General features: G+C 31.9%; 1 protein-coding gene and 1 long non-coding RNA gene across 2 annotated transcripts; one reads left to right on the forward strand and one right to left on the reverse strand.

Moving 5' to 3' along the window:
* Positions 1-16,312: 16,312 nt before the first annotated feature.
* On the reverse strand, positions 16,313-19,502 carry LOC132760048 (phospholipid-transporting ATPase ABCA3-like). The gene is made up of 2 exons (XM_060751934.1): positions 19,370-19,502; positions 16,313-16,776 (listed from the first exon to the last, which is right to left on the reverse strand). The coding sequence occupies exons 1-2, from the start codon at positions 19,500-19,502 to the stop codon at positions 16,460-16,462; spliced, it is 450 nt and encodes a 149-aa protein (XP_060607917.1). The 3' UTR covers positions 16,313-16,459.
* Positions 19,503-65,569: 46,067 nt separating this feature from the next.
* Positions 65,570-67,229, forward strand: LOC132760050 (uncharacterized). Its single transcript, XR_009629810.1, has 3 exons — positions 65,570-65,707; positions 66,493-66,717; positions 67,167-67,229. It is a non-coding gene; the product is annotated as an uncharacterized LOC132760050 (long non-coding RNA).
* The last annotated feature ends 4,860 nt before the right edge of the window (positions 67,230-72,089 follow it).

Here is a 72,089-nt window from a genome sequence, read left to right on the forward strand (position 1 = left end):
AAAACCAAATTTCACATTTTTCTAAACTGTCAATTATATTTATAATGGATAGATATTTACAAAATCTATGCATGCTTTCAAAACGCGATGCCTCCCGGATTCTTTGAAAAAATTTTGGAGATGCTATTGAAAAGGTAAAATATTATGAAGGTAAGAAGAAAGTATTTGATACATTGAAAGGTTGATCTTGACAAAATTTCATTTTAAATTCACATTTTAACATTAAAAAAGAAGTGAAAATAGGGTTTATATTTAGCCCTTTCTTTTTTAGAATTAGGATGTTTTTTAATTTATTTAAAATTTGTCATTAATCTTTCAAAAACATTGTAAATTGTTTAATTATTAAATTGAATGCATAAATCTTTGGTACTTTTTCTTTAAAATATGAGTACTTTTTTCTCAAGTTGGATTTTATTGAACTATTTTAGCTCATCTGGAGGCATGCAGCTTTTAAGAGCTGAATGGATTTTTTTTTATTGGAATTTGTGTATTAGATATGATTTTTGTAAAATTTCTCTTAATATTTGTATAGAATGTAAAATAATAAAAGGAAATTTTTAGGTTTAAGTGAAATATTTAATCTACGGTATTTTCACGAAATATGATGAGCGGTTCGAATTCAATACACAATTTATCACAGCCATAACTGTCTTGAAAAGACAAAAACATTACAAGATAATTTCTGATGATGAAATGAATAACCGAAGATAGTCTTTGCAAAAAAGAAACATCTTAGAAAGTAGTTACTTTCATATTTATTTTTTATATTTGTTTTTTTCACAAATATGATATATATTTGGCTGATATAGCACCATATTTCATGGATAAAATTAAATAAATTCTTTTATTTTTCCTAATACTGGAAATTATTAAAGCGACACGCCTCCAGTTTATATATCATAAATAAACCCATTTAAAATGGCCCCCATTCTTATCTGGAGCGTAATACATATTTACTTAATGTTTTTGAAATACAGATTGTATGATAATTTTTTTAAACTTTATTGGTTGATACAATTCATTGAGATTTGAGCGCAGTGCACAAAAATGATATTTCTTCCCATCATAATTTTGATTATTTCCCTTTTTGTTTGAAAGTGTCCGTAATTTTCATTTTAAAGTTTGTCTTCTCTTCATAATGTAACACAAAATGTATTTGAGATGTAGACTGGAAACTTCAGAAGTATTTTGGTTCTATATGAATTTAGATGTCCTGTAAATTTCAATGATATTTGTTTTGAAAATGTCCTTTGTTGTCATTTATAGTTTGTGTTTTCTTAGAACACAAACTGTTTTTGACGTATAGACATGAAACTAAAATCAATGATGATTTCTGTTTGAAAGTGTCCTTTCTTTCATTTATAGTTTATTTTATAACATAATTATGTTATATAATCATGTATAATTGCATGCCATACTACCAGTCTTACAGTTTCGTTTCGGTAAGACTGATGTAAAATATATCGGATTATTGGTATAGTAGGAATTTATATGATATAATCTATGTCTCTTGCCTCAATAGTGAGGTAAGATAAACTTATTTAGTTTAATAATAAATTTGAGCCGTGTCATGACAAAACCAACATAATGGGTTTGCGACCAGCATGGATCCAGACCAGCCTGCGCATCCGCGCAGTCTGATCAGGATCCCATGCTGTTCGCTTTCAGTTTCTCTACTTGTAAAGGAGTCAGTAAGCGAACAGCATGGATCCTGATCAGACTGCGCGGATGCGCAGGCTGTCTTGATCCATGCTTGTTGCAAACCCATTATGTTGGTTTTGTTCATGACACGGCTCAATTTATGTAATGTAGTTGAAAATTTATTATGTTTGTTGTCAACCTACTTCATAGATTAAATATGGTAAATTATATCATATTTGGGGTAGCTAAACATTTCCAGAACAGAACATTTAATTTCATGCAATCATTTTAACTAATAAGAAGTATGTGAGAGTAAGACAAACATACATTAATATTTGCATTATTCTACGTTTTTACGAATAAGTTGTTATTATGAACTTCTCCAGTAAATCATAATGATATTGTGATAATGTTTTGTATGTTAACATATGCACTGTTCGTTATCTTGTAAAATATGCTGTAGTATGTCATCATGGGCTTATAAGCCATATTTGATTGAATTAAATTGTCTGTCTGTCTTTCTTTGTATAATACAAAATGAATTTGAGATACATAAATTTTTAAAAAGGAGAAGTTTAGTGGGCAAGAATGAAAATTTATCGATTGCATTTATTTTTGATTCACTTTGAAATTTGTCATGCTTAACCATTTTGTTATAATTTTCATGTTTTTAGCTCACCTGAGCATATGCTCAGGGTGAGCTATTAGGATCACTCTTCGTCCGTCGTCTGTCGTCAGTTGTCCGTTACACTTTTTAAACGACATCCCTCTGAAACCATAAGGCAGATCATAATGAAACTTCACAGGGATGTTTCTTGTGTGAAGCTTTAACAAAGTTGTTCAAAGAATTCCATTCCATGCAGAACTCTGGTTACTGTGGCAACCGAAAAGAAAAACTTAAAATATCTTCAAGAAAACCGCAAGAGCTAGAGCTTAAATATTAGGCATGAAACATCACCTAGTCAGTGTCTACCAAGTTTATTCAAATAAATGCCCTGGGGTCAAAATTGGCCCCGCCCCGCGGGGTCATTGTTTTTCCTTATATGTATAGTAAATTTGTATAGTAAAAACTAAAAATCTTCTTTCAAAAAGCCCAAATAGCTAGAGCTTAAATATTAAGCATGAAACATCTTTTAGTGGTGTCTACCAAGTTTGTTCAAATAAATGCCCTGGGGTCAAAAAATTGGCCCTGTCCCAGGGGGCATTGAATTTCCTTATTTGTATATAGTAAAAAACTTAAAATATCTTCTTTTAGAAAACCGCAAGAGCTAGAGCTTAAATATTTGGCATGAAACATCACCTAGTCAGTGTCTACCAAATAAATGCCCTGGGTCAAAATTTGACCCGGCCCCAGAGGGGTCATTGATTTTCATTATTTTGTATAGAGTAAAAACTTAAAAAATCTTCCTTTAAAAAACAAAAGAGCTAGAGTTTTTATAGTAAGTATGAAATATTTTCTAGTTAGCCTTGGGGTCAAAATTGGCCCCTCCCGGGGTCATTGTTTTTTCCTATAGGTATGTATATAGCAAAAACTTAAAAATATCTTCTTATAAAAACCCTAAAGAGCTAGAGCTTAGATATTTATCATGAAACATCTTCTAATGGCTGTCTACAAAGTTTGTTCAAATAAAAGTCCCTGGTTTAAAATTTGCATTGGCCGAGGGGTCTATATACAGGTGAGGGATTTCAAGGCCATCATGGCCCTCTTGTATTGTTGTACTGTTCTCTTTTGCATTATTTTCATCCATACCTTAATAAAAATTATTCATCAAAGCTTAAAAATTGAAACGATTGAATGATTATGCAGTTGACAAGAATGTCAACTCTCCATTTTTATAATATGAATACTTTATTTTTTTTCTTAACACAATAACTCAAAACATTAAAATATAACGGCTTGAAATTTTATGGAGGAATATCTCTCATACTAGTAAAATAGCAAAAAACGGAATCCTTAAAAAACGCCCAAAAAATCAAAATTGATAAAAATATGTTATAGACTCAGAGCTTTTAAGATTAAAACCCTTTTCAATATATTGGGAATGTTAATGCACCAGTTTTTTCTAAATTTGATTCCGAGTGGCGCTGCTATCACTGCCTTTTGTATATTTTTATTCCCTGCTACTGTCTTATGATATTATCAGCTGGAAAAATCCTTGCCGGATAACCATATCTATTTCCAGTCAGTATGTCACATGGTTAAGCAATGCGTATGAATACCAACTATTTCCCGGACTACTATTTTTTTCATACTTCACCATGCTCTGATTTTGTCAAATAAAAGATTATTACGTCTATATTTTAGTTATGTTTCCTGTCATAATGAATAATAAACATTATTACATGTACATGTGTTGTTTTATTTAATATTTTACCCCTTTCAAGCCTGATAGCTTTACTTTTATATCTTCAAGAATGAATTTTGCGTGCTGGTATTAGTTCGCAACTATTTTGCAATGCACAATGGGATACTTTCTTCGTCTGCAATAGTAAAAATGTCAGATTACCTCAGTCAAACAACTTTTGACATTATATGGAATGATTTATTATCTGCAAATGATACTGATGACTGTAATCAAACAGGAAATGTTGTTGAAATATTCTAGAGAAGATTTTTTTCAAAGGTCATGGGAAGATATATATGCCTTTGATGATGATTTTGTTGAATCGTATGATGAAAAAAACTCCATTGAATGTAGGGTTTAATACAGTAGAGTTACCTGTCCCCAAGAGTGACACTACAGTGACAATGATCTCCCCTCTGTAGCAGAAAAACCAATGAGTTTATCAGTCTCTCTGACAGTGATGTATTGCAATTAATCAAAGATTCCAACTATTAAGAAGAAAAATCTTTATGTTAATAAATTCACCAGATTTCTAATGGGCAAAAATGAAACAAGAAACAAGAGATTTACATAACATACCACCTAGGGAAAATGGATTCAATTTGGCAAATTTCATTTTGTCGGTGAGAAAAAAATGTCGGCCAAGAATATGAGCCAACAACTGTTCCAAACATTATTTCAAGCATTGACCGAAAAGTGAAGGAAATGAAATACCCGGTGAAAATAATGCAAGAATCTGGAACAAAATTCTTTAACATGACCAGAAATGCTCTTAAAGCTAAACAAAAGTCACTTAAGAAAATGGGAAAGGGCAACAAACCTAATGAATGCAGCCCAATCAGTGAAAATGACATCAATATTTTGTATGAAAATCATGTGTTAGACAGCAGAACACCACAAAGTTTATTAAACACAGTGTGGTTGAATAACTGTGTTCATCTTGGGATAAGAGGAACTACTTTTGAACACTATGGTATAATAACTGTGTTCATCTTGGGATTAGAGGAACTACAGAGTGTAGAACAGTATGGTTAGTCATGCTACTTTTCCCCTTTAAACTTTTTCTTCATTTGACTTGGTATTTCTATAAGACTTAATATATTATTCTTGCATAATATACTTAACAATTAAAGCATTAGGTCTATTCGTGACCAGGAAAGTATGTCCCTGCTGAGATTTGAACTCAGAACTCTTTCCTTAAGTCGGAAAGTGTTTTTCATTAAACTACACGAACATATTACTTTACTGGCTTACTTCACCTTTAAAACATTGACATTAAAATAATGAGTTCAACAAATCTAATATTATGCAAGATTCTGGCTAGTGTTATATTTTATTTAGCAAGTTCAATAAATATATAGTAATGAAACTACTGTACTGTACACGAATACAATTTAGAAATATAAATATCCCAAGCAGTGATTTGATCGCTAAACTAGAAATGTGTCCATAGGACAATAACTCTAAAAATACTAAAAATATCCAGACGAAAATACCCAGGTGCACAACTACACATGCTGATCAACATTCCTGCTAAGTTTCATGACTCTAGGTCAAATACTTTTTTAGTTATGTGCAACACAAAAAAGAACAGACAGAAGGAAAGGGCGGACAATGGTTTAAAATTTAAATGCCCGCCCCTAAAAGGGGGGGGGCATAAAAAAAAATCATTTTAGGGTTTAGGTTTGAGGGAAATTAAAAATAAACTAAAAGATATGTATCCCAAAAAAACCAAAAAAGATGTTTCACCTTTTGGGTTAAATTTTATTTGGTTTTATTATTTCGATTTTAACACCCAAAATCTTAAAAAAAAATTATTTAAACCTGTATTAAATTAAAAATTTCGGCCCGTTTTTTTCCCAATTTTTAATTTTATTGGTTTAAATGTTTAAGGGTTACATACATGTCTAAAATTTTTTCTGTCACATGTTTAAATATAATGTAATACGTCAAAAAATTTTTTTTTTGCATAATAACAACATAATAAAAAACACGTTTTGGACATTTCCCTATTTATGTTCAGTTTGATAATGCGGGGGGTCTGTAAATATTCTATTTGTAAATTTTCCAAAAGAAAAGGGGTTTACAGTAAAAAATTAAAATCTTTTCATTTTTCCCCAAACCACAAAAGTTTGCACAAATCATGTTTGAATGGCATTAATTAAAAATTTTTATTGTTATGCATTCCTAAACAGGGGATTGGAACTGGCCACAATGGTTTTAAAAAAAACCTTAAAAAATTATAAAACAATATTTTGAAAAATACTAAAACTAAAAATGCCCTATTTAAAAAAAAAAGAATGCATAAGTGTAATTGGTTTCGACCCGGGGGTGCCCGGGGCCCTTTGGGGGGGCTGCTGCCCACTTTTGCTGGGGCGGGCCCCCTTCTGCACATTTACAACTTCTCCCTAAACGCAAAACTGTCGGAAAACCCAATGGGAGACCTCCGGGTATGGGCTATGCGGTACCAGTTGTTTAAGCTGGTGGGGAATTTAAGCCCAGGTCTAAGTTGAGTCCCAATACAAAATATAAATATCCACCCCAAGCAGTCGGTCACGTAGTTTACTCTACTATCAGTATGTAGAGTGTGATAGTAGATAATTTTGATGAAATGAAGATGAACACAAATGCTCCTAATTACTTTATTCAATTTATTTATTTTCTTTATGTCACAGTTCAACAATATAATATTCCATACAAAGTTTTTAATAGGTCACTTTTATTAAAATATATAAAGTCCACAATGTTTCTTATCAAAATGTTTCCCAAGATTCTTTCAACACACTTTTACATTAATTCTGATTCTGATCCTAACAATTCTTAAAGATTCCAATTCTTTCTAATCATTCTTAATTCTTAAAAGTTCTAATCATTCTTAATTCTTAAAAGTTCTAATTCTCAAATCTTAATTCTGTTTTAACATATTTTTGTCTCCCTATATATAATATTCTCAAGTATTATTAATTTGATTAATTAATTGATTAACCAATGAAAAGTGAAAAATATTGATCAATGAAAAATAATAAAAAAACATTAACCAATTAAAAATAGAAAAGTATTACATGGCATAATGCTTATTCTGGATAAAAATAATATCTTATGAAAAAAGGTATAAAACATATCCTGTAAGTTACATAATTTCCTTATAGCATTAATTGCTAAAAGCTACAAAGTATTATAAATGATTATTATATAATCTAAATATAGCTGCAATCTCAGTGGTCCAAACAGTAGTCAACAGAACTTTTTATAAAATCATATTTACTGGGTGTAGTATCATATTCACTGGCTGAATTGGATTTTCCCAGTCTAAAAATAGATTGAGACTCATATTCAATGATCATACGCCGTAGACTGTTAATTACGCGTGTTAATTAAAAAATAATTGTTGCTTTTTTTCTTTATGGCATATTTCTCGATTAAAATATCAATACTTTACTATCATACTTAAGGGTTACACCGCAATAATGAGTATAGATTTGATTTATTTAATTTGTATGCGCAGCGTTCGCGTAGTCGTTGCACGCCTAACACGTGCGTCTTTCTTCCCGCGCTTCAACGAAGCAAAATTTGTACATGTATAATTATAAGGTTGCACTTTTGTGATTTTTTTAATTTCTTAGCCTATTCATATAATAAAACAATTATTGACTAGTGAACCATTGAATATGATGTGATATTCACCGGCAGAAAGTCATATTGACCTCGGCTGCCATAATATCTAAAACAGACTTGTGTATCTTTCAATCTGGACAAAACGATTCATCAGTTTTAGCGTTCATTTCAAATTCTAACACTCACGTGATTTTGTCACTATAGACAAAGAAGGAAAAAACTGGTGTTAAACTGCCAATAAACACCGGTTAGGGACTACTTGTATATGCGCTGTTATGTTTTCACCCTCGATTCTATAGTTTACAAAGCATTTTAAAGCAACAATAAAAAGAATTTTTATTTATATTTTCAGTTCGTATAATGTTTTCTTTTCATACAATACCGAAATAATATCTCACATACACTAACGCCACATATTAGATGCATATCAGTTAGTAAATAGTTTGACAAAACGGCGCCATTCCGTAAGCAGCGTAATGACGTCATCCTAAGTAAACAACTCATTCATAAACAAGCTGACGTTATTTCATACATACAAGAATTATAAATGGGGCACTGATGTAAACACAATACGACGTAAGTTTTTATTGTTGAAAACTTGATAAAATAACGTTTTTTTTCTTATCATTTCTTTTGATCGATAATTTCTATATCTTCGCAACAGTGGGATGCGAAAATCGAACAGCGTTATACGAAAATCGGTACCGGAAGATATTTCCGCTTTAAAAATAACATTAGTGATTTTCCTTATTTTATCGTGTTAGAATCGAAATAACATCGGCCTGAGAGGTGTATATTGGCTATTTAACACCGGTTTTGTCGTTTTGATGCGACAAAATTAAACACTCAGGCCTACGGCCTTCGTGGTCAATTCCTACGCATCCAAACTCCAAACCGGTGTTAAATAGCCGATATACACCTCTCAGACCGATGTTATTTCTAAATATATCCTGACTAAATAGTGAACAGTGCAGACTATCAGAAGGCACTCATCTTGGTCGCCACTGGTGGCATAGGTAGTTTGTAGCCACCAGTGGGCTAGGAGTTAAACATTATGTTATCTGACTTGTGAAGAAAGAATAAGATTATTAAAAATTTTGATCCTTCTACATGTTAGCTGACTTGTGAAGAAAGAATAAGATTATTTGATCCATTTTACATGTAAGCTGAATTGTGAAGAAAGAATAAGATTATTTGATCCATTCAACATTTTAGTTGAATTGTGAAGAAAAAATAAGATTATTTTAACCATTTTATATGTTTGCTGAATTGTGAAGAAAGAATAAGATTATTTGATCCATTCTACATGTTAGCTGAATTGTGAAGAAAGAATAAGATTATTTGATCCATTCAACATGTTAGCTGAATTGTGAAGAAAGAATAAGATTATTTGATCCATTTTACATGTTAGCTGAATTGTGAAGAAAGAATAAGATTATTTGATCCATTTTACAGAGTACATTTCCTGCAACTAACCAACACTCAGGTGTTTAATAAGGAATTCTAACACAACACACATTTTTCCCTACTGAACACGAAGGACCGAAAGTGTGTGTGTGTGTATATGCAAGAAAATCACTGTCAATGATTGTATACTAGTAATATTTAGCCATGTGATGCAATTAATAAAAATGCGATGAGCTGAAAATAAGTAAGTGAAAGTCCGACAAAATTTAGCTTGCTATCAGGTTTGTTAATGTCATGTTAATATCGAAATAATATACCCCAGCATTGATTTTATTGCTCTTATTAAAATCACTTTATTTCCCGCAGTCAACAAGCACATGTGTTTTTATGAGAAAATGTAACACAAGCAAAGCGTCATAAAATTGCAAATGATTAAACAATTCTAAAATTGGTCTACATGTTTCTATTATTTGTTAATTATTATTATTATTTTCAATTGTGTTCTCTTATCATGAGGCGAGCGGTTTAACAGTTAACTACATAAACAAACTACCTATGTCTCCTGTATTTATCATTGGTATATAACAGATAGTTTTCCTCGTCATTTACACCACTTGTAATATTCTGTAATATATCTCCAGTAACCAGTCTCCATTCAGGGGGGACAACTGTGTTTATCTCGTTACAAGTAAAACCAACATTGTCCAACTTACATCGACACGTGGGGTAAAAAATGAACATGTTCTGGTAGTTGAACTGAAATTTAATGTCAGTATACAGGTAAATATTATGTCAGAATATCTAAATTCAATGCAATACAAATGAAGAATGATTGGAATACAACTGTAAATATATTACAAAATGAATGTTGCTGTTTTGTGTTGTTTTTTCTTTTGCAAAACAACTAACGTTCTTGCAATACAAATGTACAATAATTGCAACAATACAACAATACATTTATTGTAATGCATACTAAAATTATTGGCCAGTCAAACAGAAAACTTATATGAAAAACAACTGTCAATTCATTCTGATGGGTGTTACAAGCAACGACCTACAAGATGAGTAGAATAATGTTTGTCCCCAGTTGACAGAAGATAAATCCAATTAATATAGTGTTTAATTGACATAATTATGACGTTATTATAATTAATTACATCAATGAATATTCATAAAATCATGTAAAGAACATTTTTTTATTCTAAAGGACTGTTAAATTCTTATTTCAGTGAGGTTTATATTTATCTTATTTACACTGTTAACTCTGGACAAGAAATATTCTTTTACAATCATTACCCAGAGAAAGTCATGATGGGTGTGCTTGATTGGACAAAACAATAATGCAGTGTTATCATTCATTTGCCTGTCCCATTATATTATATGATATAAAAAATATTGTAATAAAGCTGTCATTCAGGCAAAACACATGTCTTTAATGAAAACATGAAGTTTACTGCATTACCACTTAACATACAGTTGACTCTCGGTAACTCGAAATCGAAGGGACTGGGCAATTTACTTCGAGAGAAACGGAATTCGAGTAAGGTGGATTTGCCGCCATTACGTTGACATTCGTTCATGTATATACATGTGCCTGATTGAATGTACAAAGAAGTAGGTTTATTATTGTTGATAGCGGCAATGCTACAATATTTAACCGTTGAAATGACAGTAAATCACTTTCAACTACAAATTATGAACAAAAATATATAATTTCATACATGTATATTAATAGTGAAACATAAACACAAACATTCGTAGCAATGACATAAATGCAAGTTTGTCAGTATTCATCAGTACAGCACATGTTTATAATAAACACTCATAACATATCATTACAATAAAAGCACAATAACACTTTTATTTCAACAACAATTTATCTAATATTTGAAGTGAATTGATCATCGGAAAACGAGAGTAGCAACTGTTGTGAACCGGAAGTACATATTAATGTATGCAGTATGACAGAACATTAATTATACAAATGTCATTTATGTTGATAACACACATCAATACCTAGGCTATTTTTTGACTAACACCTGTCAGACTGGCACGAGTCTTAACCTGAAACCTGAAACCGTTTGCCACTTTTAGGACGTGTTAATAATACATGATGACCGGCAATTAAAATTTCTATGGAACGTGTGAATCACAAGAGACAACATCTCACCTTGATGTTGCCGACCAATGATCAGTCGGCTGTTTTCACAATTCGACTAATTGAGATGAAAATATGTTGGACTTTAATTGACGGGACCAAATTTTCTTTTCGACTAAACAGGAGTCTCGGTAAGTCAAAATTTGACCTAAGCGGAGTTAAAATACAAAGATAAAGAAGGAAACTTTATAAATACTTCGACTTACGCGGAATTTTGAGTAAAGCGATTTTGACTTATTGAGATTTTCAACTTTTATTTAAAAATTTACAAAAAAGTTACTAAAAACAAAAATGATGTTTACTAAAACTTTTTGGGCTACAACATTTAATTTTTTTGAAAGTACAACAGTAAATGTATTCCCAAAAAACCCTGTATAACTAAAAATTTTTAAAAATAATTCCCAATAAGACTGAAATTTTAAATAAAAAACAATTTGTAGAAAAAAATTTTTGAATAACGGAAAAAAAAGGGAAACCCCAAAGGAAACTTTTTTTTAAAAAATTTTTTATTTTTTAGGTGCACAATATTAAAATATTCCCTGATAAAGTGGGTCCTCCATTTCCCCTGTCCCACTTTTGGGAAAGTAAAAAAATCATCCCCAACCATCGTCAAAAGGAAACCGTTTTTTTAAATTTATTCCTCACATAAATCCCCCTTGAAAAAATTTAAGTTTTTAAAAACACCAGGAAGCCCCTTTAAAACCCGAGGGCATGAAAATGTGTTGGCTAATTTTTCCGAAAACTTTGTTACATACAAACTATTTGAATGTTTTGAAGTCTTGTTAAGCGTATGAAAAGAAAATGGAATAAAGTTCCCGCGTGGTTTGGTGAGATCGTAGTATTGAGCAGTTGACATAACAAGTGGCTCCGGATCAGAATTTTTCGGTGCAGTTAAGGCTATCGTCATGGAGATAGACACGAAGACCGCGGGTAAGATTATCTGTGACAGCAAAGCTTTCCGGTTCCGTAATGTATAGAAGAAATGTTTTAGCAGAACAGTTTTAAAATGGTTGAACCATTTACATTTATCTGTATGTTCCAGGATTGGAAGTTCATATTATCCGCTGTATCATCTAGAAAAATAAAGAAAAGAGCGTTTTAATAACTTTTTGATAAATTGCAGAAATCTCTTACAATATTAGTTAAAGTTTATAACAAAACTAGAGATAACATACTCCACTTTATCACATAAACCGCGGCGCAGGAGTGTAATAAAGCCATTTAATAAAAACTATATTACACTAGTGTAATAACACTTTAACGTAACATCATTTGCGCTATAGAGAAACATAGCGTTAAAGCGCGCTAATGTTAGCGTTACACTATGGGCGTGTCATTGAAAAATTAATCATTTTAACATTTTACTGTTCTTATTTTATATATGTGATAAATAGAATATTATATTCGTGTAGATTCAATACTAAATTTATTGAACACGTTGAATAAAACAATATTATGCTCGCCAGAGGCTCCTATAATATAATTTTTTTTTTCAACTCGCTCAATAAATTTAGTATTAAACTACACTCATTCAATATCCTCTATATCTTTTAAGTGCTTGTTAGTAAAAAAGAGCCTAGATAATATTAGAATTTGAAAAAAGAGGATGATATCATATAAAATTATATATGACATTATTAAGTTACAAGTCTTGGATACTGACCAAAGATTTTTGAAAGTTTTTTAAGATATATTCTTCATAATTATTAACAAGAAGTTGCACATAAATCTTTAATGAAAATGTTACATCATTTTATGCAAGCCCCAATGCCAGAGTAAGAACAGAAGCCTCACTATTCTTCCAATAATAAGGCAAAATATAAAAATGCAATCCAAAATATTCCAATCCCAGGAAGAAATTCAACTTTAGACAATGAACTTGCAATAAATAAATAAATAAAAGGCCTTAACCCTTTCACTGCCATAGAGACGGCACATGCCGTCCCTATTTTTTTCAGCGTACTTGCCATATGGACGGCTTTTGCCGTTTCTATAATAATAATAATATTTATATAATAATAATAACAATAACTAGAACTATCACTGAATGCGATTCATACCCATACCAATGTCCTTGACAGAAGAAGACTTGGAAAGGTGGTTAAGGGAATAACTTTAGTGGCACAAATACAATGTACATAAAAAGAAATTATCTCTGGTGAAAAAAAGACAAAGTGTACAGGAAATTTTTTTTGTTTTTTTTTGTTTGGGGTTTTATGTCACATCAACACAGTATAGGTCATTTCGCGATGTTCCAGCTTTACTGGTGGAGGAAGACCTCAGGTGCCCTTCCGTGCATTATTTCAGGCACGAATGGGCACCTGAGTAGAACCACCGACATTCCGTTAGCTAGCTGGATAGCTTCCTCACATGAAAGAATCCAAAGTCCCGGTCGGGATTCGAACCCACAGCGGTGAGGGGCAAGTGGTTTGAAGTCAACGACCTTAACCACTCGGCCACGGACGCCCCGATAATAGTATAAATATATATTGTCAAATGATGTTCGAATAAGTTACAAATAACCTTTCATTTTTCCAATGAACTAAACATTTTCTATTTCAATTTTTTGACCTTCAAGTGTGGCCTTGACCTTAAGCTGGCACAAGAGTAAGATGTGTTCCGCACATAACCCAGTTGGGGTGAACATTTGAGTAAAGTTTGAAGAAAATTCTTCCATTAGTATAAAATTTATAGAGCAGACACGACATATTGTCTAATATTTGATTGTATGTAAATTTGAAGACTTAAAAAGGGGCATTACTTTGTTAAAATGCAATACAGAGTTATGAAACTTGACCTGCATATCTTCATTGTGACACTTCATATATATTTTAAGATTCAAGCAAATACCTTTTCTAGTTTCAGAAATATTCAAAACATGTTAAAATTTAAGAATATTTTATAAGTCAATTTTTGACCTTCAAGTGTGACCTTGACCTTAAGCCAGCAAAAGGGTGACATGGGTTCTGCACATCCCCTTGTTGAGGTGAACATTTGAGCCACATTTGAAGAAAATCTTTTAATTAGTGTAGGACTTACAGAGCTGACATGACATACTCTCTAATAATTGATTGTTTGATATATGACTTTCAATTGTGACCTTGAGCTGACACATAGGCAACATGGGTTCTGCACATCCCCTTGTTGAGGTGAACATTTGAGCCAAGTTTGAAGAAAATCTTTCAATTAGTGTAGGACTTACAGAGCGGACACAGCATACTGTCTAATATTTGATTGTTTGATATTAGACCTTCAATTGTGACCCTGCCCTTGAGCTGACACATGGGCAACATGTGTTCTGCACATTCCCTTGTTGAGGTGAACATTTGAGCCAAGTTTGAAGAAAATCTTTCAATTAGTGTAGGACTTACAGAGCGGACACGACATACTGTCTAATATTTGATTGTTTGATATTAGACCTTCAATTGTGACCTTGCCCTTGAGCTGACACATGGGCAACATGTGTTCTGCACATTCCCTTGTTGAGGTGAACATTTGAGCCAAGTTTGAAGAAAATCTTTTAATTTATGTAGGATTTACAGAGCGGACACGACATACTGTCTAATATTAGATTGTTTGATATTAGACCTTCAATTGTGACCTTGCCCTTGAGCTGACACATGGGCAACATGTGTTCTGCACATTCCCTTGTTGAGGTGAACATTTGAGCCAAGTTTGAAGAAAATCTTTTAATTTATGTAGGATTTACAGAGCGGACACGACATACTGTCTAATATTTGATTGTTTGATATTTGGCCTTCAATTGTGACCTTGACCTTGAGCTGACACATGGGCAACATGTGTTCTGCAGATCCCCTTGTTGAGGTGAACATTTGAGCCAAGTTTGAAGAAAAATCTTTTAATTTATGTAGGATTTACAGAGCGGACACGACATACTGTCTAATATTTGATTGTTTGATATTTGGCCTTCAATTGTGACCTTGCCCTTGAGCTGACACATGGGCAACATGGGTTCTGCACATTCCCTTGTTGAGGTGAACATTTGAGCCAAGTTTGAAGAAAATCTTTTAATTTATGTAGGATTTACAGAGCGGACACGACATACTGTCTAATATTTGATTGTTTGATATTTGGCCTTCAATTGTGACCTTGACCTTGAGCTGACACATGGGCAACATGTGTTCTGCAGATCCCCTTGTTGAGGTGAACATTTGAGCCAAGTTTGAAGAAAATCCTTCAATTGGAATAGGATTTATACAGCTGACACGAAAATGGAGACAGACGGACGGACGCAACAAAGCGAATCCATTAAAGCCCCCCCCCCCCCAACACATTTTGTGGTGGGGGTATAATAATAAATATATAGATAATTATACAATCGACAATAATTATTATATACTAGCAGATTTGGAAACATATATAATTATTATAATACAAATAACAAATAATAATAATTATTTTAATTAATAATATAGTAATTTCTTAGAAATCCTTCTGGCAAATAGGTGATCAATAAATAACCCTCTGGCAGCGAAAGGGTTATCAATTAAGAAAAAATCATTTCCCAAAATGCAGTAATGATGAACGTTCATTCCTAACAGATCAATTTACTGCACAGTTTTATGTTGACAATCTTTGTGATTAAGCTTACATATGGCATACAAAAAAGCACCATGCAATATCAGGGTTCGTACAGACATCCAATGCCAAAATTCAAGGACTTTTTAAGCACTATTTAAGCACGTTTTCCCATTTTTCAAGCACATTTGTTGCACATATACCGACACAATCTTCAACCTATGATGGATAGTTTGTTCACCATTTTTTGTTAAATACACATTTTCTGACATTATAGAAGAACAACTTAGGGTGCATCAAGTACAGATTAGTTCAAAACAACTGCAATTTGTCCACTTACTGTTACCTTGAGTAAACATTTCATTGATTTTGATACTAAATTGGATCTTTTTTTTTTATTTTGTTAACCGTTGATTTTTATCAAAACTATGTCATTCTGTGATTCAAACATTTTCAAGCACATTTTTAGCAAATTTAAGCACTTTTTAAGCACTTTTCAAGAGAGTAATCAAAGTCAAGGACTTTTAAGCACTTTTTTACATTTTTAAGCACTTTTTAAGAAAGAGACTCAAATTTAAGCACTTTTTAAGACAGACTTTTTATATTACAGTTCAAGTGGATGCTTGTGACATAAGCAATGCGTAAGAAAACCATTTATTTATAAACAGTTACACTGATATAAAAATATATTGAATACAAGACATGCCCACGGACAGAATGTCGGACCCCCTCGTCTTTACTCAAACTATAAGCTTCAGATCAAGGAGAAAGATGTACATATAGGTGAGAAGTGTAGACAATCCCAGCTATCCTCCTCGCCACTTTTTGTGACCTTCACAAACACCTGTTCAAGACCACTGTCTGATATACCATAACTTGCTATCCCCAACTCACTTTTCTTGTTCTCTAGAAGTCTAAATAATGGAACAAAATGTTCGTCCCTCTGCACTGGGATTGTGACATTGTCTACATGCTTGGATATAAAGGCAGCTGAGATTATCTGTTTTACCATTGTGAGAATCTGAGCATCTTTATTCCCATCCAGCTCTGAAGGTCCATTAGTATGCATACCTAAAAGAAAAATCTATTTATAGAATCCAATCAAACATGAATCAAATTTCAAATCAAATATATAAAAATTAGAAATTGATTACCGATCTTTTCCTAATTTCTTTCCTTTCCAATGAGTAAATGCATGTGAGTTATACTGTAAAATTTGATATTTTCTCGAACTCTTTATATCAAGCAAATTGAAAAGGCTAAATATTCAGGAATTATTACAGTCAGTTCTGTAACTTTGTACGATACTTACATACTTATCCAACAATTGAAAATCTTCAATGAACTTTATAGGCAAAAATTAATCCGTCAAAAAAAATTTCTGATTATACAGTATCGCATACAAAGGACCTCAAGCTTGTTCTGCTTGAGACAAGTGTTTTAGACTGAGATATCATCAAACAATATTACTTAACTTTTGATTGAAATTATTTTCAGAGAAACTAATCAGAGCAGAAAATTTAAGCCCCAGACCTTTAAACCCCGAAACCCTTGCTTGTTGAATCCTTTTAAAAAAAAAGCCCTTTGAGGAATAGGGGGAAAATGCCCATGCATGGCAAACAAAGGCTAGCAAAGTAACATAAAGAAAAAAAACTCAAGAATCACTGCTGTATAAACAAAAAATGACTTAAAAATGCCGTCTCCAATTTATATATCACTGTAAAGTAAAAAGTAGAAATTTGGGCCTCAAATTTATAAAGTAAAGGGTGAAAAAAATTGTGAATTCAAGGGTTTAAATTTCTACATTTAAAATTCCCTTTTCCCGGGCATTCAGTCTAATGGTCATTTGTTCCCCTAAAATAGATCAAGGGAAAAAAATTGGGTTTGGGGTTTGTTCCCCTTGCGGAGATTTTTGGGGAAAAATTTCTGGTTAGTTATCCAGGAATGTTTTATTGGACTGACTGTTGAGATATGACAAACAATATCTCATAAGGTGTTAAAACCACACAATCAAAAAAGAAAACAAGAGGGCCATGATGGCCCTGAGGTCGCTCACCTGTATATAGGCCCCCACCCCCACCCCCAGGGCAATTTTTACCCAAGGGCTTTTATTTGTTTATTTGAACAGACTTGGTAGACACCCATAAGAAGATGTTTCATGCTAAACATCTAAGTTCTAGCTCATTGGGTTTTTTAAAAGAAGATTTTTAAAGTTTTTACTATACACATATAGTTAAAAACAATGACACCCCTGGGGCAGGGCCAGTTTTGACCCCGGGCTTTTATTTGAACAAACTTTGTAGATATTTACTTAAAGATGTTTTCATGCTTTATATCTAAAACACTCTAGCTATTTGGGTTTTTTCAAAGAAGATTTTTAAGTTTTTGCTATACACATATAAGGAAAATCAATGACCCCCCCCCCCCCCGGGCAGGGGCCAGTTTTTGACCCCCCAGGGATTTTTATATTTGAACATACTTGGTAGACACCCATTAGAACATGTTTCATGCTAAAAATATTTTAGCTCTAGCTCTTTGAGTTCTTTAAAAGAAGATATTTTTTTAAGTTTTTAAGGGGCGGGGCCAATTTTGGACCCCAGGGCTTTTAATTTGAACAAACTTGGTAGACACTCATTATGTTTCATGCTAAAATTTCTTAGCTCTAGCTCTTTGAGTTCTTTAAAAGAAGATTTTTTTTTAAGTTTTTATATATAACTATGCATATAGGGAAAATGTATGACCCTCTGGGCGTGGCGTCAATTTATTGACCCCAGGGCTTTTATTTGAACAAACTTGGTAGACATTCACTAGAAGACGTTTTCAATGCCAAATATCTAAGCTCTAGCTCTTATGGTTCTTTAAAAGAAGATTTTTTAAGTTTTTACTATATGCATATAAGGAAAATCAATGACCCCCTGGGGCCGGGCCAATTTTGACCCCAGGGCTTTTATTTGAACAAACTTGGTAGACACTCACTAGAAGATGTTTCATGCCAAATAGCTTAGCTCTAGCTCTTTGGGTTCTTTAAAAGAAGATTTTTTAAGTTTTTACTATATGCATATAGGGAAAATCAATGACCCCCTGGGGCGGGGCCAATTTTGACCCCAGGGCTTTTATTTTAACAAACTTGGTAGACACTCACTAGAAGATGTTTCATGCCAAATATCTAAGCTCTAGCTCTTAGGGTTGTTTAAAAGAAGATATTTAAAGATTTTTTCTTTCGGTTGCCATGGCAACCAGAGTTCTGCATGGAATTAAATTCTTTGAACAATTTCTAAAGGTGACCACCAAAGGAACATTCCTGTGAAGTTTGGATGAAATTGGCTCAGTGGTTTATGAGGAGATGTCATTTAAAGCAAAAGTTTACGGACGGACGACGGACGGACGGACGCCGGACGAAAAGCGATCACAAAAGCTCACCCTGTCACTTTGTGACAGGTGAGCTAAAAAATGTTATACTTTTGAATTTTTAAATGTTTTTTACATTGTAAACATAATAGTGTCATTTAAAATTGAATTTTTGAAGATTTGTTTAATATATTGACACTTCATGACTTTTAATTTCAACAAACGTCAAAACATTCTTCCAGTTAAAAAGTATAAAAATTATAAATCACTATCATCTAAGCATTATGTCATATATCAGCTTTTATGTTAAACATACCTTCATCTTTCAAAATACAGAGCCGGTAACCATCCCCTAGTTTAGAATTAAAGTAAGATGGGGTACCAGCACATTTCAGTTTGCCGTCTGCTATAATTAGAATCCTATCCCCCAAAGTCTCTGCTTTGTCCATATGGACACCATTATTGTCCTTCCTTAAAGATGAAAGTTTAAATATTCAGCTTGTTTTTATGCTAGCAACACTAGTAATTTGCCCTAAATAAAAAACCAGCCTGCCCACTTTTATGCATAGTATGCAAGTATGTAAAAACAAGCATAATACTTGAACGGGTTAGGCTAGCCAAAAAGGTACTTAACTTTTCAACCTTCACTATTGATAGTTCCAAATTTTAATTAAAAATATGTACCTCTCTTGCCAAAAGTGGCAGCCATTATTGGGGTCAATTTTCTGTATCATGTGACCCCTATGTCTTTTTCCCTTTTTATAATGAAGAACAAAACTGAGGGTTACTGGTTCGTAGATATAATTTGTAGTTAAACACTATAATTCCAGGGATAACATCATACATCAAAGCCAATTGTGGATCCCGATCTGTAAAAAAATACCTCTGTTTACTCACACTGGGGTTTTATTAGCTCTGTACTGCAATTACAATTTCTCAATCCAAATGCTTAATAATTATCATATTATTTTAAGTAAAACACATAGGTCTACTTCATCTACATAGTACAATGACCAACAACTTCTATAACACAAAGAAAGACCTCAGGTGACCCTAACTTTAGGAGGGAAACATTATGAGCAGATAGCAGATTTGGATAAGGGAGCTAATGACACAAAAGTTAAGAGTAAAAATCAAACAAGGTTGACAGAGTTGTCTTTCTTGGAAAATAACAAATTAACCTTAAAAATAGCACTTGGTTACAATCATTTATTACATGTTTTTTGGTGGTTTATAGAAATATATCAATGAAATATAAAACTGATATTTTCACTGTTTGAAACAGTGAAATTACCACAATGATAATTTCACTGTTTTGAATTTTAGCCCCTTACGCTGTTTCAGTGAAATTCCAGCGTGCACAGTACTGGAAACCAACTAAATGATGTCACATCGTATTATCATGTGGTGCACTTTTAATTTAGCATTAGGTTAAAACGTCTTTTTAAACGTTTCTTTGCATATAATAAAAAGAAAATTTGTTTACTTAATTGCAAGATCAAAACATATTTCACCTCGTGGCCACCAAAAGTTCATATTTTACTTGTGACTGCACCACTCGTGAAATATACCTTTTGGGGCTCACATGGTGAAATATATTCCGATCTTACACCGACCTAAACAAATATCCTAAAAAAATTGACAAATTATCAAACAAGCAATATAAACAGCTGATTTAGGTAAATTGTCAAATTCTGTTCTGAATGTTAAGAAAAATATCTCAACTGAAATTACAATCATCACTTTAACTATACCTGTCTTGTATTAAGCGAGTAGATTCCAGATGGCTCTACGCGAGTAGGGGTCGACACTGGCAGTAGGCTCGTCCAAAATCACTGTGCGTGATCCTTCAACAAATGCCATAGATATAGAAAGTTTTCTCTGCATGCCTCCAGAGAGTGCATCTGGGCGGAGATCTGACAATATTCTGTCAATAAAATAGTAATACGCAATAATTGTAATATTACGTAAATAAATAACAAACTTTTAGGAAACATATTTATAAATATATCTGTTTTGGCTGTTCAAGACTTTTTCGGTCGGGTTATAAGTCAACACCAATACTAAAATTCAGGTCATATGGTGACTTTCCGATTTTAATTATCTAGGAAGACCCCAGGTTCCTGTTTGTGCAATAGTTTCAGGCATGAGCAGGCACCTGAGTTAAGAACCACTGGCATATTGCAAGCAAACTCAGGATAGCTGCCTGATGTGAAAAATCAAAGTTCACTGTCAGTTTTTGAACCGACAGTGTTGTTCAGGAATATGTTTGACTGTAATCCTCTGTGTAATATAGCATAGGTAAATATCATTGATTGTGTGATTTCTGAAGTTACAGAAATAACAAATACATTTTGCTTTGTGCTAGCCCAATTATAAATTAAGCAAAAAAAAAATTGTTAACACTTTACATAATTATGGAATGTGATTTATATTTGAAATATTTAAATGATAATATTTTGTCTGATGATGATGTATTTTGTACAAGTCTGAAATAAAGTTTATGTTTTGTTCTGTTTTAAAAGAAAATGTACATGAGTAAGTACATATCTACCTAAATTACTATCAATATGTGCAAAGACAAGGGCGTTGCGGGATCAGTTTTTTGTCTTAGAGGTGTACAGCATTTAAGTTGTATTAAACATGAAATCTAGATTTAAATTTTTCTGTGGCAAATAGACTTAAAACTACCATTTACAGTGTAACAAATATGTTTTTAAAACCCTTAAATCTTACTCAGCAGATTATACAAAATTTCATTATGGTAAACTATTCTTACCTTGGAATATTATCTTGTTTATCTCTAGCTGGTACACCCTTCAAACGTGAATAAAACCAAAGTTGTTCTTCCACATTCAAACTGTAACAAAATGTAAACATGTTATTAAAAACTAATCAAATGTAAAAAAGGTTACAAGATGTATAAATGGTAAACTTCTTATAAAACATAGAGAAGGTTTATCAACACATTAAACAAAAAGTCCTATTACCTGCTCTTTAAATATATTACAATGTATTTCAATTTTGAATTGAACAAATATTCCAAATTGATATATATTTTGATAGGGAAATACATGTAGTGAACTTTGTTGAGAAAATGGACCAACTTAGCAAAAAAATAATTTTAAAATTATCTGCTCATTTTTTTTAATGAAAATGTGAATATAACTTTGTTTCTAAGAAAATGACCCTTAATGGAAATGGTTATTTAAATTTACCCATGAAATATGGTGCTATATCAGTCAATATATTTTAAATTTATATTATAAAGTTACGATGCACCCTCTAGTGATTTGTTTAAAGAACTAAATTGGATGAGATTTGATGAAAGAATGAAATACAAAAAAGCAATCATAATGTTTAAATCTATCAATGACATACCATATCCACAATACATGCAAAGTAAATTCCAATTTGTACACCAAAAACATGAGCGCAACTTAAGATCTACAAATAGTTCAGACCTAGCTGTTCCACGACCTAAGAAAGAATTTTTCAGAAAACCCCTAGTATACTCTGGCCCTAAATTATGGAATAATATCCCTCTTAACATAAGGAAATCTAAAACAGTTCAGGAATTTCAAGCTTCATATCTATCCTGGCATTTCTCATCATTAAATTAATCATTTTATAACAAAATTAGAATCCAATCATTTGATGTACCTACTTAAAAGTATTTCCAACTTCTTTTAATTTGATATGTACTTCTTTGACATGTATTATGCTTTGAATGGACTGTAAATATTTAACATGTATTTCTTGTTCTGACAATTTCAATGTACATTGTAACATAATGTTGTTGCAATTATTTTTGTAATATTGTAGTTGTATATATTGTAAATTATGTTTTTATTAGAGGCCCACATGGAAGATTGGGAAACCAAATGTGTAGCCTCGATAAATAAAGCCTTTACTTACTTACTTACTTACTTACTTAATATATTCAATTTTTTTTTAAAATAAATATGAAATATAAATATGAAAGTGGGCGGAGTCAAAACTCATATTTATTTTAAGGGACTTCTTTCGCCATTTTGTTTGAAAAATCTGATAAATACAAAACAACTTTGTTGAATTTTGTTTTGAAAACTATCTAGAATGATAGAAAATGGTCTAACGAAGAAAATCAATCCTAACACCAATATCTTTAATTCAGTCATAAACGCTGAACAGACGTTTAAAGAGTTGTTTACGTGACGTCACAATGTAGTGCGAAATATAGGGTGCAAAACAAGACAATAATAATATTACTGCGCGCTGTACAATTGCAGTTGCGTAGCAAGCAAGGGTGTTCATAACCATTTTTCTTTGATAATGAAATTAAATAAAAAGGTTATTTTTTCGTTTGAGTGAAATATGGTATATATTTTCACTCAACATGATAAAATGCCACATATTTTCACGAGCCGGGATGGCAAGTGAAAATATGTGGCATTTTATCATGTTTCGTAAAAATATACTCCATATTTCACTCAAACGAAAAAATATCCTCTTTTTATTATTGCTGATGCAAACACCAATGCTAACGAAAGGGTCATGACAAAAGCGCAACATTTTTTCCTTATAAAAAAGTAAAGCTAACAATATGTTTGGGTGAAGATCAATCAAATTTAGTCATACATATATTCTTTTTTTTCTAAACTTAATAAAAACATTGGGTACAGAAAAGTGTATATCAGAATGGTATTCAAAATAAAGAATGCCCACTTTATATAGATATTGTCAGTTATTTTATAATTTTGTAAACATGTAAATGAAATTCCTATTTTACCTTTCAAACAAAACATTATATTGTGGACACATCCCTAGATCCTGGCTTATATTATCCATATCTGACATCACATTATGACCATATATGGTAGCAGTACCAGATGTGGGTGGGAACATGCCTGTTTATATTGATCTGAAAAAAGGTTTTAATTTCAATATTTTAAAATCACTAGAGAATGTACAATTCAATGAAAATCAGCAACAAATATAACTATATACGAAACTGTTTAACATTTTCTTTAATGTTAACCCTGTAAATATCTTAAACAGACTCATCCATCTTTAAAATCCAAACAAAACCATTCATCATTTATAAGGGAAAATTTCAAAATGTTGATTGAATGAGGAACAGTGCAGACCATGAAGAAACAGCATGGACATCCTGTATGGACAAGTCTTAGGGGAGGCCACTGATGCCAACAGCGAAGCCAACAACGACGCCGCTGACAAAAGTAACCCCTTTATGTAGCCTTTTCAAAGCGACACAATAAAATGACTTGATTAAACATTAACACCAAGTTTGTGTTGTTTATACCTACAACAAAGAAAAAATTCAAATATTGACTCAATGTATCTATTGATAATTGGAAGTCAGATTACACCTAAAACAACTCTGGTTCTGCTTTAAATATATAACAAAGAACAAAAGTATAATCTACCTTTAACTTATCGTGTACAATGGTGTTAACTGTATATAGTTTTACTAACATAGTTGTTGTTTTTCCAGCACCATTATGACCGAGGAACACAGTGATCTGATTCATAGACAGACTGTCTAATGCTGATTTATCTCCCTTCTTGTATACCTAGCAAATTAATATAATTACATTATACATATTTATCAATATTCAATATCAAACTATAAAGGGAGATTAAAGATAACTTAGCAAAAAATGCCCAAAACATGCCTTCAGGATTATCTGCCGTTTAGAAGTGCATTCTAAATTTTTTAGTGAATACCTATTAAAAAAATTCTTAGTTATTAAAGGGAAATAACTTTTATAAAATATAAATTAAGGATTATCTGCCCTTGTGAAATTGTATAGCATGAGTAAATTAGTTTGAAGCTTTGAAAGTTTCTAAGAAAATGGACCTTAACATATAAAAGGTCACAATGATCTTTGACCTTTGAACATATAATCAGTGTGACAGGCTGAAATTCAATCAAGGTTTATCCACATGAATAGTTGTGTTAGGGTTGCGTTCATTGAATGCAGCATTTCCTTGTTGATCTTGTTTATCATATTATATTACTATTGAAATTCCTGATGATGTGGAAACTTAACCAAAAAAGGTTAAACCAACGCCGACAAGCTTATCATGACAAAACCTCATAAAATATCAATCTTGACATACCAATGCAATATATTTAAATCTTGACATATGGATGTATTAATCTTGATAGAAGGATATATGATTCATACTAACCCTTTCTCAAGTTGTTCACAACTTTTCCTCTTGTCAAGTCTCGCGCAGGTCCGGTTTGTTTTAAAGTGTACAGATACAGTCTGTGTTACACCCACACCAATATATACCTGAAAATATTTATTATATGTTGTCACAAGATGAAACTGTCCTGTATTCATATTTGTTCAGCATAGACAGATTTCTCATGAAATTTGACATTATATCCTTTAAAGCCTTAAAATGATTATTTATGGTAAAATTAAGATGATGATTTTGAAACACAGCCCTGTTTCCACAGTAAAGGATTCATGTTATCACTAAACATTGATTTTTTTAATATACATGATATCTATATAAATTCATAAAATAATGGAAAGGGAATAACTCCAAACAATGAAGGGAAATAACTTAAATCAGATATACCTGAGTCATCATCAACAGTGACATCATCATTTTCCGGATCATCATTGACGAGGTAGTAACGACGTCTGCTACGATTAACTCCGAACAGACTGTTTAAGAAAACATTTTTTCCCCAGTGATGTTCCACACCAGTAAAAAAGCTTGTGAATGGAAAATTCCCATGTTTTGGGTTTATACCATAAGATCCAAAAATAATAATAAAACCACTTTTGCCGTGGCCAAAAATTTTACCATATTTTTCCCGGGAAATAATAAAAAAATGCCAGGGCCCTTTAATTTACCATTTTCCCCCCCCCCCTGATTTTAATGGGAAATCACCATTAGCTTTGATATACAAAAGAAAATAACAGGGGCTTTTTAGTATCCCCATTTAATTTTTCTTAAATGATAAAAATACAATAAGTTTTTTAAAATGATAAAATTTTACAAAGGCTTTGTTTTACTGGAAGTTCATTAAATAATAAAACCCAATACCATGGCTTTTGTGACATTAATTACTAGTTTCGGGAAATAAGGGTTTGGTTTTTTCCAATCATTCCTGGCGTAATGGAAATTATATCTAAAGAATGAGACTCATTTGATATATAAGTTGAAACTAAGTTAATGGCATTTTCGATGCAAACACTAGAAAATCCAGGATGATTTGCAAGAAAAAAGGTTAATTACATTAACTAGTTATTACATCTTCATTACCTTTTAACTATAAATTTAATTTTTTATAATATACTTGTAGAATACAAAACTAATGAGTGAAATATAACCTTTTTACCGTTTATCATATATATCATTAAACCCCACATCACTCATTTCTGAAACAAGAGGCCCATTTGGGCCCTGGATCGCCCCAAAACCCGACAAATAGGGCAAAACGGTTTTAAAAGTGGAGCCCCTTTTTTACCCCAGAAAATGAGAAGCTCAATTTTGAAAACAAGGGGAAAAGCATTTAAATTTAACAATTTTTGTACACTGACCCCCAGGAAAAATTTTTTGGTTTTAAAAATTTTTTTAAAAAATTTAACCAGTTTGCTGAGGGTGTTGTTTAGCTCTTGTTTTTCTAATTTTTGCTCTGGCCCAAACCCTTTTATCAAACAGTTCAGCCAGTAGGCTGTGAAAGGTTTAAAACTAATAAAAAGTGACAGAAAAAAAAAAGGAAAACAAAAAAATTTGGGGAAAAAAAAATTGGCCCCCCGGGGATTTTGGGAAAAATTGGGGCGGGGGCCCCCTTAAAAAATTTTCCCCCCGAGGTGGGGTTTAATTTTCACCTTAGGGGTTTTTTTTTCAAAAAAACATTTGGGAGAAATTTCACTAAAACGTGTTTTATTTCCCAAAAATCAAAAAAAATTTTTAGTTTTTTTTCTATACACATTAAAAGGGAAAAATCAATGACCCTTTGGGCCGGGGTTATTTTTACCCTAGGAAATTCTATAAGCACAAATTGCAGGGCATCTATTAGAAAAATGTTTTATTTCCAAATTTTCAACGCCCGTTGCTCTTTTGTATTTTTTACTAGAAAATTTTTTTTTTTAAATTTTTTCCTATTTCATGATTATAAGGAAAATCAATTTACCCTCTGGGGGGGCCCCCAATTTTTTACCCTTTGACTTTTAAATTTTAATAAACATGGTTTGACATCCATTAGAAAAATGGTTTTTTAAATTTCCAAATATCTAAGCTGTAGCTTCCCTTTTTGGGTTTTCACGAAAAAGATTTTTTTGTGTTTAAATTTTTACATATTTTAAAGGGAAAAACAATGACCCCTGGGGCCCGGGCCAATTTTGACCCTTTTGGGGGATTAATTTGAAGAAATTTTTTTTAGAATCCCCCTAGAGTGTTTTTATGTCAATTATCTTATCTATAGTGCTTTTGGATTGTCACAAGGAGATTTTTTTAATTTTAACTGTTATAAAAAGGAAAAAAAATGGCCCCCTAGGGTGGGGTCAATTTTTTACCCTATGTTTTTTTTGTGAACCCAAACTTTTGGGAAAACATCCACTATGTTTCATTTTCCCCAAAAATTTTTTAAAATGTAACTTTTTTCATTTTTTACAATTTAAGGGTTTTTTAAAATTTTTGTAAAAATAATCTTTTGTTTTTCCCCCGACAACCAGAGTTTTGATGGATCCCCAATTTTTTTGAGCAACTTTTTGGGAGGCTTCATGCAAAAAAACATCCCTTTCAAAGTTTCAAAACCCAATTTTGGGCCCCAAATGGTTTAGGAGGGGAGAAGTTTTTTCAAAGAAAGTTGATGCACACCCCGTACGGATGGAGGCACGGACGGATCACAGAAAGGACAGTCGATGGATACGGGACAATGGGCCATCACAAAAGCTCACCTTTTAGGACATTTTTTCCTCAAAAGGGGAAACCAAAATTTAAAAACAAGTTCAGTTTTTTTGTTTTTTAGAATATTCTGCCCTTTTTATGTGACATTTTTAATTAAAAAAAGTATACTATAATAAATATCGTTCAAAATGCCCTTTTAAAATATTTTATTTAAAAAAAAAAAAAAAAACATTTTTTAAAGGGGTATTTTAACAAGCAATATTTTAGGAGAAACAAAAAAAATTTATTTTTAAACAAAAGAAATTTCCCAAAAAAATAAGGGGGTACAATATGTTAACAAAAATTTTTTAAACCTCCCTTTAAACTTTTCTCCTTTTCATAGACATTTTTTGTACGGCCCTAGCCCACTGAATAAACCCAATTTACAACATTAAACAAGGGAGTTATAATATGTTGGGATTCTTCAGATAAATCTGAAATCAAACATTTTAATTTTCATATAAAAGGATATTTGTTTTTCCCTGTAAGATTTAATATATTTTTTACCCGAGTAAAAACCAGATGCCCCCAAAATTTTCACCCAGTGGGATAGCCACCCAGGTTTAAAATTTGAATTGCTTTTGGGGTTCCAAAGGAAATATTTAAATTTTTATTAAAAAAACAAATAAATTTTCTTTTTTTATTTCATGCCCTTTTTTAAATGATTTTAAGTATTTTTTTTTGGGTTTTTGCCCGTGAACGTCTTGGGATTTTTCCTTTAAAGGGCGTCATTCACATCATGATGTTTACCTCATCAAATTTTTTAAAAATAGTTCTGTAAATTTTTCTTTAAAGCTCCATCGGCAGACGGGCAGGGAGTGAACCATTGCCCTTTTTTAACCCGATATCAAAGGGCAAAATCCCCGCATTTCCCCCAGCCAAAACAGAAAATTTTCAAAAACCTTTTTTGTAGAAAAGTTCCTGGACTGGGTTTCCGGCTTTCCCAAACCCGAATATCAATAATTGCTCTCCTACCATGTCCTGTATGAATGAAAGTTCCGGGGGCGGGTTACCGGCTTTCCAACCTTTATTAAATTAATTGCTCTCTTAATTGTTGGTAAATTCCCTTTTGACTGGTTACCCTTAAATTTATTCAATAATTGTTTCTCTTACCTTCCTGTATAATGAAATTTCCCCTCTATTACCGGTTTTCCCCAACCTTTTTTAATAATTGGGCTCTTTCCCAAGTCCTGTTAATAAAAATTATAAAATATGAATTATGAATAATCCAAATTTAACAGATTAGGGTGCTTTTTAAATTTTGCCCAAGTTTTGTGCACGAGCCAAAGAGCTTTTTCTCTTGAATATTTCAAAGCGTCAATTATACAAAAAATTTTTCCTGTAAAATGTTGCAACTCAAGAGGCATTTGGTTGCAGTTTTTCCCCCCAATATATGAAATATATGAAATTTTCTTCAAAAAAAACATATATGTTTTAAAAAAAATTTCTTGATGTGTGGGGGATAAATTTAAATCTATATGCCAAATAAATTATTTTCTTCATAAATAGCAACATTTTCAAAAATCCTCAAGACACATATTCTTTTTCATTTAAAGAAATGGTGAACTAAATCCATAACCACCCATCAAAAATCAAAAATTAAAATTTTATTTTATTTCTTCTTTAAATATTCTTCTGATTTTAAACCTCTTTCTCCACAACATCTCTAATTTTAGAATTTATTTTTTTAATGTTTTCCCTTTTTTTTGGGATATATCAGATAATTTATATCTGAAAAACCCACTAGGAAAATTTTTTCACTGTAGCCGGACTTATATCTAAGAGATGAAAAAAAATTAAAACTAAAATACGGGGCAAAAATAAAATTTTTCATGCGAAGCCAGAAAAAAAGTCATGTCATCATACATAATTTTAAAAAATGTAAAAAAAATTAGAGAAGTGTAACAACCATTTTTTCAAAATTGATGATGGGCGTCATGAGTGATACGTCAAAAGGGGAGAATGTGTGACGTTAAGGGGCAAATTAGTAAAAAAGTACATAAAAAACACTTAAAAACCATGAAATAAACGAAAATTTATTTTTTTTACATAAAAAGATTGAAATATATTTCATTTTTTGAAACCAGCTATTATTTTCACTCGTGGCTCGCCACTCATGAAAATATTGCACTGGTGTTCACTCAGTGAAAATTTTTTCAATTTACATGAAAAAACAAACAAAAACCCCTCTATATTTTACTATCTCATTCATTTTTGTTTCTTGACATTTTCCTTCCCCGGGTTGTAAAGATTTTCCCGGGGCCCTTTCTTTTTTTCCCTTTCCCAAAATAAATGTACATTCTCTTTTTTCTACCTCTTTGAATTAAAAAAATTACTATTCGCTGGACAATGTTACGCGTCAGTGTGTCACAATGGTTGTAAAATTTAAATTGAAATAAAGAACTCTAAATTACCTTTTACTATCCGTTTTAACTTTTTTTTTTCAAAACCAGGTTTTTCCCGAAACAGTCAAATATTCAAAAATTTAGTTTAAAAAAAAACTAGAAATAGGTTTTTATATGCATCGGATCTATTATTTAATGTAAGACCAATTTTGATGTGGGATGACCCCCATTTGGGGGAACTGTTTTATGTACATTTCGCTCCAAATTTTCCTGACATTTTCTTTTTTTTCTAATATTTTATATTTCAGAAAAAATAAAATGAAGCTCATATATTATTTATTGATTTGACAAACTTTCAGGAAATGATTGGAGCACTAAAATTTTAAGAATACTTCGCGGTGCATCTTTTTTTCCTTATGTTAGAAAACCGCATCGCAGTATTCTCGCCCCTTCGGGTTCTGTCAAAATCTTCGTAAATTTTTCCTTTATTTTTTCTACAGTGGAATTTAATAAAATCCCCCCTTTGGTTTGCACGATTACTGCAACCTAAACCCAAAAAAAATTTCCATTTCTGTTTAAATTTAATTGTTTACATATAAGGTCCATTTAACCCCTGAAACTGTATTGTTTGCCAATCAAAATGGCGGCCACGTAGAAAGCACAACGGGGTATGGGAAAACATGAGTCACATCACAAATAACAGGGCCAGGGTGTTATCTATAAACTCTGACCAAAAACTGGGCTCTAAATTTTGGGGATTCTTATTTTAAATTTCAAAAAAAGTAACAATGTATGTTTTTAACAAGAATTGCGCACAGTTTAGGGTTTAAAAAATATGACAAAATAAATATCTTTCACCTGTATCCCCCACAAAAACCCAAAATCAAGTAGAGTAAATCATTTGAACGCGGGTCGGTACCAGAATGGGGTGGTCTAATTTTTGTTGGTTTCCCGGGTTTAATGTTGGATTTGTCTGATTTATAGTGTACATGTGATGGGGTGTGTCCATGTGATCATTAAAATTCCGAAAACCAGCCCCCTGAAATATAACAATAAAAATATGCATCATTTTTTGATAAAAATATATACAGGGAGGTAAACATTTAAGAAATTAAACTGCTTTATAAAAAGGTATTATAAAAAATTTCATCAATGCTCTAGCAAAAAAATTTACTTGAAAAAAAACAAAGAGCAATAATCCAAAAATTAACAAAATAAAGTTCTAGTTCTTTTTCACTTCTTTATGAGATTTTTCACCAATAAAATTTCATAACACTTACAACTTTTGAATTATGCAACAGTAAAAAGTAAATGAAAAAATACAAAAATCCAAAAATTTTTTCAAAAAGGGGTTTTTATTTTTGTGATATTTTTTGTAATAATATTATCCCTCTATGAAGTTTTAAAATTGCCCAAAAGGGAAATTGCTCCAGGAAAAAAGATTATTGTTTTGGTTATGCTTCATTTTTAAAAATTTTTTATCTATAAAATTTTAAAATTCCATTCCTTCGAGAATTATGCTTGTACAAAAAAATACAAAAAATGGGGGCAAAGACGAAAAAGGGCCCGGGGGTTGCATTTGTATACCAAATACAGGGCTGTGATTTTTTGAAAAAAAAAAATTTTTCCATTTACCAAAAAATTTTTTTTTTTCCAAAAAATTTAACTTAGTGGGTAAACAGGAAGGGGAAATGAGCAACAGACCTAAATTTTAGAATCCCACAGTATACAGTTTTTAGGACCAGGTGTCAAGGGCTATATGAAAAATATTAAAAAAGGCCCTGTGTTTTAAAGTAGTTCCCGGGGAAAAAACTGTTAGGGAAAAATTTCCTCCCAATTGCCCATTATTTTTTAGAAAATTTAACAAAGTCGGAAAAACCAGGAATTTGGAGAATTTTGACAGACCTGAAAATCGAATCCCACGATATGGGACCTTTGTGTAAATTTGCTTATGCCAAATATAAAAGGAGGCCTTGTTTTTTTTTTTAGTATTTGCTAAAAAACCCTGTTACGAAAAGTTTTTTCCCCCCCCACCCGACAGCTACCCGACATTCACCTTTTACTATTAACCCCCGGGGTTTGCACCAGTCCCAACCCCGGGCCCAAAAAATTCCCGGGGGCAATAACACCAATTATATGCCCAACAGTTTTTATTATTTTTAAGCAAAGAACAAAAAAAGATTTTTTATCCATTTTAGTCTAAGTTTTCAAGTTGATACAACAAACATTTTTTTAAATTTTATCCCCCTTAGACAAAAAAAACCCCTTTTTACATCTTATGGTTTAGACTTAAAAATTTTAATTTTGGGGAAAATTAAATTTTCTGAAATTCACAAAACAAAACATTTGTATTTGAAATTTTTACTTGGGGTCGGATGTTCGCCTTTTTAACGTTTTTAGTAGTCAGTTGGCCCTTTTTAAAGGGCCCGACATAAAAATGAATAACCCTGCCACAACGGTGACATTATCTTGGAACTGTCTTTTTTTAAGAAATAATTTTTCTGGGTTTCATCCTATTTACTGAAGCTAGTAAAAGATTTTCATATCTACATCTTTCACGGGTTTAGCCCAAGTACAGGCCATATTGTCCAGAAATAAAAAACACTTGACTCATTTTAAAATTTTTCCTCCTTTTTCCATTCAACAAGGTTCTCCATTTCGAAATTTTTTTCCCCCCATTTTTTTTTAACTTTAAAATTTCAAGTTATGTTTAAATTTGCCTTTGGGAAAAATTTTCCCTTAAAATTAATTTTGGAAAAAATGAAAGATTTCTTTAGAGCAATTCAAACTAAACGGGTTTGAAAATGAACACTTTATTAAAGATGAAGTTTTTATGGGCACCTTTTTAAAAACTAATATTAATTTTACAGTCCCCACCATTTTACATTTGAGATGAACTAGTGGGCCCCTTATATACCCCTAACAGTTAACAAATGTTTTTTGTGAGTATAAGTTTTTTCGAAAAAGGGGAAAAGCAAAAAAAAAATAAAATTTCCCAAAAATTTACATTAGGGTTTAGTTACCTGTAGAAATAAATTTTGTTGACTAATATTCCCAGATATTTTTCGCCACTTTTCAGCCCCTAGTAATGTTATATTACTGTAAAATTGCCATGCCTGAATTCACCTATAAAACAATAGTTTCAGGGTTTTGACAATAATTAGCACTCTTTTGGCCCAAAATGGCAAACCATTTTTGGGGGGTTTTTATTCAAAACATGTAAATTGATTAAAAAAAAAATGTTTCACAATTTAAGTGAACTTTTCAAATTTTTTTTTTAGGATAGATGAAAAAGTATTATTCAAACCAATATCAAAAGATTTTATCAGATTAAAATTTAAGGGCGACAGGGCTTGTGGGAGATTTTATCTTTTCTGAAGCAAAATAGTAAAATTTTTTCTATAACTCTTTTTGATATTTCTCGGGGGCCCCCAAAATTTATTTTATTAGTTTGGAATTGTTGGGGATATTGTTATAAGCGGTATGTTGTTATAAAAGGTTATTTTTATAAGTGGGATATTTTTGTTTAAATGGTTATATTGTTATAAGCAGTAAATTTTTTATAAGCTGTATAAATTTTTTATAAGCGGTATTTTTGGTTTTGAAGTGGTAATTGGTGTAACGGGATATTGTTATAAGTGGTATATTTTTTTATAAGTGGATAAATTTGGGATAAGTGGTATATTTTTTGTAAAATTTGGTTTTATTTTTATAAGCGGTAAATTGTTAAAGCCCGATATTGTTAGAAGGTTTTATTTGTAAGCGGTTTTATTGTTTTTAAGCAGTTTTATTTTTTATAAGTGGGTTTTATTGGGATAAGTGGTTTTATTGTTAAAGTGGTATATTTTTATTTAAATGGGATATTGTTTTTAAAATGGTATATTTTTATAAGCGGTAAATTGTTATTTAACTGTTTTTTGTTATAAAACGGTATAATTTTTTAGAAGGGGGTTATATTGCGTGTTAAAGCCGGTTTTGGATAATTTGGTTTTTGTTATAAGGGGATTTTGGGAAAGAGTGGTAAAAAAAATTTTAAAATAACGGATTTTATAAGTTTATTGTTTAATTTTGACGGAAATTTTTTAACCCCCTTTTCATTGTTATAAAGGCGTTAGTTTTTGGAAGAAATATGCCCAAAAAAGGGAAATTTTGTATAAGCTATTTTGCTTTTAAAAGCAGGAAATTTTAAACATATATTTTAAAAAAGGGGAAAAGTTTATTTTTTTGTGGTTTTTGGGGTTTAAGGGGGATTTTTAAAAAAAGGGTTATTTTTAATTTTTATTTTATAAATTATTTTTGTAAAAGGTTATTGGTTAAAAGGGGGGGGGCCTATATTTTTTAAAAGGTTTTATTTTGGTTAAAGCAATTTTATAATAAAAAATATTTTTATGAGCCGGAAAAGGAATAACCCAAAAAAATTTTTAAAAAAGGGATTTTTATTTTTTTAAAAAGAAATTTTATTTTTTGTTTTTAAGGGTAATGGTTTGCAGTTTTTAGTTAAAAAGGGTTGGAATTTTTAAAACTTAATTTGATTTAAAATGGTTTTGTTAAGGGGCAAATATTGTTATAATTTGGTAATTTTTGTTAAACTTAGACTATAAAGTAATACGGAAAGTAAAAAATTTTTCAAAAAAAGGGCCCCGAAACCCCAAAAATCGGTTTTTTCCAATAATTATAAAAAATCATATTAAATTTTGCAAAAATCGTTGCTAAAAAAAGGGTTTTTCCCTAATGTATATTAAGAAAAATACTCTGGACCACCCCATTGTGGGGGGATGAAATTTATTCCCGGTCTCTCCCGGTCATTTTTGCCCGGGAAAATTTACGAGAGCCCGGGCCCAAAATAGTACAAAATTTTACTGCCCGGGCCCAGTCCCGTCTTCAAAACATTTTTAGTTCTTTCTAGATAAGAAATGTGTTGTTTATAATTTTTAAGAAAAAATAATAAAAATAATATACTTTCTTTTTACATTTGGGGTTTTCCTTTAAAAATTAAATTTGTTTTTTTTTATTTTTTTTTTTTTTTTTTTTCTTGTACCCCATTATATATTTTTTTTCAAAATTTAAAAATGTAAAAGTTTTATTTTCGGGAAATAAACTTTAAATTTTTTTTTAAAGCTTTAACAAAATTATAAATAAAAAAGCATGTTTATTGTTTTGTAATTTCTTTAAATTTGGGTTTAATTTTATGGGGGTTTTTTTTATTTTTTCATTATTTTAATAAAATTGTGTCCAGCTTAATATCATAAGGGACTAATATAGTTTAAAAGGGAAAAAATTTCCCGGCCTTTTAAAATTAGCTTTTAAGGGTTTTTCAAGAAAATTTTGAAAAATCTAAAAAATAAATTTTTCAAATAAAAAAATTTAAACAAATTAAAATTGTATTTTATTTTCATTGAGTTTCAAACAGTGAAAAAAAAATTTAAATAGATATGTGAAAACACAAGTTAAATATTGTAAATTTTTACAAAAGTAAAGGGAATCTTCTAAAAATACTAAAAATACCCACAAAAAAATACCCAGGTCCCACAACTACACATCTTAGCAACATTCTTTTTAACTTTCCCATGACTCTAGGTCAAATACTTTTTTGAGTTAAATCGACCCCCAAAGGTGAAAATTGCAAAATTTTTACTTTTTTTCAAGGAATAACTTTTTAAAAATATTTTTAAAAAAAAAAAATTTCCAGGTCCACAATCCACATCTTAGAACATTTTTGTAAGGTTTCATGACTCTAGGTCAAATATTTTTTTGAGTTATGTGCGACACAATTTGAAATTGCAAATTTTTACTAAGTCAAGGGCAATAACTCTAAAAAAACTAAATATATGCACATGAAAAATCCCCAGCGGGGCACAACTTAAACTTTGCTGTTTCAACATTCCTGTTGGTTCTTTACTCAAAGGTTTCAATTATTTTCTGAGTTTACTTTGCGACAAAAAAGGGGGAAAAGGACGGAGTGGGAAGGACGGGGCCCCGGGACGGGGACAGGGACAGACAAGGGAAAATCAAAATTTGCACAAAAAACCCCTGGAATTACACCTCTTAAAACTGGGGCTGGGGCGAGTACCCGGTACTTTTATAACCCACAAAATCAAAATAAAAAATGGGAGTACAATATTTGGGTCAACCCAGAGATTGGGGAAATCCCCCATCTTTTTTGTTTAAAATAAATTCACTGTTTCCCACTATTAACATCAAAAAATCCTTTTTTTAGAAATAAAATTATGCGATTTTTTATTAAAAATAAAATTGCCGAATAAAGAAAAGAAGAAAAAAAACAAATAGCATGATCCCTTGAGCTGGGAAAGTAAATTAAAGTTTAAAAAAAGGAATATTTTATCTTTTTTAAAGCACTATGATTGTTTTTTACTGAAAAAAAATTAATATTTTTTAGTATTTCCCCTGTTTATAGATTTTGATAACATGACATCAAATCGAAGAAAGGTTTTATCTTTAATAACCCCAAAATTTTGCGAAATTCTAAAGTTAAGTCACCCAACAATGGCTAAAAATTTGAGTTTCCCCAATTTTAAAAATTTCCCCCCCAAAGAAAAATTTACTTCCAATGTTTTAAAACTTTTGTCTTTTTCATTTTGTTGACCTGTCCAGTCAGTTAACCTTTGGTATGTTCAAAAAGGGGCCTTTTTCCCCCTTTTTTTTTATTTAAATACCTAAGTATTCCCAAAATCTTTGGTGGAATTTTTTATACCCCCCTTTTCAAAAAACCTTTTAAAACCTAGTGTATATTTGTTATAAATTTTTAGATTAATAATTTTAAAAAAAATAAACATGTTTTCAGAACTTATTTTTCATTTTTTTGGGGTTCTTTTTAATAAAACATTCGGGGTTTTCGATTTGGAATTGAAAAGTGCGGGAATCGTGGATGGGGACCCTTATCGCCCTTTTATCAGATGTTTCCACCCCCCCTACTTAAAAACCCAAGGGGAACTTTTCTCCCCCCCAGACACTTTAAAGCCAACAAAATTTATGCTAACTTTTATGAAATTTTGAAAAAATTTTTTTAAGTGTAGTTTTAACTGAGAAAAAAGATTTCACATACAACCCCTGTTAAAAAAAGGAGGGCAAAGAGGGGAAAATAACCCCAAATGCGTTAAAAAACGGGAGAAATATGGTGAAAAAATTTTGCAAAAATTATTTAGTGGTAAATCACCCAATATAACATAATTTAAAAAATAGTAAATTTATTTAAATTTTCCCTATTTTCCCCCAAAAAATTTTCTAAATGCACATGTACCTACAATGATTTTTATTTTAAAGGGGGGATAATTTATATCATGAATAAAAACTTCCCAATTTTTTAAAAAAAGATAAAATTAAAAAAATACAGCAAAAAAAAAAAATGGGAAAATCCCAAATTAAAAAAAATTTCCCCCTTTTTACTTCCCCCTTACCCACGACACTCAAATAAAATTTGTTTTTAAAGATTAAGGGAACAGGTAAAAAAAACACAATTTTTTAATACAAAAATTCCCGTCCACTTACAAATGGGGGGCCCAATAAAAAATTTAAAAAGGGGAAATAACTTTTTAAATATTTTAAAAAAATTCCCTTTTTGGAAATCTCTATATTGTTAAAAATTTTAAAACCTGGTGTTGTTTTTCTCGAATTTCATTCAGCATCGCCACAGAAATGGTGTAGAAAGGGTTAAACCCCGCCCGGGGAAGGGTTTCGGGGGAGTTAAATCCTGAAAAAGAAAAAAGAAAAAAACCATAAAAAATTCTATAAAAGGGAAAACTTAAATTTTTTTTTATACAATTTTTCCCAAATGTGAACATTTTAATTATTTTAAAACGTCTCATGTTTTTAAAAATTTTTGTTTTTGTCAAAATTAAAATCCCCAAAAATAAAAACATATAACGTAATATGATTTAAAAAAATCACGGGGGGGGGACTTTTTCAAAAAGGGTGGGGGTTCTTATTTTAAACTTTTTCAAAGAGTTCTTGTTGAAAAACTGTAGGGGGTTTTTTTGGAAAACTTTGGTATAAATGTTTTTTATTTCGGGGGGGAGCGGCCCTTTTCCGTTGTGGTTGTGTTTTAAGGTTTTTGGTGGCGGTTTTTCTGTTTTGTTTTTTGGGGTTGTTTGGGGATTTGTGGAGGTGGCTTTTGCGGTTGGGGGTTTGGGGGTTGTTTGGGTTTTGTTTTTGGGGCTTGCGGTTGGGGGGGTTGACACAGTTGGGGGTCCCCGGGGCGGCGAAAGGTTGCGGGTTCAGTTGGCGCTTTCCCTTGTGGTGGTTTGGGGGTTTGGGGGGGTTTGGTTTGGGTTTCGGTGGCGGTTTGGTTTTGGTGGCCCGTGGGTTGGGTTTCCCGTTTGTTGGCCGGGGTTTTGGGGGTGGTTTTCGGGTTTTGCTTGCGGTTTGGGGGACAGTTGCAGTGGCGGTTATGTTGGCAGTTTTCGTTGTTGGTGGCAGGGTTTTTGTACAAAATTTAAAATATCAAAAATTTAAAAACTTTTTAAGGGATGTTTTTCCCTTTTTCCCAAACACAATTTTTTGCGTCTATATCCTACACAATTTTTAACCCCCAAAATTTTAATTTTTAAGTCTTTTTTTGTTTTAAAATACAAAATTTTTTGGTTAAAAAAGTTTCTATAGAAAAACAACAAAAATAGCAACAAATACAAACTTAAATGCCACCCTGTTTTATGGCCCCCTGTTTTAAAACCCCCAACTTCAATTTTATCATTTAAAAAGATCAGGGGTTTTTTTTTTTTTTTTTATTGTTTATTTTACCCACACTATTCTGTTTAAATTTAATTTTTTTTCAAGCACATTTTTAGGGAATTTAAGCACTTTTTTAAGCAAATTTTTAAGAAAAGTTTTCCAAAATTCCCGGACTTTTAAAACAAATTTTTTTTATTTTTAAGCACTTTTTTAAAAAAGGGACTGAAATTTAAGCACTTTTTAAACTGTAAAAACCCTGGGGGGTAGGCGGTTGCGGTTTTTTGTTGGGAGTTGTGGGGTTTCAGTTGTGGTGGGGAAAGGCCGTTGTGGTTGTGTGGGGGGTTAAAGGGTTTTGGTACGGGGGTTGCGGTTTTTTTGGAGGTTGCGGTTGTGTTGGCCGGTTTTCCGGTGGTGGTTGCGTTTAGGTTGCAGTTTTGTTTGGCAAATTGTGATGGAGGTTTTGGGCGGTTGCGGTTGTGTTGGGCGGTTGGGTTTTGGTGGGCGGTTTGTGGGGGTTTTTTGTGTTGGCAGTTGGGTTCGGTTGTGGTGAAGGTTGTGGTTTGGGAGCTGGTTGGCGGTTGTTGTATGTTTTTAATATACACATCACTAAATAAATATTGGTTTAACCCAAAATTTTTGGCAAAGGGTTTAATCACCATTCAATTTTAGCCATTTCTACTTGACATTAAATTTAAAACCATAATGAAAAGTTTTTAGTAGTTTTTCACCCTTTTTTCCTCTAGGTGAAATTTTACAGTTTTCCCCTAAGGGCCTTTAGCCTCCCCTTTGGGCTGATATATACAAAATATCTGGGCAATGGATCCACTTTGTTTTTTGTATATAAAAAACTATCCCGTGATATTAAACAACTTTTCTTTTTAAAGGATCACACTTTGTTCGATATATACAACTATCTATCAAGGATCACACTTTTCCCGATTATTTTTAGCTATCTGTCAATGGGATTTACACTTGTTCTATATATACAAAACTATCCCTTTAATGGATCACACTTTTCTGAAAATAACAAACTATCTTTCAAAGGGGGTCACACTTGTTCTGTTTTATACAACTTAAAACTGTCAATGGTTTTCACACTTGTTGATAAAATTTCAAACTATTTTTCAATGGAAAACACCCTTTTTCGGATATTAACTATCTTTTCAATGGATTCACCTTTTTCTGATAATACAGCTATCTGTCAAAGGATTTCCCATTGTTCTGAATTTTACAAAATATCTGTCAAAGGGGTCCCCACTTGTTCTAAAAATTTAAACATTTTGTCAAAAGGAAAACACACTTTTTTTGATATATAAAAACTATCTGTCAATGGAAAAAAACTTTTCGATATTTTAAAAACTAATTTTTCAAGGGTCCCCACTTTTTTTGATAAAAATTAAAAATATTTTGTCCAATGGATCCCCCACCTTTTCTGATATAACCCCAAAAATCTGTCAATGGAAACACTCTTGTTCTGATATATACAGCTATCTGTCAATGGATCACCTTGTTTTTGATATAACAACATCTGTCAAGGTCCTCCTTTTTTCTGATAAAATAAAACCCATTTTTCAATGGATTTACCTTGTTCTGATATATAACTATCTGTCAAAAGGATCAAAACTTAAAATTTTGATATTACAAAATATCGTCAAAGGGGTCACTCTTGTTTTGTTATACAGCTTTCTGTCCCAAAGGATTTACCCCTTGTTCTGATAATTTTACAAAAAATTTCAATGGAACCCCTCTAAAATTTGTAAAATATTTAAAACTAGAACTCAAGGGACAGCATTGCTGGGTTTCACTTCCCCCCTATTATCTCTCCCTTTCCAAAAAATGCTCCTAAAAAATTTTACCTTGGGGTTTTTAAAAAATTTTAAAAAAAATAAAACAAAAATTTATATTTACCCATATGTTTAAATTTCCCATTTTTTGAAAGTTACTGGGTAAATCAGCAATAGGGTAAAGCAAGTATTTGTTCTGTCAAATAGCAAACTGAAAGAAGGGATGCCCTTAACCCGCAAAATAAATATTTCTAAAAAATTTTGGTTAGAGGGGAACACACTGATTTAAACCCTTGGGGGATGTTAGCAAAAAAATTTTTTAAAAATGTTTTCTTCTTAAAATAAAAAAAAGGGCTTGATTTTTAAAAAAAAAACCTTCACTATTTGTACTGTTTGCCGAGCCTTTTGGGACAAATTTTACCCCAAATTTTTTATTTGGATTTCAAGGCCTTTTATCCTTTTTCCCTAGGGGCCTTTTCAGGGGTGTACCCCCAAAAAAAATTTTTCTAAAAAACATGGGAGGTTTTTCCCCCCCAAAAATTTTAATTTACAACAATTTTTTCTTTCCCCTTTTTCAAATATACCGTGTAAGGGCCCCTTGTACCCCCTCTCGAACCCAAAAATTTCACTTAAAATGTAAATTAATTTTTTGGATGTTTAAATTCTTTAAACTTAGTAAAGGGTTTTTGATTAGGGGTTTTTTAAAAATACAGGGAAAAAACCCCATTTTCAATATATTTCCATTTTTCTGAAGCTATTGCAATATATTCAAAGTATTGTCGTGTATATTTTTTTATGTAAAGATGGAAAACATTTATATTTATTATATTATTATTTTTTAAAAACTTAATAAAAATGAAAGGGAAAAAATAGAAAGTAGGTCACACAATTAAAAAACAAAAATAGTCGCGTGTGCCTTTTTCCATCGGGGGCCGCTTAGAAAATTATGCGGCCGCTTTTGCTTTTAAAGTGTACTGTTTCGGAATTTTATCTTATTTTGGCCCAAAAAAATTTCCCAATTAAAATTTTTAGTAAAATTTTTTTACAAAATTAGAGGCAATCAATTGAAAACAATTTTTTTATAAAATACCGGTTTTCCAAAAATGTTACCGGGGTTTCGAAATTTTTTTTTCATATTGAAATAATGGGTTTACCGGTAAAACGTTACCCCTTATTCTTGTTTGTAGAGGCTGTGTTGTGTCGTTTTGACTTTTTAAAAATTTTGTCAAAAACCCCTTTTAAAAATGGCTCCCGTGGCCATTGGGGGCTTAATTAGTGAACAAAGTTGACCACTTGCTACCAATTATCGAACCAATTATTTTTTGTGTCGAAAATGTCAAAGAGGGATCATTTAGAATTAAAAATATTGCATTATTTTTAAAATTTTTCTGACAAAAAACAAAAGCAAAACATTTTCATTCGTTTTCATTTTGCACATTCTGAGTTTCATCTGGCTTTAATACAGCAGCTTCAAAAATAGAGGGGCTTTTTTTTTACAAAAATTGATAAAGGGATCAATTTCATATTTAAAATAGAAAGAAATATTTTAGTGGGTTTAAATTAATTTTTTTGTTCAATAAATATTTGATTTAGCAAAAAAGATAATCAAGAAAAGTCAAAGTCGGCAGTTCATATAACAAATAAAAAATATAGTAAAATTACGCTCATATTTTCGTGAAAGAATAATGAATTCTTACTTTTCTCACTTATTCCACAAATCTACATTAGTTAAGTGGTAAATTACAAAAATACACAATTTCAAAAATGAATGTAGGCTGCCATTATCTTAAAATTGAACTTTCGTCTACTTTTAGAATGGTCAAAATGAAGCTGTAAATATGGAACTTTGCCAAACAAAGGAAATGTAAGTGCTTGTCACTTTATTAAACTATCCCTTGCTGCACAACATAAATTTGATTTGTCAAATATGAAATGTATCACTTTGGTCGAGAGATGGTACGAAATTAAGGGCAGGGCTGCTTCCAAAACCTGTCAAAAAAAGCTCTGCTATCTGATTATCTATAGCTCCCGCAAGTTACGTCACTAAGTGATCAGCAAATTTTACACAATGGTTATTATTTAAAACATCGGTCTTGAAAATGGACATATAACATTGAGGTTTGTTGACGTTGATTTGAATTTGTCACATCACATATAGAATTGTTACGCTGTCCACCAACTTTTATTTTTAATGATGTTTCCTTAGTCCGAAAATACAACAGTGAATTAACATTAAATTTTACGTCAGATGTTAAATATACAATAATTTGGACAAGTTTTACAAATTAATAGACCTGAATAATGTCATTATTTTCTCGATTTTATAGATTTATCATTATTAATGATAAATCTATAAAATCGCGAAAATACATGACACTGAAACTATTGACACTATCTGTCAGTTAAGCCTATAAAATAATCAACTCGCTACATTAAACAGATATTCAAAGAAACCTAAATGATATTAACATTTTTACTGTTTGAAAATACCTGTCTGGTCCTTCATTCGAATAATTTTCACGCAAAGTTTTGAATCGTGTGGAGTTGCAAATGGTTTACATATTGAAGGGAAGTAACGTGGAAACAGGACGTTTCGGCCCCAAACCAAATCGGCCCCAGTCGAAAAATCGGCCCCTGGACGTTTCGGCCCTTTTCCGCGAGACGTTTCGGCCCCACTATAGTATATTGCTTGATTGATTAACAACAATTAATTTAATAACAATTAAACAATTACGTTAATTGTTTTTAAGGTTAACAAACAAATAAAGGCAGGTTACTTAATTTATAAAACAAACCACTTAAACTTCTGAATTAAGAAAGTTAATTACAATTATTACTTAGAAAACATTATCTTTTGATCTTAATTAAACTATACGTAATTTTTCAAGGTGTAACTAATTAACTTTTATAGCTTTATGCCAATTGGCGGTAAGTAATATTCAGAGAAAACTTCAAAAATATGGAAAAAACGGTTTGCTATAATCTCATGATAATATTTTTAATTATTATTGCTATTAGATAATGAAAGATGCTAGATGTTTATAAAACTGATTGAAAAACTGAAACCAAATTATAAATGCTATGTATGCCTGCTATAGATAAGTTATAACATTCGAAAATAAAGTATACTATAGACTAAGACTAAAAAGTGTCTGTTCACATTTGTTTCGTTTCAAGTAAAATTGTTTAACTGTTCTGTACTTGTATTTTCGTATCCATCTAACTCGTCACTGTTAAATAGTTGTTGATGATAATTTAATGTCTGTCTCATGTGTTGTTTTGTGTCTTGCTTCTTAATCTTTCAAATAAAGTATCATCTATATATGTTGTAAATAATTGTTTGTTTGTGTATTATATTTTTTCAAATAAAGTTTATGTTCTGTTCTGTTTGTATTAATAAAATATTATCTATATATGTTGTAAATAATTGTTTGTTTGTGTATTATTTTTTTCCCAAAAAAAGTTTATTTTTTCTGTTCTGTTTGTTTTGAAATTTTTCCCCTATTTAAATTATAATCATTTTTTAATCCCAAAAAAAATTAAAATGTATAAATTAAATTTTGATTCATTTAATATTAAAAATGCTATTAATAAAAGGGTTTAAAATACAGTCAAATTCGGGGCCGATTTGGAAAAGGGCCAAAACCCCGGGGGCCCCAAAAACGTCTGGGGTATTTTGGGGGCCCGGATCCCGTTTTGGGGGCCCGAAACGTCCGAAATCAGTAACGTACATAAATTTCGAAACTACATTTTTCGTACCTAATCGCAAAAACTAGGTAAAGGGGGCCCAAGAGGGCCCCTTTATATTTTCTCACCTGATAATGCAAAACTCAATACGATTTTTTTTTGTCCGTAAACCCAAAAGTTTTAAACCTAAGAAGACCCAGCATATTCAAATTGAAATAGAATTTATCAAAAAACCTTTCTGCCCAAATTTTCCCAAAAGCATTTTTGGGATCAAAATGTAGCCTCTTTCTAGAGTTTAAAAACGTTTTTAAAACCCAAATATTTGGGTTAGGAACAAAAACCAGAAAAAAAAAATTTTTCCGCAGTGGCGGATTCAGGCCCGGTCTTCGGGGTGCACCCCCCCCCCCCCACCTGGGGCCAAAAAAATACGTTAATAAAATTTAAAAATAACAGATAGGGGGAAAATAAAATTGTTACTTTTGAAACCTATATTTTTAAAATATTTTATTTTTTTTCCTTTTTCCCTTTAAACGAAAAGCCCCAAAGCTATAATTAAAAAATTAAAAAATTTATTATTTGTAATTTAAAAAAAATGGCGAGTTTTTTTTGAAGAAATTTTTAAAAGGGAATCGTTTTTAATAACTATTTTTTAACTAAGTAAAATTTTTTACGACAGTTTTTTTTTTCAAAAAAAAAACTTTAAATTGTACTGACCTCTGATTCTTTGATGAAAAAAATTCTTTTTGAATTTTAAATAGTGTTTAAAATTATTTTTTGTACAATAGAAAGGAAATTTTTATCCCATTTAAATTTATTCATACTTTATATACACATAACACTTTTTTTGAAAATTTTCATCTATAAAAAGTGAGTTTTATGTCTAAAGTAAACTTAAATAAAAAAAGCTTGCCTTACATCTTGTAATAGGGTGCAAAAACATTCATAGTCCTTTTTTACATCGCCTTTTGGCTTTAAACTGACCAGTAGTTTTAAAGAAAATTTGGGCGATCCCAAATGGGATATAGCATAACAGTATACTTGAAAAGGTAAATTGAAATATCTAAACATAATTAAATTTAACTACTTAAGAGATCGGGTTTGTATTGCATGAAGATTTATAATCAAAATAATCGATTTGCAATACATAGTTGCGTTCCCCTTGTAGTCTGTTTTACGAATTTCTGTCATGGTCTACATTGTTCCATTTCACTAGTTTTTTTTTTGGGAAATTTTCCAAAAAAATACGGTTTTAAAAATATTGACAACCCATTTAGGAATATCAGCGCGACAATGATATACAGGTGAGACAAAAGCGATTATATAATGAACAGTGAATGATTTTTTAAAGTCAGTTCGTTGGCCTTAATATATATGATCTAAACACATATATAAACAAAATCACTGTCCTGTTTGTGAGCCTATGTAATTAAAATATTAACCAGCTTGAGATTTTTAAAGCATATGTTTCTTCCGGTCACTGTACGTTATAATGATAATATATTTACCGTTTAAATTCGAAAGTTTAAACATTTGGGCCCAGAAAGTTTTTACATAATTCCGAAATATTTTTTTAAATCAAAGCTGAAAAAAAAATATAAAAAAATAAAAAACCCAAACATTGATTATATTTTTTTAATTCAACAGCTGATACATTTGTTTTCTTTTTAAAGATTTACATCTATTTTATTCCATAAATTAAGTAAGTTTATTTTTTTCATTATTTATTTATTTTTTATAAACAGATCTACATATAGGCTACTATTTTTTCCATAAATTTAAAAATTTAAACACACTTCCGACTGACATGGGATGAAATGACTCTGGTGATAGCAAAACAAAGTTCGGGAATAAAAAAGAAACTAATTAAAAAAAAAAATTTTAAAAATTTTCCCAAAATCAAAAAAAATAACACAATTATTAACGAATATAAAAATTTGATAAATTAAAACTATTTTTAGTCGACCTTGCTATAAAACAGAAATTTAAAAATATCGCCATTAACAAGATTTAAAAAAAATTTTATGTCACCGCTAGTGGGGGAAACCCTGTAAAAATTGGTCTTGAACCTGCTGAAAAAACCCCCAAAAAAAAGTGCAACCCATTGAGGGAAATTTACCCATCAAAAATAAAGACAAAGCTCTTTATAAAAAGTGATAGAAAAAAAAAACAGTTTATGGAAAAAAACACTTAAAAATAAATAGTATAAAAAATAATTAAAAAAATACCCCCCAAAAAAAGCTGGGTTAATTTTAAATATATCGCAATGAAAATTTTTTTTCACCGAAAAAAATTGTCCCGCATGTAATAAAACCAGAAACTTTTGAATACGTGTTTTCCGGAAAAATTGCGTGTGTCTTTACGTGAAAGGGAAAACATACAAAAATTTGGGGAATTTTATCAATGAATAAAAAATTTAACTTTTGGACCACCGTTTAAATAGCGGGTTTAAGTTCGCACGGGTGATAATCAAATTCATAAAAGATATACAATTTACAATAAAAAATTTTTGGGTTTTAAATTAGGGATAAAATTAATAAAATTTTCCCGTTTAAAAGATCGTCACTTTTATAAAATGGGAATGAAAGGGCCCCCGGGGGATTGGGGGTTTCGTGGTGGTGAAAAATTTGGGATAAAAACCCATTTTAAGATAATTTTTAAAATAAATGTCAGGGGGGAGTGGAGCATGTATGATACCCTAGAGAAAAATCATGACTTCGTGTAACTTTAGTTAAAACTGGAATCTCTAAAATAATTTATGAAATTTTAAAGAATATATTTAAGAATGTTTAAGTGGCACTACAATTAAAAAAATAACAACAAACAAAAAAAAAAACTTGTTAAGGGTACCGTTAGATTATAAAAAAAAAATCCTTGAAATTGAAAACAGAAAAATTGTTTTTTAAAAACTAGGTCTGTTTAAACAAGGGGCAACCCGGGGGCAAAATTAAAGGGCAAAAAGACCCCAAATAGGGAAAAAAACGTGTTAAAACTCTAGACTCAGAGGCTACAGTTTTGATCCAAAAATCTTGAAATTTTGGTTTAGAAAGGTTAATTCCTATATTTAAATTTTAATATGCGGTCTTTTTGTTTCAAAAAAAACGGTCACGCAGACGAAATAAAAAGGGATTGAATCTGCAAAAAATCAGGTGAGATAAAATAAAGGCCATCTTGACCCTCTAATTAGTTTATTTCAAGACTAGGTAAGAAAATAAAGTAGTAACGAATTTAATGTATGTTACCTCCCTTTGAAAAGAAAACCCTTTTGCAACTCCACACGATTTAAAAAAGCAAAAAAAAATCCAAAACAAATTTTGGGTTTTGGGGTAAAATAACCCCTTTAAGGTTTGTAGAACTCAAAAATAATTGAATGTTAACAATTTTTTTTTAACCCAAGATTCTCCTTTTCTAAAAACCCTCATTTTTTTCCCATTTTACTAAAAAAACGTGTTTTTTTTTGTAATAAACGGAAAAATGAAAGGTTTTTGGAAGAGACTCTACGTTAAAAAAATCGTTACATTTAATTTAAAATTTTGGTTCTACAAAACCCCTAAAAGGCCTTTTTTTTCCGAAAACCAAATGCCTATGTGAAAAACTTTTAAAAAAGGACCAAAAAGGGGAAATTTTAGTAAAAATTTAATATTATTTAAAGGTTTTTTTGAATATTGTTTTTTCTGTAAACGAAGTTTAAATTTTTTTAAGGCTTTACTGGGCAGATTTTAAAATTTTCAAATAGTTTCAAAGGGCCAAAAGTATTTTCGCGATTTTATAGATTTTTCCCGGTTTTTTTTCAACTTTGGGAATAATGGCCCGGGGCCCAGACCCGATTGGGGGAAAAAAATGGGGTTATTTTGACCCAAAAATTGGGGTTTTTTTTTTAAAGCCCTTTTTTTCCCGCCCACAAATGAGATTAGTCCTATAAATATGACGTCGCTTTGAGATATTTTTGCTTCTGGGCAAAGCAACGTCATATCGAAATTGCTCAAAAACCCATAGCAAGTTCCGCCAGAAAATCGGGCGGAACAAAAAACAATGAAGACAGCGTGTATTTACATAATTTTTGACCTATTTATGAACAAAACTAAAAAATAAATACCTTTTGTCAAAATAATTAAACTGTCACATCCGAAAAATCATGATTAAATCCTCTAATGTATTTCAATTCCTTTTACAGCCGATAAACAAATGGCGGCCGTAAAGTGCGCGAAATCTGATTGGCTAATTCAATTATGCAAGCGTAATTGAGTCAGAACAATCTAACGGAATATTTTTTAACGAAATACATTGCCCATGCACCGTCAGTGTGTTCGAAATATAATTTTCCGTTCAAAAAATTTTGGAACCAATCTGTAAAGCACCTTGCTTCAACCAGTATGGCTGTTAAGAAACAAAACAGCAATGATGTTTATTTTATTTATTTTAAATTTGATAAGTACATCGTTTGACAGTTTTTTGTGTATGAATTGGAACATGGAAATTTTGAAAGAAAATATGATAAATCTTTTGAATAAAGCTTGCCAAGGCAAGACAATAGACATTTTTGGAAATTTTTTTTATAAATGCCCTAATCGTTTTGGAGCAATAAACAAATTAGACGTCAGGCCTTGACCGACAAAAACTTAAACAAGCATGTAAGGGTCTAATATATTGGACTACAAATGAATTAGACATCATAAATTTAAAAGAATAGCTAATATAAAATTAAGGCAAAACCCATAAACCCGGGGAAGTCGAAAAAAAATTTCCCTTTTCATTCTTTCCTTTTAAAATTTGCCCTTTTCGGTATTACATGAAACCGTTCCTTTTTAAACTCGGAACACTGACTTTTTTATTTATTCCAAAAAGTTGAGATTTTTTCCCGGGTTATGGAATCCCACGCCTTTTTATAATTAAAGTTACTTTTGTAAATGGCACCCCGGGCCCGAGTAAAACTGCCCTAAAAATTTAAAATTTAAAAGGTTAAAAATTTCCTATAAAATTTTGAAATGTTTTTTTTTTTAAATTTTTTTTTTAAATATACACGTGTGTCTAACCCGGGGCAACCCAAAAAGCCCCAGACCCGCTTCGCGGGCCCGGTCTTTGACTTCCCCGTAACAGCTTCTACTGTCCAGATAGAACTATTGAGTAGTGATTTATATGAATAGGGTTGGATTTAAATTTTTTTTAAAGAAAATAAACTTTGGCCTTGTGGGCTTTTTTAAAACACCCCTTTTTGGGGAATTTAACTTTGGGAAAAATTTGGAATTTTAATGTCTTTTTTTTTTTATTGGGAAGGGTTTAACCGGTTTTAGGGTGGGTTTTTATATAAAGAAAAAAAAACACGGGTTTTAAATTTTTAATGAAAAAACCCAGGGGTGTAGCTGGGAAATTTTAGAAAAAAAAAAACGCAAATAAATGCCCCGGAAGTGCCGAGCGGGGGGGGGTTTGGGGGAAAGGGGGTATCCCTAGCCTATAAAATATAAAACGTCGTTTTGGAGATATTTTTGCTTCGGGGAAAAAGCAACGTAAATATCGTTGGGCTAAAAAACCATACCCAGGGAAACGCCAGAAATGGGGCGGAACAAAAAAACAATTAAGACAGAAATGTTTTTTTAAAATAATTTTTGCCCCTTTTTTAATGAACAAAAAAAAAAAATAAATTTTTTGCAAAAAATAAAACTGTAACACCAAAAAAATATGTTTTAATCCCCCATGTATTTAAAATTCTTTTTTTACAGCCGATAAACAAAATGGGGCCAAAGTGCGCAAAAATCTGATTGGCAAATTTCAAATGAAAGCTTTTAAGTGGGGCAGAACAATCTAAAGGGAATTTTTTTTTGGAACAAAAATTTAAATTTTGCCCATGCCCGTATGTGTCGAATTTTTTCCCGGGGTTCAAAAATTTGGAATCAATCTGAAAAGCACCTTGTTTAACCATTAGGGCTGATAGACAAAAATAGAATTGATGTTTATTTTTTTAAAAATTAAATTGATAAGTAAAATTTGTTTGAGAGTTTTGTGTATGTTTGAAAATGAAATTGAAAGAAAAGAAATAAGCTTTTGAAAAAGCTTAAAAGGAAAAGAAAAAATACTTTTTTTTAAATTTTTTTATGACCCTATGCTTTTTTTGGCAATACCTTTTAAAAACGTAAAGGTTTGCCCGACTAAACAAATAAAAAAGCCTTAACGTCTAAAAATTTTTAAACTGGGGTACCCCCCTCCAACTAGGGGGGGGCCCGGGGGAAAATTTTAAAAAAATAGATTTTAAAGGGTGGGCTCGGGCTGTTTGAAGAACCTTTCGCACGTAAAGCGGGAGCTTTTTCTTCTTTTTTTCCCCAAAAAAAAATGATAAACATACAGCAGCTCTTTTTTTTTTTAATTTTAAATTTAATTATAATTCAAAATAGTTTTGTGGAAAAAATGCAATTTTTCGCCTTGTATTATCTTTTTTTACCCGTGCAAAATTAAACTTTCCCAGGGCTCTCAGAAAAAGGGTAAAAATTTCCCGAGTCAAAGACTTTTTTGGCCAAAATTTTCATGATCAAATCATTTTTTTTAGTGTATTTGCCCTAATGAATCTTTTTTTATGTTAAAAATGACTGTATTAAAGGGTCTTTTTGGGAGTTTTCAAGTCTAAATTGAAAAGAACCCCTAATTATAAAGTTATCCCCCCCCCCCTTAAAAACAAAAAACAAATAAAAAAAAAAAAAATGAATTGCTTTTAAAGAAAAAAAATTTAAGCCACCCTTTTCTGAAAAAAAGTATAAAATAAAAAAAAATTTTATCTTTACTGGTAGGGCATATTCATTTTAAAATTTTAAATACCAAAAATTAAACCTTTGGAATTTTTTAATGGAAAAAGAAATAAAAAAATGCACAGGTCCCAAGAAAATCAAAAGACCTACAAAAACCCCCTTTTAAAAAGAAAATCAAAAATTTTGACCCCCCTAAAGTATGAAATTTCGTATCATTGTGTAGAATTTTTTTAGCACGGTTAAAATTTGCAGCCACTAAAATTGTCCCGCTTTCAGTGCACAGGGAAATGCCGTGTGAAAAGCATTTTATATCAGGGCCCTTAACTCCCTTTGACTTTTTTAAATGAGTGGGGATTTGAACATAGGGTAGGATTTGATGGTAATTAGGGGTGGTTTAAAAAGGGGTAATTATTTTTTGGATAGTTTGAAAAATCCCATGGGGAAAATTCCTCTTGAGCAGTTTTTATCACGGTCAAATTTGTCTTTTCCGATTTTCACGAGTAAAAACCCGGACCCCCGGGTGTAAAATTGAGAGCCCGCATCCCAACAATTTTTCCATGTAAATTTTGACTGAGAATGCAGCATTTTTGGGTTTAAATTATGTTAAAAGGGCCCGTTAAATTTGGGAAAAAGGGCAAAAAAATCAAATTTTTAAAAAGTTTTAATCTTTTTCTGATAAATCATTTCGTAAAAAAAATTTGTCTCCAAGTCTCATCTCATTTTTCTTTTAGCAATTTATATATTTTTTCCAAAAATTACAAATTTTTTAAAAACAAAAAGAATTGCTCGGAGAAATTTCCCTTTTCCCATCGTAAGAAAGTGGGGAAATTTTCCCAGATAAAAAAGAGATCGTAAATTTGGTCAAATTAAATGACCTTTGGGAAACGGGTTTCGACCCTCCAAAAAGGTTCCTCAGGCGGTGTTTGAGAAAGTAACAACGGACTTCCCCCATAGATACCCCGGACGGGCTTTTTTTTTTTTTTTTTTTTTTGTTATTTTTTTTTTTTTGTTTTCTTTTTTTTTACAAAGGGAAAAAGCTAGTTTTTTTTTTTTTTTCTTTTTGATTTTCTCGCATCAGAGGGTCGTCCCCTCTCGGGATTAATCAAAAAAAGATTGCAATTCCCTCTATGAACCCATGCATCAAATCCCCTCAGCACCTTTTTAATGTTATGGGTGACCGGTGGGGGTGCATCAAGCAAACCACTGAGTCGCCCGTTTTGAAATGGGGGCGCGGAGGTAACCCTTTTTTAGTTCCTTGACCCCGCTAAATGAAACCCTTTTAGCTGTTGCGTTGACATGGGATTTTCAAAAGTATCTTGAAAATTTTTTGTGGAGGGTTTGGCAAATTGGTAGGTAATCGACCCCCTTTCCCCAAGAAAAAGTTGACCCCCAGCGCCATGAGATAGTCGATGCCCCAACCTCAATTCTGTGTCAAGTTTTAAACCATTTCAATGAAATTTCAATTTTGGGTTTTTTAAATTTCCCCCATTAAAATTTTGGTTGAGCTGAGCAACTTTTTTTTGACCGGGGATACTGGTCTTTCATTCTAGGGAAAACATTGCACAATCTGGGCCTCAAGTTTTTATAATAAGATACCATGAAAAGGGGGGTAAAAAGATTTACCCCAGTATCTTTCCCAAAGGGATCTGCAGGGAAAAATTTTTCCGTACTTTTCTAGCAGCAAAACCCCCCGGGGGCCAAATGGAATGTTTTTCTGGTCAGCCCAAAAACCAAACCCATTTCTGCCCCAGCTTTATTGAAATTTGTCAATACTGCTCCGCTTTACCCAGGATCCTGGATCGACATGATGATCAATGCCTTTTAAAAAAGATCACAGTTAGGGTCTTGCATAGAAAACAGAGAGTGGGTTCAGGGAAATCAAGTGGCCGCCGGGCAACACTAGGGAGATGAAAAAAAAGTCAACACCCTCATAGCCTTTTTTTAAAGGGCCCAAACTGTTGACATGTTTTTGTGTCATTTTCCCACTTGCAAAAAACAAATGAGTGGGGTCAGCTATGGCCGAGAAAATTTTTTTTAGAAGGCACTGACAAATTCGATGCTTGGGGCCACCCGGTTGGGGAAAGCTTTCCCCAAATTTTTTTTTCCCTTTTTCACTGTGCGTTGATAGATGGCAATGCGTTTTTGGGGATTTTCAGAAAAAAAAAAATGTCACCGACAAATTGTGAACATGAAGGGAAAAAAAAGCAATGGACAAAGGGCCTGGCAGATAGCTAGGTTCAGACAGTGGTTTCGGCAGTGTACATACTTAGCATGTGGGTACGCCTTTAGCAAACCCTTTTCTGTAAAGCCACGAATCCCGCCCCCCCATTTCCCAGAAAAATTTGTACCCCTTTGGGGGAACAAAATGGGGGGTCAAATCTTTTTCCCTTTTTTTCCTTTAAAGATGTCAGGGCCCACCGTTTAAATTTTTAACAACAACAAAGGGGCAAAAAAACTTCCAAAGGCCAATGGTAAACCCCAACTTTTCCCCCACAACGTAAACGTAAAACCCGAAAAGCAAATTTTTTCATTTTCCCCTACGGGCGCAGACCCCAAACTGCCATAACCGTGAAGTACTTTAGCGTTTTGGGAAAACGTTGGGTAAACGGGCTCGAAAAATTTGGGTTTTCCAAAAGAGGGGAGAAAAAAATTTGTTTGTATTTTTGGCTCGTAACTTGGGGAAAGTTTTGGGGCGATGTCATGTTCCCTTTAAGAGGCGCAAATTTTCATGTTGATAAGTTTTTAATTTTCTGGGGCCTTTCCAAATTTTTCCGGTAAAAGGGTAAAAATTTTGTTGGGCCCACAAAAATAATGGCCCCCAATGATGGCTGTTTAAAGCCCCCTGTTTTTGGACTTTCTGCCGGTAAGGGGGGGTTTATCCGAAAATCGACCACATTCTGCTCTTTTTTTCCTCAGATGCGTAAAAAAGTGGGAGGTTTTTGGGGAAAGGAATTTATGTGCTCTTTTTATCGTGGGGGGCCCATCAACGACTTTCCTTGCGTTTCTCCGTCAAACAACGGAACCAACAACACATTTTTTAGGGTGCATTAAAAAAGCAAAACTGGGGCACAAAATACCCCCTAAAATAAAAGGGGTGTATCTTAAGAGGGGGGCTTTCGTGCCAAAAAACAAATTCCCTATTCCCCCTACTTGCTGCCCTTTTTCCGGTTTTTTCCCGGGGGTGCAAACCCAACCTCTATTTGGGTCGAACCGTGTGGGAAAGGAAAGGGTATTTTTTAAAAATCTGGGATTCCCAAGTCGGCATTTGGTATCAAAACTTCCGATAAACCCCGGAATCGTTCTCCAAGGGAGCTTGTAAAGGTTCTAGAGGGTTCCCGAAGAAGAAAGGGAAGATAAAAAGGGAAGAGGGAAAAAGGCGGGGGAAAGGGGACGCACATTGGGTTCCCCAAACACAAGAGGGGCAATCTAGGTCTTGTGATTTTCTGCTTTGTTTCTTCCCGGGCCCCGATTTATTATTGGGTTGAATGGGTCCCTATTTTTAAGGGACCTTAAAAGGGTCGCTTGTCCCCGGAATTTGGGGATGTTTCTTTTCATTTTGACAAAATAACTAAAAAACCCCAAACCAAAAATTAAAATTTTTCCCTGAGTTGAAAGACTTAAAATTTTGAAAATTAAAAAAAAAATTGAAGAAATTTTTTAAATCGTTTTAAAAATTTGAAAATTTTTCCCAAAAGGGAATTTTACTTGAAAGATTTATTTAAATTTTTTAAAAAAAAAATCTTTTAAAAATCTTTTTTTTCCGGGGTGTGTAACCCAAAGAAAGTTTTATGGGCCCAGTTTAAAATAACCCAGTAATTAAAAAATGCTGAAATTTACAAATTTTCTCTGGGGCAAAAATTTGAAATGCTTCGAGTTTAATTTAGCTCACCTGTCACAAAGTGACAGGGTGAGCTTTTGTGATCGCTTTTCGTCCGTCGTCTGTCCGTCGTCCGTAAACTTTTACTTTAAATGACATCTCCTCATAAACCACAAGGCCAATTTCATCCAAACTTCACAGGAATGTTCCTTTGGTGGTCACCTTTAAAAATTGTTCAAAGAATTTAATTCCATGCAGAACTCTGGTTGCCATGGCAACCGAAAGAAAAAACTTTAAATATCTTCTTTTAAAAAACCATAAGAGCTAGAGCTTAGATATTTGGCATGAAACATCTTCTAGTGAGTGTCTACCAAGTTTGTTCAAATAAAAGCACTGGGGTCAAAATTGGCCCCGCCCCGGGGGGGTCATTGATTTTCCCTATATGCATATAGTAAAAACTTAAAAAAATCTTCTTTTAAAGAACTCAAAGAGCTATGGCTAAGATATTGAGCATCAAACATGTTCTAATAGGTGTCTACCAAGTTTGTTCAAAGAAAAGGCCTGGGGTCAAAATTGGCCCCGCCCCAGGGGGTCATTGATTTTCCCTATATGCATAAAGTAAAAACTTAAAAAATCTTCTTTTAAAGAACCAAAAGAGTTAGAGCTAAGATATTTAGCATGAAACATGTTCTAATAAGTGTCTACCAAGTTTGTTCAAATAAAAGCCCTGGGGTCAAAATTGACCCCGCCCCGGGGGGGTCATTGATTTTCCCTATATATGCATATAGTAAAAACTTAAAAAATCTTCTTTTAAAGAACCAAAAGAGTTAGAGCTAAGATATTTAGCATCAAACATGTTCTAATAGGTGTCTAGCAAGTTTGTTCAAAAAAAAGCCCTGGGGTCAAAATTGGCCCCGCCCCGGAGGTCATTGATTTTCCTTATATGTGTATAGCAAAAACTTAAAAAATCTTTTTTGAAAAAACCCAAATAGCTAGAGTTAAGATATTAAGCATGAAACATCTTTTAGTGAGTGTCTACAAAGTTTGTTAAAAAAAAAGCCCTGGGGTCAAAATTGGCCCCGCCCCGGAGGTCATTGATTTTCCTTATAAGTGTATAGCAAAAACTTAAAAAATCTTTTTTGAAAAAACACAAATAGCTAGAGTTTAGATATTAAGCATGAAACATATTCTAGTAAGTGTCTACAAAGTTTGTTCAAATAAAAACCCTTGGGTCATACTGGCCCGGCCCCCAGGGGTGTCATTGTTTTTAACTATATGTGTATAGTAAAAACTTAAAACAAATATTCTTTTAAATAGCCCAATGAGCTAGAGCTTAGATGTTTAGCATGAAACATCTTCTTATGGGTGTCTACCAAGTTTGTGCAAATAAAAGCCCTTTGGTTAAATTGGCCCTGCAACGTTTGGGGGGGGGGGGCAATGAATTAAGAATAGCATCTACAGCTTTCTACTGTCTCTTAGATAGAACTGAGTTTTATGAGTGCTGGTACGGATTCTATTATGCAGAGTATGTGGATTAAAGTGGATTCTCTGAAGAAATAATTCATCTTCCGTAGATAGAATGCTGTCCGAAGAGACGAATTTGAAACAAAGATCTCCCGTTCTGTGGATTCAACCACTGCGTGAGATAAATTGATTGCGACATATATATATATAGTACAATATTTTCTAACTGAGATATTATGAGTTACCGTAATTGTAATTTGTGTTGTGCGTGAGATAGTCTTATTATACCGAAAAAGTAGAGACACGTGTAAGATGTGTGCGATGGCGGTAGTTAAAGATAAATCTGAGATGCTCGAATGTTTACCACAAATAAGTCGAAGTCGTTCGATTATTGTTTGACGACTCTCTCTCGCAGTGCCTTCACGACGTGAACAACATATTTACTTCACACCTATTTATTCGTAGGGTCAGTCGACAAGAATTTGTACAGAATCTCACAAATCTGAACTTTTTGCAGGGCTGTAATATACACACCTATGTCTTAAGCCTCAAATCGATGCCTTTGTATTGGCCTCAGATTTAGTCACAATTGTTGGTTGACTAAGATATCGCATGTATATATTAACGTATACTGATCTTCTATTTAGTGCTCGCTCGTAGATGAGAAGAGTTGCTAGAAATCATCATATAAACCAAAATAACGATAACAGCTAGCAGTATCACTAAGAAAACACCTTAGAACCAGGATGTATTAGAACCCAAGTGGTCAGGATATATAAAGCTCGAAATTAGCATACTCCTAGGTGTTCAGTTACAACGTTGGGTACTAACATTGTGAGTGCACGCGTTGTTTTGTCTAAATCGAATATATGCTTATTTTCACTTTATGAATGAAAAATTATATGCACTAGAAATGTATCAATTAAGAATATACATAAAGCAATTTACAAGTAACCCACGATCTTTTAGTGAAATAATTCATGCAAATTTTTACAGCCCAGAATCTTCTTGTATAAGTATTTAGTTTAAATTGTAAAAAGAAAATGTGGAATTAAATTCATGAATTTAAATTGTTGACAGTGGGTTAGTGGAAAATCGTGCACTCATCTAGCAATTATTAACAAATGTGTATCTCAGCAACAGCTCAAGTGATATTACTGTCCCTCTACTAATATTAATGGATGCGAAAAGAGATATAAAATCAGAGGAGCGTCGTTTGAGACTATTTATAGTCGGTAATGATAAAATTCGTTAAGAGAAGCGACATTTTGTGCAGGATATACTACAGAAAGAGTAGGTATTTCCTTTAAAGTTCGTTTCGTAAGCCGCCAGTTATTCGTTCATTCGCGATTTGTCGATTGGTCCAACCACTCGAGTAATACTTATAGAGCATCGTATTGGTCGTTTCCCGAATCCTACATTTTGTGTATCTACATAGCTAGTCTCTAGAGAGTACTGTAAATAAGAAGGACGGAACATTGTACTGGATAAATACTGCTGCTAATCCTTGACCGCGCCAATCCCTCAAAGAAAATTCAATTCAATGTGATACAAGTGCCGTATGCCCCTTAGTAAGAATCAATTTAATTTCCACTTTTGGCACACCAGAGGGGGGAGGCCATACGTATATCTTATCATCCTGAGTAGATATTATTCACAGAGTCTGTTGAATACAAATAATACATGTGTTAAGTACGATAATAATAACCCATTCGAAAACCATGTTAAATAGGTGGTAAAAAATTGGACATTCATATTTATATCTACATAATTGTTAAAATTACTTATATAAGATAAAGTATGAGCCTTTTACCAGTACGTGGACGGGCGTCTATTTGATATACCATAGGATGACAAACTCTCAAGGTAGCTATTTATATGCCTTGTTTATTAGGATACATTTTAAACACAGGAAGTTTTTGGATTGCTTTAGACACTCAATCATAGATTGGCAGACGATGATTTTAATACGCATAATAATGTGTTTTTAAATACACATATCTAATATTCTCAATACGTACATAATATACATGTATGTTTGAAAGTTTTAAAACAGAGATTTTTAATAAAGTTTATGTTTTAACTAAATAAACAGAAATTTAAGGAAAATCAATGACCCCAGAGGCCTTGGCCAATTTTAAATACCTCCAAAAATTGTATTACAGGTTTTATTGTATGAACATAAAGTAGTATTAACACGCGTTTAAGAACTTTTTGCTTGTAGACACCATATCTGTCAAATTCCATAACAGAGTAGATATGGTAGGAGTATATTTTTTAGATAACATAGAATTTGCACGACAAGATATGTGTAAGCAAGAAGTTAGCCTCTTGTCGGGGTCTTCAAGTCTTTGTGAATACCAGAGTAAAACCTCTGTTTTAAGAAGTTTTTGACCTATGAGACTGCAAGATATACGATGTAAATTCAATGATCTCCTCTTATATAGCAGTGGTTTGGACTCGACTGGTCAATTATTTGACCCTCAAGGGAGCTATTTTTATTGATACAACTTATGGTCAGGACACCCACAACTACAAGATGTTTCTTAATTCTCTAATAGTGATTTAACCTCTAGCATGTTATTTTTGGTTGTTTTTTAACAAAAACAGATTTTTAAGTTTATACTATATCAATAGCAAATAAAGGAAAATCAATGACCGCCAACACGAAGAGAAGCGGGTCAGGCCCTATCTTTGCACCCCAAGGGCCACTTTAAATTACTTTTGAAATTAAGCAACAAAACTTTTATTAGTGAACATTTGCCTAGGTTAGTATGTTGCGCGAAAAGATATATTGTTATGACTCTTGAGACTCTCTATAGCGTTCCTAGACTCTTCATAGAAACATAATAGAACAGAGATGTTGTTTAGTTTTTATTTTACTTTTAAGCGATTGCCTGTTTGACAACATTGGCATATCAATGTAGTTTACGTCCTGGAAATTTATAAAATTTCTATTTGAACAATATTTTGACTGTTGTTCAATAATCGCAAATCTGGATTTATTTACATACCAATTAAGGAATGCATTCCATGTCTACTGATAAGTTTATTATGAGAATTAGTGACCTAAGCACTCTTGATATGGAAGGACGATGGATTTCTGATATGAATAATTTACAATAAGGAGCTTGACGTGCTCGGAACGGTCACACCAGATACATGTAAAGAACGAAAAGTCCATCACAAAAAAGCTACAGTGTTTTAAATGTCAACATATATATGTGATTTCTATCTTCTTCTTAGCTAAAATAATCAATTTTTTCTCACCTTTTGATTTCTGCGCAAGTATAACTTTTTATTAAGATGTACCTATACTTGTCAAATGATTGAGTCATTAGTTGCTTCCCAGCATGATGATAAAGTTTTTTATGTGGGAAAAAGAATTTTATAAGTACGAGGACTCTATTCTTACACCATATGGAGTTAGCTAATATAGATATATAAAAATTAACGTCTCCCATAATCTTTTCCCCAACAATGTGAAGTAGGCTTTGTTTCACAGGTATATATTTTCCCCTCGCCTACCAAGGTCCTGACAGGTACTCACTCCCCCCGAGAGAAAAAAAAGTGGGGTCATCTTCCCCCTATTTCCTAAAAATCCAGAATCATTGAGATTGTATGAAAAATATGATCTTCACAGCTAACTTGCTGAAATAGTCTGCCCAGAGCTCAACATAACCATTATCTGCTGCTCGTATTATGGACTGAGTTATGTGTATTTATATAATAGAAACCCGAACATACTTTGGTGAAAATTAACTAGAGCCACCATTGTTCATTACGTTCTCAGACAACTTTTCACATGCTATTTTGTAGCATATATAACTTATAAATGTGATTCATTACAAAAATCTATAAATCTACGTTGATTAGATAAATCTCCAAGAAAATCATCCTAAACACATAAGCTGATTGAAAGGCTACAATTGTGAAATTAAACTGTAGAGTCTAAGATGCTAAAGTACAAGAGGAGCAGATTTTATTGTATTGAACTAAAAGCCTGACTGTCTATTAGAATTGAAAGTGGAAAGTTCGTGAGTCCTCCTTCAGATTTAAGACATCTCGCTCGTCTATGTGTGAGACTGGTCTGCTGAGCTTACGAAAGGGGATAGCATTTCTCTTTGTTCATCGTCTCATCTGTATAAACCGGATCTCTTCATTCCCCAAGCTTTGGCAAATCTACTGGTTACATATACACGGATCATTTCATCTACAAAAGATGATATTAAACTGATAAAGTCTATGGAAAGAGCCTCAAATTCCAAAAATATCTGTGCCATAACTTGATAAGAAGGATAGTAATAGCGATATTGACATTTTTTCTGCACTAATTATTTTGTTACTTACAAGATTCCATAAATACATGAAATTTTGATTTATAAGTTTTATTTTCAGAAAAAGACATTTTTCAGAACGAGATCCATAATTGTTCTGATTCATTTTATAATTTTAACATGTAGATGTTAATTCGAAATGTAAATGTATCTCTTTATTTTAATTGATTCATACAAAAATCAAGTATGTATTCACTTGTTATTTAAGATGAATATACAAAAACTTTTTCCTAGAAAAAGCACACCTTCATTTCTTCAATCAATTTTCTTTTCTTTTCATATAACTCTCTGGATAAAAAAATACAGTAATAAGTTATAAGTAAAATGAAAAAGTTAATTGAAATATACACAATGCAGTTATGCATTTATATCTGATCAGTACTTGATTATATACATGTTCAATAATAATTTACCTATGCAATATGAGCAAAACATTTATCAAGGTTATGGTGCATAAGCAACATTTATCACCTCTGTTTGTTGCTATAGAAACTAATTTTAGTGGCCATTATTTACCTCAAGAGTTTGATGAAGAGAATTGTCTTCTTATTTATTTACATTTGGTTTATAATGTCATATACTAATACTTTACAAATAAAATTGACTGTACATGAAAACTTAAATTTTGAAATCTGTAGATATTTTTTCTTAAAACCATTTCTCTCCATTGAGAAGGCTAACAAATGTTATCACAGTCATTGGAAACAATATACAACCTCTCATTCTATTGTTATGGCTTTCATATATATTTCTTTAGTTTTCATCTGTCTCTCCTGGGACTTAATCATAGTGTTCAATTGAAATGTTCATTTTTTGTTGTTCACATTTTTAATGATTTCTTTCCAATTCTTTCTGCTTGGCAACACATTCCTCAAAAACCATCTCTCCATTACTATACTGTATATGTTGTAATCTCTGTTTTTATAGATGTCGAATATAGTTATCAAATGAAATGAGCAGTTTATTTATAAAAGAGACATACACTTCACAATGACAAAATATCCTAATGCAATTCATAGCAATGATAATTTATAACATAAAATGTAAAACTAATATCAATAATATTATATAACATCATAAAGAAGAAATAATTATGTGTTACACCAGAAGGTGAATACTTCATGCTCAAAATAAATGTAGTGATTATCATTATAATCTAAAACACTTCATTTCAAATCCATTGATATAATAGATATATGCCAACAAATCAATGTGCTATGATATCACATAGGTATGGTATCATAATATCACATGACCAGATTTTATCTGTAAAAGATTACTGCCTATTAACATACAAAATCATAGTATGGTACACTGCATTTAAACAGTGATAACTCCCAGAGGCTTATGGCGAAAATTAAGATGTCAAAAATGAGGGTAATAACATCAGTTTATCCACTATGCAATCATAATTATAATACTATGACATCGTGAATTCATACATAATGACATAATAATAGATTGATATAATATTTAATTAATGCTATCATAACAATGTTGACATCAGCAAAATAGTTATTACTCATTTTATTTAAGTGTTCACAATAGAAGAAGCTTATAATTAAATGACAATTCACAATTGACTATAACAACTTAAGAATAGCAAAAATGCATCAAACATCCCAGTATCTCGAATGACAGGCAAAGCAAGAGTGTAACCTAATATTGTCATCTTGCATCATACGTACCTAGTTTTTGATGGCTGCTTGCCATCTGAAGATCTGAACTTCTCTCTATCTGCCGCTTTCTGTGTACTCCTGACATCAAGTTTCACACACTTGTTATGCCTCATCCTTTATACATCTTTATAACATCATTACACTTGGCAAAATCTGCAATTTTAAGTCACCCATTTAAAATACCTTTTCTGTAATTTTACAGATTACAAATCTAAGTTTTATTAATTAAGAATTTTTATGGCACACGAATTGCTAAAAATTTATGCTTAAATGACTTGGAAAATAACTAAATAGAAACACTTTGACTTCATCCAATTCTTTCTATCAAAAAAATGAATAAATAAATCATCTAACATGCTTCACACTATTTCCCTATCAGGGACAGATAAGGCAATCAAGTGCAGTCTTTACGCATAAATCAAATCTACATGATATGACATCAATATGAAGTATAAGCATGACGTCAGAAAAAATTAATCACACTCAATGTAGTTATCAATTTCTTTTTAAATTGATGTTAGAAAGAATAAATCCTTAATTTTTCTTACAAATGAAAAATAAGAAGTTTATTATTACAATGCTTGATAATTAATACTCAGGCACATTGTGATAAATTCCTGCAAATTTGAAGTCAGTGCATTATATATAACAATGCCAATCAAATGATACCTGTTCCTTAAATAGCACCCTTGATCAAAGTGAAAGTAGATTATAAGTATGTATAGTTATCTAATCAATAAATCTATAAGATCTATATCACATTTTCAAGAAAACGACAACTTATGTTTCTCATATCTTGTATGTATTTTAAAGATCCTCAACAGCTTGAGAAATCTCATTCAGCACGCATGAAATCTCGCCATGAAATCTTTCGAAAGGCCTTCTTTCCTTTCATCGGCCTAATAAATCATTGTAAGCAAACTTTAATATCTACACTTTATATTCAAATACCATGTGCTTACATGTTTATATAAACAAAGTTGTCACCTTATTGCAGTAATGATTAAGTCCATTCTAAAATTTAATAGAGTTAACAAGTAATTGCCACTAAGGGAACAAAGTATGTGAAAGAATGAAACAAAGAATAAAACAAGTATTTCAAAACAATAATGTCAAGTGTATAAGTGGATGACGCTAAAAGTGGAATATATCTGTGTCTTGAAAAGTAGAGATCTGAAACCTCAAAGCATGAGGCAATATTTAGCAAATCTGCATTCAACGGCTGGGTACTATTTATTCTGAAAGGAAATTTCGTAGGTTTGTCAATTTTCAAAACTTGGCCCAATTATCCCGTCAATCCTTAACACACTTATATTATAAGCATAAACATTGCTTTTGAAAAGTACATGTGTACCAGCAACATCCCAAAAACTCCAAAATAGAGAATTAATACTAACATCATCCAAACAATTTTTTTATGAAAAGAAATTTCTATACAATTAATAGTTAGAACAGGATAAAAATACAATAGCATTGCAGTCTCCGCGAAGTTCAACCACTTCAATTCTAAAGATCACTTGTTCACAATAAATTCCATGCGCTCCTCTGCCTGCTCACTATGTCCTCCTAGTTTTATTATACCATGCTCAACAAGCTGTTATTAGGAGAATCTGATATTAAGAATGTACTATAGAATGAATTAATAATTATATATTAGATAGGTAAACTCATCTGGTTGGGTTATCCTGCTATAATTTCTGTTTTTCATTTCTTTTTTTTTTTTACATAAAAAAAATTTGTTGATGATGTTAGTTTAATTCTCTATTTTTGTTTTGCTGTTGCTGTACACATGTACTTTTCAAAAAGCAATGTTTATGACATTACTATATAAGTGGTTAAGTTAGCAAAGCGGAAATATTGGCAAGTTTTGAAAATTGACAAAAACCACGAAAATTTCCTTTCAGAATAAGTATCACCCAGCCAGTTGATGCATGATTTGCTAATATTGCCTCATGCAAAATATCTGGAGTTTCAGAATCTCTAACTTTTCAAGACACAGATAAATCCACTTTCATTCACTATATACATCCTTGATCATTATTGTTTTGAATACTCTGTTTTATTCTTTGTTTCATTCTTTCACATACTTTGTCACCTTAGTGCAATAACTGGTTAACTCCTATTAAATTTAGATGGACTTAACTCATTACTGCAATAAGGTGACAACTTGTTTATATAAACATGTCAAGCACATGTATTTGAATATAAAATGTAGATATTTAAAGTTGCTTACAAAATGATTTATTAGGCTGATGAAAGGGAACAGAAGGCTCGAGATTTCATGCGAGATTTCATGCGTGCTGATATGAGATTTCTCAAAGCTGTTGAGGATCTTAAAACTAAACAATTACAAATACAAGATCATGAGAAAAAACATAAGTAGATGCAAGTCAAGTAAGTTTCTATGAAATGTTGATATTGTTACTATAGATTTATATGTTAGACATAACTATACATACTTATAATCTACTTCACTTTGATCAAAGGGTCTATTTAGGAAACAGGTATCAATTTTGATGGCATTGTTATATAATAATGCACTGACTTCAAATTTGCAGGAATATTATCACAATGTGCCTGAGTAATTAATTATCAAGCATTGTAATAATAAACTGTTCATTATTTTACTATTTTGTAAGAAAAATTAAGATTTATTTCCTTTCTAACATCAGTTTAAAAAAGAAAATTGATAAAAATATGTTGAACTACATTGAGTGTAGAATTAATTTTTCTGACGTCATTTGGCTTATAAACTTCATATCTGATGTCGTATGACATGTAAGCATTTGAATTTGATGCGTAAAACTGCACTTGATTGCCTTATCTGTCTGATAGGGGAATAGTGTGAAGCATGTTAGAATGATATTTATTTATTACATTTTTTGATAGAAAGAATTGGATTGAAGTCAAAGTGTTTTCTATTTAGTTATTTTCCAAGTCATAATTAAGCATAAATTTTTAGCAATTCGTGTGCCATAAAAATTCTTAATTAATAAAACTTAGATATGTAATCTGTACAAATTACAGAAAAGGTATTTTAATGGGTGACTTAAAATTGCAGATTTTGCCAAGTGGTATGATGTTATAAAGAATGAGCATAACAAGTGTGTGAACTTGATTCAGACGAGTACACAGAAAGCGGCAGAAATGAGAGAGAAGATCAAGATCTTACAGAATGACACAGCAGCCACTCAAAAAGACAGGTACGTATGATGCAAGAATGAACAATTATTAGGTTACACCTCTTGCTTTGCTGTCATTCAGAGATACTGGGATGTTGATGCATTTTTGCTATATCTTAAGTTGTTATATCAATTGTGATATTGTCATTTTAATTATAATGCTTCTTTCTATTGTGAACACTTAAATAATGATGTAATAACATATTTTGTGATGTCAAATCATTGTTATGATAGCATTTAAATTATAATATTATATCATCTATTATTATGTCATTATGTATGAATTACGATGTCATAGTATATAAATTATGATGTCATAGTGGATAAATGATGTTATTACCCCTCACTTTTTTGAAATCTTAATTTCCCATAAGCCTCTGGGAGTTATTCTAACTGTTAATGCAAGTGTACCATGTAACTATGAATTTTGTATTGTTACATAGGTAACAGTACTTTTTAACAGTATAAAATCTGGTCATGTGATCATTATGATACCATACCTATTGTGATATCATAGCACATTGATTTTGTTGGCATATTATCTATTTTGATATCAATGGATTTGAATGAAGATGTTATTAGTTATAATGATATCACTACATTTATTTTGAGCATGAAGTATTCACCTTCTGGTGTCATAATTATTTTCTTTTATGATGTTAGTATAATATTATTGATTTTAGTATTTACATTTTAATGTTATTACAAATTTCATCTGCTATGATTGCATTAGTATTTTGTCATTTGAATGTATGTCTCTTTTTATAACATAAACTGCTCATTTCATTTTGATAACTATATTTCAGACATCTATAAAAACAGAGATTACAACATATAAACAGTATAGTAATGAGAGATGGTTTGAGGAATGAGGTTGCCAAGCAGCAAAGAATTGAGAAAGAAATGCATTAAAAATGTGAACAACAAAAAATGAACATTTCAAAATTGAACACTATGATTAATCAGGCAGAGGAACAGATGACAAAATTAAGAAATATATATGAAAAAGCCATAACACATAGGAATGAGAGGTTTGTATGATTGTTTCCGAATGACTGTGATAACATTTGTAGCCTATCTCAATGGAGAGAACATGTTTAAGAAAAAAGTATCTACAGATTCAAATTTAGTTGTTCATGTACAGTCAATTTTATTTGTAAAGTATTATGTATATGAACATTTATAAACAAAATGTTTAAATAAATAAGAAGCACATAATTCTCTTCATCAAACTTCTTGAGGTAAATAATGGCCACTAAAATTAAGTTTCTATAGCAACCAAACAGAGGTGATAAATGTTGCTTATTGCACAAATAACCCTTGATAAATGTGTTGCTCATATTGCAATAGGTAAATTTATTATTGAACATGTGATATAATCAAGTACTGATACAGATAATAAAATGCATAACTGCATAGTGTATATTTCATAACTTTTTCATTTCTTTAATTAACTATTACTGTATTTATTTTATCACAGAGGTATTGAAAGAAAGAAAATTGATTGAAAGAAATGAGGTGTGCATTTTCTAGGAAAAAGTTTTTGTATATTCATCTTAAAATACAAGTGTACATACTTTGATTTTTGTATAATCATTAAATGAAGAGATCAATTTACATTTCGAATTACATACTACATGTTAAAATTATAAAATGACATCAGACAATTATGGATCTCGTTCTGAAATGTCTTTTTCTGAAATAAAACTTATAAAATCAAATTCTGTATTTTGAATACTTGGTAAAGTAACAAATAATTAGTGCAGAAAAATGTCAAAATGCTGCTATTAACTTTCCTTCTCTTATCAAGTTATGGCACAGATATTTTTGGAATTGAGGCTCTTTCTCATAGATTTATCAGTTTAATATCATCTTTTGTAGATGAAATGATCCGGAATGGTAACGTAGATTTGCAAGCTGGGGAAGAAGAGATCCGGTTTATACAGATGCAGATGAACAAAGAGAAATGCTCTCCGTGCTCAAACACATAACAGAGTTAATCTTGAAGGAGGACTAGTCACTTTACAAATACAGGTAACTTATTTATTACATTTACAATGTATCTATGTCTGTTTCTGTTTCATGTGTTAATTTTGTACACTAGTTAGCAACATGAAGTTTTAACGATGAACAATGGTGGCCTAGTTAATTTCACCAAAAGTCAATATAAAAATCATTAGACAATAGTTTCACATGTTCATCAAATCCAATGATTTTTTTAGGAAAAGGGGGAGATGCTGGGCGCTGGTAGGGAGGGGAAAAATATATATGAAAGTCAATTTGGGGAAAAATATGACGTTATTTATACTATATACTAAACTCCATTGTAGAGAGTCACAACTATATCTTTTTCCCCATAAAAACTTTATCATCATGCAAAATATTCTTTGCAGTATAACATCTTAATATGTATGGTAGTGAATGATTTTTTAGCTCATCTGTCACAAAGTGACACAGTGAGCTTTTGTGATGGCTTTTCGTCCGGCGTCCGGCCGTAAACTTTTACTTTAAACGACATCTCCTCATAAACAGCTTAGCCAATTTCATCTAAACTTCACAGGAATATTCCTTTGGTAGTCAACTTTAAATTGTTCAAAGAATTTAATTCCAAGCAGAACTCTGGTTGCCATGGCAACCTTAAGAAAAAACTTAAAACATCTTCTTTTAGAAAACCGCAAGAGCTAGAGCTAAAATATTTGGCATGAAACATCAACTAGGCAGTGTCTATCAAGTTTGTTCAAATATAAGCCCTGGGGTCAAAATTGGCCCCGCCCCGGGGGTCATTGATTTTCCTTATTTGTATATAGTAAAAACTTAAAAATCTTTTTTTAAAAACCCAAAATAGCTAGAGCTTAAATATTAAGCATGAAACATCTTCTAGTGGGTGTCTACCAAGTTTGTTCAAATAAAAGCCCTGGGGTCAAAATTGACCCGACCCCGAGGGTCATTGATTTTCCTTATTTGCACATAGTAAAAACTTAAAACAATTTTCTTTTAGAAAACCGCAAGAGCTAGAGCTTAAATATTTGGCATGAAACATCAACTAGGCAGTGTCTACCAAGTTTGTTCAAATAAAAGCATTTGGGTTAAAATTGGCCAGGCCCTGGGGGGGTCATTGATTTTCCTTATTTGTATATAGTAAAACTTAAAAAATCTTGTTTTAAAAACCCAAAATAGCTTGAGCTTAGATATTAAGCATGAAACATCTTCTAGTGAATGTCTACCAAGTTTGTTCAAATAAAAGCTCTTGGGTCAAATTGGCCCCGCCCCAGGTGGTCATTGATTTTCATTAATTTGTATAGAGTATAATTTTAAAAAATCTTCTTTTAAAAAACCAAAAGAGCTAGAGTTTAGATACTAAGCATGAAATATGTTCTAGTTAGTGTCTACCAAGTTTGTTTAAATAAAAGCCCTGGGGTCAAAATTGGCCCCTCAGGGGGGGGGGTCATTGTCTTTTCCTATATGTACAGTAGAACTTCGGTAAGTCGAAGTCGAAGGGACTTGCGTAAAAACTTCGACACATCGGGACTTCGACTCATGAATCGCTCTCAATTTCATAGCAAAATTTCGACCCGTGACTTGTCCTTATAATTAGGTATATAACGAAACCTATTTCACGTTTTTCCATCATTAATCTGATATTCACATTTTACAATGATAAATATTACAATGATAAATATAGCATGTTAAATAACGTTTTTTTTTTGGACTTCCCGTTGACGTATACAATAGAGTTACAAAATGCGTAACAATACAAACGGCGATAACTAAACCAGCTTATACTATATATTTCGCGTGTTATTCTCACGCGACACCGGGTCAAGGATGTTTTCAAATGAAAGTAGTTCTTATTGTTTACTTTCAAATACCATCACGGCAATTAAAATAGTAACGATTATATAATCACACATTTTATCGCAAACAAAGGCTGTTTGAACACAAGGCTGTGTAATTACACCTGTCAAACAAGTTAATTGGAAATCGCCTTCGCAGCCAGATAAGGTGTGAAAAATGTCTCGAGATCGAAAGTGTCAAAATAATCGAACGACTTCGACTTATTTGTGGTAAATTGCACTAGATTTACTTAACACGGACCACAAAAAACTTCGACACATCGAAAAAATCGACACATAAAATCTCGACTCATCAATAGTTTTTTATATGGAATATATAGAGGGAAAAGTCGGGACTTTCATTTTTCTTCGACACATCGAGAAAATCGACTTATCGAAGTTCGACTCATAGAAGTTCTACTGTATATAGTAAAAACTTAAAACAATCTTCTTTTAAAACTCCAAAGAGTTAGAGCTTAGATATTTATCATGAAACATCTTCTTATGGCTGTCTACCAAAATTTGTTCAAATAAAAGTCCCTGGTTTAAAATTGGCATTAGCCCAGGGGCCTATATACAGGTGAGCGATTTCAGGGCCATCATGGCGCTCTTGTATACTTCTATTGTTGTATGAAATTTAATACAGTATACTATACAGGTATAATAGTGTGACACACTTTAGCTCCATACGCGACATTTTCATAATAAGAAATACAAAATATATTACTTTACTAAAAATAACCAAGAAAATGACAATATTTTGATAGCAACTGATTTCAAGAAATATTACCATTCAGTACGGGATATAGCCAAGAAAAAAAGATAGCAGCATCCATGTTGAGACAGTACTTGCAGTTTCCTGCAATGTTTCTGGTTATTGTGCCCCCATTTTAGGGGGAGGGGCATTTAGATTTACCCTTGTCTGTCCATCCGTCCGTTCTCTTTTTGTGTCGCAGGTAGCTTAAAAAGTAATTAACTGACCTACAGTCAGGAAACCTTACAGGAATGTTGATCAGCATGTGTAGAGAAAAGGTTTATATTTGTTCCATTTCAGCAACAAGATGTACACATCTGTACAAACGTGAGTCCAGCATGTGGCTGGTGTCATGATGCCAGCAACACAGGTTTAGACAATTGTGTTTGTGGGACGGCATATATAGCATTGTATTTAAGGACAATAGCACATTGAAATATCGAACAGATAGATGGTGATTTTATGAAATGTCCATGTAAGTGTTTAGAAAAGTTTATGTGACATTTACTTTTGTTTATTTTCGGGCATTTTGATAAGCAATACACTTTTCTCATTACATAAAAGTATATAACTGGTCAAGTTCAATTATGTGGATTAGCCTGTCCATGAAATCCACAAAATGATTGCCTCATTGATAATGACTTTGCAATACTTGAGTTTACAATTATGGTCTACAACTGTGAGCTATTGTACACACCCAGGCATTGGTGTCACACTTTGGTAAGTTTTTGCATGCAAGTTGGTATCTCCAAAACTACTGAAGGGAATAATTGAAACTTCATACAGTAACTTAAGAGCATAATTATCCAAGGCCCATAACTCTAACTTAGATATTTTGCCAGAATTATGGCCATTTTTTGGCCCATAACTCTAACTTAGATATTTTGCCAGAATTATGGCCATTTTTTTAACCAATACTCTCAGAATTACTCTTAATTGTTTATTTCTTGAAGGAAGTTTTTGTAACATCAAAGATATAATGTTTGTCAGCAACACCTCTCGGCTGACAGCACTTGTTAAAGTTAAAATTAATTAGGCTGTGATATGATTTCAACATATTATGTACTTAATTGCAAAAGAATGTGGCAAAGATATATAAGTTTCTATAATTATAAGTTAGTGAGGGAAACCTGTAATAGCAGGTCTAAAGAAAAGGTTTGTGTTTTTGGTTTACCAGAGCACAAAGTATTGAAGGTACTGCAAAATCATTTAAATTTCAGGGCATAAATTTGGTGGTTTGTGAACGGTAAGATTGTTAATTCGTGGAATTCAGTTGCCAGGTAAAATAAAAAAAAAATGAGTCCTTAAATTCCACTTTCAGTAAATTATACCCGTCATTTGTGCCACTTAAATGATAACAAGTGCAAGAAAACATGATCTTGACCTATTCAACAGAAGCTCTGTCTTCTAAATAAGCATGTGTCGTGTATCAATTATATTTTATAATTTGTTGTTTCATTATTTAAAAAAGGTGTGTAAATTCTCTCATCATTAATTTACCGATGTAAACATGTTTGTTTTCTTGTGATCATGTGACCTTGAATTATTTTAGCTACAAGAAATTTGAACGATGGAATGATCTGCGTGCACATTTTTATATGCCCGAAAGAATTTCGGGCATATTATGTTATACCCCCTGGCGTCCGTCCGTCCGTCCGTCCGTCCGTCTGTTAGCAATTTGGTTTCCGGAGCATAACTTAAGTTCCATTTGGCCCACAGTATTCAAACTTCATAGGATGATTGCCCATATTGGGTAGAAGACCCCTATTGATTTTGGGGTCACAAGGTCAAAGGTCAAGGTCACTATTAGCTAAAT

The sequence above is a fragment of the Ruditapes philippinarum genome, unplaced genomic scaffold (assembly GCF_026571515.1).
Source record: "Ruditapes philippinarum isolate M1 unplaced genomic scaffold, ASM2657151v2 ctg2746_1_1_1_1, whole genome shotgun sequence".
NCBI lineage: Eukaryota > Metazoa > Mollusca > Bivalvia > Venerida > Veneridae > Ruditapes > Ruditapes philippinarum.

Excerpts from the sequence above, each read along its gene's own strand:
- LOC132760048 (XM_060751934.1), bottom strand. The coding sequence starts at position 19,502 with ATGGACAAAGCAGAGACTTTGGGGGATAGGATTCTAATTATAGCAGAC. Across the intron at positions 16,777-19,369 it reads CTGTATTTTGAAAGATGAAG|GTATGCATACTAATGGACCT; the intron begins GTATGTTTAACA and ends TTTTTCTTTTAG.